A 72,089-nucleotide genomic window follows, 5' to 3' on the forward strand; every position below is an offset into this window, starting at 1 on the left:
CTTCAAGCCATCGCCGTCGTCATCTTAGTTCTGGACGGGAGAAATGGACGAGTATACCCTGCAAAAAAGGAGGAGGCGGCGAAAGAAGTAGAATGTGAAGGAGAAGCAGAATATGAAGAACAAGAAAACGAATGAGATGAGGTGGGGGAGGAGGAGAAGGAGAATGCGAATTTCGAAAATGTGAATAAGGAGAATATGAAAGATAAAGAAGAGAAGAAAGACGAGGAGGAGGAAAAGAAAAGAAAAACCCTATTAAGAATAAATTACGAAAAGTTAGTGTCAGGAGAAAAAAAAAAAAACAATATACCGGTAATAAGCCTTACTCAAAATTTTGCAAACTTTAAAGGGTACCGGTACTTGAAGGGAAAAAAGAATCTTAATATATAGGCTACACCATTTTCTTTTCTCTATCTCAGTACGTATCCATAATAATATTTTAACATCAGCACTAATTTGGTGGAAAAATATGAAGGAGTATAGTATCAATAGGCAGCCCCCCCAAAAAAAAATCCGCAATATCCTGAGTTACCATAAAATATCCAGCTCAATACATGTTAATAATAATATTTTACCCAAAGTGCTGATCTAGAAAAATAAATTGGGAAAAGTTAGTGTTAGGAGAGAGAGAGAGAGAGAGAGAGAGAGAGAGAGAGAGAGAGAGAGAGAGAGAGAGAGAGAGAGTCTATTCAAAATCCGACCAACTCGACAAGTACCCCCAAAGAATCTTCCTCATGTATAGCCTAAGTATCAATAAACGTAAATTAACCCGGGCATTGATTTGGGATAATATACTGGAAACTTTATAGCATTAAGGGGCTGGGGAAAAACAGATGGATAGATAGATAAAATAAAATGAGCTTGTCAGAATCCCGAAGATACAGGAGGCCAGCGACACGTACCAATAATCGTAATTTAACCTGAGCGCTGATTAGAGAGAGAGAGAGAGAATTATCGTGTCATGAGGCAGGTAAACCGATCATATTCAAAATAATGCCGACGTGAGAGGGTAGCCCCGTAAGAAAATAAATAAAATAAGCATAAATACAAAGGCATCTTGCTCAAATATGTCAATACTAAAATTTAACCAAACTGCTAATTTGGGGAGATAAATATTGGAGAAGGTATCATGTCAAGAGGCAAGACAAGAAGGTGAATCGACTGACATGAAAAGGCCTTCCTGAATATTTTCTTACGTAAGGTACCAGCACTAATTATAATCTAACCTGTGTTAATCTTATATCTATCCATCTCTCTATCTATCTAGGCCTATGTCATCATCTATCGATCATCACTGCAACAGACAGGAAGAGAGAACATTCAACCCTTCAGTCCGATGACGCTAGTATATTTTTTGCCCCTTCCGTCTTCATACGATTTTATTCACATTCTGATAGACTTTTTACAAACTTTTTCACCCAAGTCATCCATATACCTTAATGTCCGAAAAAACACGAAAAATAAAAAAAGTTATATACTTTATTTGGAATATTTCAAAAAGGAGAAAAATCCGAAATACGATCTTTTCTATATAACAACAAAAATAGATCGTAATAATGGATTTTATGCCCGTAATAGACCTCCATCTCTCTCACTCTCTCATTTAAAACAGCGTCAAGCATCCCTCACACACACGGTTCCAATAATTTCCTCCCGGTAAACGCGCTGCAACTGCACAGCAAATCATGGTTAATTACCGGTCAATCATCATACACTCTTGCAACCAGTTTCTTGCAAGCCCCAACCCAGCAAGCCACCAGCCCAGCCGTCCACCAAAGCCAGTTATTTATACCCCTTCAGCTCGAGGATATGTTTTTATTTACTTTTTCGAGTGTAAAAGACTAAGGAACATTTTGACTATAACTGTGCCTCATCACCATCGTGTCACCACTCCCTCACCATCATACCATCACTACACACACACAATCACCACCATACGGCAATACCTCTCACCACATACACTCTAGGTATCATCATCATAATCATCATCATTATCATTACCATCAATATCATCATCATAATCATCAGTATCATCATTAGCCAATATCAACCATCATTACCACCACCAACACCAACATCTTGCAAACATAAGTTCCCGCTAATATGCTGAACTTACCGCAACTACTGATGTACAGTTGGCCACACATAAAACTGGGACTGTGTGTGTGTGTGTGTGTGTGTGTGTGTGTGTGTGTGTGTGTGTGTATGAAGTGGAGGTCTGGCTACACTTCCTGACGTTCATGCATCACAGGTACCTGGTCATTTCAATTTAAATTTCACACCTTCGTTCATTCATGTCAGTGCCACCGACAGACACCTGATTATGTCAAAGTTGTCAGGTGTACCAGATCTACACCTCTGCTACACACTGACACTGTGCCAGGTGCATGTGCTGCCAACTGTACAATGGCTTTAGTCAGGGTATCTAAATGACTACCAGTTACAAATTTAGTCAAGGAGCAGCCTGAGCCAAAATTATATTCCCCGCTGCTTAAAAATAGGACACACTACTGTTTCAGAGGCAAAATTAAACCGTAATATGCTAAATCCAACAACGGCCGACATCAACAGCAGGTGTGGGTAAATCATGAACTCTACCTGGCCGATCACATACAGGTAAGACAGGTGCAAGGCCATTTACTCGCCAGTCAGGTATCCGGATTTCTTTACCCCTGGCCATTACCGCTGCAACTTAATTCTCTCTCTCCACTTGCTTTTACCGCAGCCACTTAATCCTTCTCTCTCTCTGTCTCTCCAATTCAATCATTACGCATGCGCACCTTTAATTACTCGTTCATTTCCACAGGTAAGGACGAATAATTTTGCATTCCTGTATAAATCATAACTATCACACCTTAAAAAAATCTGTTAAAAAAGTCAAATACCGTATATATTAAATTTCAATCAACCTTACTAACAGGTACCGTACTGTTATAAATCAATGGTTCACCTTTCCATATATATTTTCACAGTTCTATTTATGGCGTAACTATCAAACTCGATAGAAATTTTTAAAAGGGAAAAGATATCAAATAGTCTATATAAAAGATTAAATACTGATACCTTATATATTTTTTAATTATTCGTTCATATTTCCACATATTTTCCCCTCCCCATATAAAACATAATTACCATATTAATCTAAATATTTATAAAAGTGTATATAAATCTATGGAAAGGGAAAAAATACTGATATACGCTAAAATCAATTAGTATTTAATCCCAGAAATAAATCGTTCTGACTTCATTACCATAACCGCAATAGATCAGCCGATAATTTCTGCTAAGGTTTAATTATAAGTGATACGAATTAACCAGCCGTGTAATTCCTGAACGAAGCTAGATGGGACAAATTAACTAAAAATACACTGAACGATAAAAAATCTAAAAATACCTGAAAAATTACCCGCCTACTAATCTGGGAATGGAACTATATATACAGGTACATTCGATCCAAAATTATCGTTACACAGGTACACTCGATCCAAAAATTATCGTTACACAGGTACACTCGATCCAAAAATATCGCTACACAGGTACACTCTATCCAAAAATTATTGCTGCACAGGTACACTCGATCCCAAAAATTAACGCTACACAGGTACACTCGATCTAAAAATTATTGCTACACAGGTACACTCGATCCAAAAATTAACACTACACAGGTACACTCGATCCAAAAATTAACGCTACACAGGTACACTCGATCCAAAAATTATCGCTACACAGGTAGGCCTACACGATCCAAAAATTATTGCTATGGTTGATGGTTTCACTTTGTGCGCTCTTGCACATCACGTTCTCTCTCTCTCTCTCTCTCTCTCTCTCTCTCTCTCTCACACACATTTCTTGTTTTATGTATTGTCTCTCTCTCTCTCTCTCCCTCTCTCACACACACACATTTCTTGTTATATGTATTCTCTCTCTCTCTCTCTCTCTCTCTCTCTCTCTCTCTCTCTCTCTCTCATCATTACGATGACATTTCTTGTTTATTCTCTCGCATCATCAAGAAGATATTTTATATATATTTCTCTCTCTCTCTCTCCAATCATCTTCACTATAGTCTTTTCACTCTAAGTTGGCCTAGATTTTCGTCCTTTTGCAGCTTATTTCACGTACAGCGGTGGCACAAGAAGACAAAACTACGACTCAACAACCTTCCAACAGCACTTCTTTGTGACTAGCATAAAAAGACAATACTACGACTCTACAATTTTCCACAGCACTTCTTTGTGACTAGCATAAAAAGACAATACCGGTACTACGACTCTACAGCCTTTCCACAGCACTTCTTTGTGACTAGCATAAAAAGACAATACTACGACTCTACAACCTTTCCACAGCACTTCTTTGTGACTAGCATAAAGAGACAATACTACGACTCTACAACCTTTCCACAGCACTTCTTTGTGACTAGCATAAAAAGACTATACTACGACTCTACAACCATTCCACAGCATTTCTTCGTGACTAGTATCGTATTCTAGCGTTAATCTACTGCTACAACTCAGCATTCGAGGCGGAGAGATGGCAATTATAGACCAAGTAAATGCAGTATAATGAACTTGAGTTAAATCGACTATAATGAGTGAGATTAATAAACAAATGACGTCACTGAAGGAAAAATAGACCTAAATAAAAAAAAATAACAATCGTGTTTATCTCTGCCCCGCATCGCTTACGAACACCTTTTCCTTACCGATTTATTTTTGCATATCACATCTCAATGACGTCAGGATGTTATAAATGTGTTCAGTATTGATATAAATGAATACTGGGGTGTTATGTGCAGGATAAGTCGCTAAGGATGAGGTGCTGCGGTATATCCTGTGCTACTCTGAGTTTTCTACCCTTAGTGTTTAGTTAAATATTTTAGACCGAGTATCCTTTTATTATTATTATTATTATTAAGCATATATGCTCCTGTACCACCACTCATCTCTATTTTTATCACCACTCACCCTACTATATTCTTAGTCATCTCCACTATCCACTCATCTTCCATCTTATATCAATCACCATCTAATCATCTCTTTATCTTCTTATATTCCTACTCTCCCCCACTCTATCTTCCTGACTCATTCATCTTCATTCTTATCTTCCCGACTCATCTCCACTCATCTCCACTCACCTTTGCTCTACCTACTTACAACTCTTCTCTATCACCACTCATCACCCTATCGTATTATACCAACTCATTTCCACTATCACCACTCTATCATCACCACACACCACTTTATCTGCGTACATCATTCACCACTTTTCATCATTACTCATCACTATCCACTCATGTCTAGTGTTCATCACTACTCATCACCTCGCATGATGACTCAAACCTAACACTTGAGTTTCTTGATTTCCCTTACATCTTTATTATTATTATTATTATTATTATTATTATCATAGAATGAATATATGCAGTAGTCTTATAATCATCACTACCATCATAATCCTGTATTTGATATGGATAATTACGTTTCGATCTCTGTAACTTGGATTACGAATGCACTTACGATACCGTACTTACGAAAACAAAACACAAGCGATTTTTATAACAACTGACACGAACACGAAATTTTACATTACAATTAGAACACGAATCGAATTTTTATATACCAATTAATAGAACACGAAACGAATTATTGTGGTACATAACTAAAAGCAATGAACGAATTTTTATATTACACTTATTTCTTTTAAAAGAACATGGAACGATTTTTTCAACAACTAAAAACATTACGGATTTTTATAACATCGCGAAACGAATTCTTAATAATCAATTTAACGTATAATCCATAGCTAAAAAAAAAAAAAAAACGCACAGATACAATACCATGATCAACAAATGCAAATCACGTCACCCAACAGAAGGAATACAAAATATCTCACAAAATCCATCTTACACACCCACCATTACGTGGTTAAATTTTCGGCACCCAAACATGCAAACATCAACACAGCAACACGAAATTCTAAAAACAATGCCAATAAAAGATTCCCTTATATTTTTCTCGACGGGATATGACCAACAACATCCCCGCCGCCAAAGAGCTAAATTGAATTCGAGCATATATGGCCAAGAAGGTAAATTGTGGAGCGTGAAAGAGGCCATGCTCCATTGCTCCCCGCCCGACACCTGTAGCTCCACATATCATCCCCCTGAACCGAATCCTCCAAACGTGAAATGCACAAACAAAATTAACGGGATTTTTATGCCGTAACGGGTGATTTCTCTTCGTAGGCTGGACTACATAGGAAGAGCTGAATTTCACTACATCTCTAGGTCTTCCTGCGGATGGAAATAATGGTTACGACTGTTTTGGTTTCTCTCAGGATAGATTTTTCCCCCATAACATCCAACGCTGTCAAACTGACACCTAAGCTGCCACGAAAGCAGTTTATCTTTCGACTAATTTCAGTGCAGTTTGGGAATTCTACTGCTTTCATTGCACCTGCCAGGACAGTGATCCACATCCCTGCCGCTCACACACAGACACATCAAAGGGCGGCCTGAAATGGGTAGATATTCACTCACCGTGTAAATATTCCTCCTTATAAGCCTTGATATCCACGCTTATCCTGCCACAGTAATGTATGTCTTCACCAGAAACAAGGCGGTAATTTCAAACAAACACCAACTTCACACAAAAGGTCAAAATACACAGTTTAGATATGTACATCCTGGCCTGGCACATGAGAGAACACTGACGCACACCCACTCACCTCGGAGGACCACCTCACACTGAGAGGAGTAATTTGCTGGGGCCCGGAGCCGCGGCACTCCTGGGGATGTATTCATAAACTTTCCTAAGTATAATAAGTCATGTGTAAGATTCTTTGATTATACATTTCACCTAACTCATACGGCTACTAAACATTTTTCACCCAAGCGACAGTAATAATTTTAATGTGAAAACTACGAGAAAACAATATCTGGTAACGATTAACAGTTATAAAGACTTTTTGATCGTGAAATTTAGTTAGGATCATTTACAAATACAAGGCCTATGTGTTGCCGCCGCGCTGGGTTACAGGTTTTACTTCGCTCCGTTTGTTTACCAGCTTCATCAGCGTTACCTTTACGCGTCTTGATTTCATTTTCATAGCGCACGAGTTGAAATATACGTCTGTTATCGTAGCACATCCCCCTGTTATCATTGTCATCATCTTCATCCTGTAAGTTTTTTAGAGTCACTGCTCTGCCTAAACTACACTTACCAACTCTGATCTACTAAAATTATGTTGCGGCAAGAACATCCTTGATAATACACGGCTATCCACATCATCACAACTGTCCAGAAAGTGCGGATATAAAACAGGTTAATTGCTACATATTTTTATATACTTGAAGATACGATTCAATCGCAAGAGAATGTGATACTGATGGAAAGTGAGGTTCTTCAAGAAGGCCAAATACCATTTCAAAACCTTTAATATCAATAACGAATTCATATACTCTAATCCACCACACAGCGTACTAATACAGCCAGACAAGAAAATCCTAAGAGAGAAGAGGCTTAAACATTATATAAAATTTGCTCTCGTGCGCCGAGCTGCAAGAGGACGCCGAACGTTCTAGGATGGAGCAGCATATGTCCAGCCGCGAGCAGTTTGACGAGATTCCTGAAGGTTGAAATTGAGGGTTGCTACATAATGTTTGCCTTGTTATTAGCCTCGCCCCCTAGGAATTATGCTTTGTATCCCCCGCATCAGGTCCGGGGCTGCGTGGAAACTCGTGATTGACCGACGCACATCAGCTTGGACGTAAAACAGCTGAACATCAGCTATAAGAATACACTTGTCTTCATCCGCCACTCAAACTAGTACGATGAATGTCCTCTTGCAGCGACCACGAGCGTCAATTTACCCGTATCTTCATGTATCAGCCGCAGTATGAATTTATCCTGGCCATTATGCATAAAACGGCTGAACGTCGGCCATAAGAATACGCTGGTCTTCCTCCACCACTCAAACTAGTCCCATTGTAGCAACCATGATAAAAATTTCTTTTTTATCATCATCCATTAGCTACAGCATAAATTTATCCTGGTAACTGAGGAAGAATCTTAAAATTAATCTTCATCATGCGTAAAACAGCGGAGCATCGGCCATAAGAATACATTTGTTCACATCCGCCATTCAAGATCGCACGATGCATGTTTTCCTACAGCGACCACGGGCAAAAATATTCTCTTATCTCCATATATCACAGGAAATTTGAACTTATCCTGGTAACCGGGGAAGAGTTCTAAAATTAATCTCCATTATGCGTCAGCGGGGAGTATGCAAAACCTACTCCACTACATCAGACAGCATAATACGTCTCTCGGGGCACTTCTTTTGGGAAAATATGGCGCCAACGAAGATCGCTTTAATTTACGGCACACGCATCTTATGGCGCCAAGGTTATCTACATAATTATCTTTGTACCAGGCTATATCTATCTATCTATGTATCTATTGACGCTGCATGTTGGTAGGGGTGGCCTTGAGAAAAAATATCGTCATTCCTCTCCTATTAAGTAACGATCAGAGTCGTGTTATCAGTGGCTGTCGAACTTTCGCAGCACCTTTATCTTAGCTATTTATTCTGCACAGTACACGTCAATATTTGTAGTTGTTGTTGTTGTTCTCGATGCCGTAGGTCAAAACTATATAAAGTTCAAGAAAATGTCAAAGTGGAATATGCAAAAAGAAATCGCTAAGGAAGAGATGTTACGTAGCCCCCAACGCCCCGCAGAACAAGACTGTTTGTACATATAGTTCGTTCAGTTTAAATTGGCAAAGATTTTCGTCCTTTTCGAAGATTAGTTCACATAGTGGCAGAGTAAAACTGTACTACGGCTCCGTCCTTTCCATAGCACTTCTTCGTGACTATCGAATTCTAGTATATACCTCCTTTATGTTTTTATTTTTATCTTTCGTAACTTATTTCACGTAGCTCAGTGGCAGAAAAAGACATTAGCCTCCTGCATTTCTATATATTTGTCATGAGGCTTCTTGGAAAGTAATTGCATTATTAAAAACATAAACAATAACAATAATAATAATAATGCAACAATAACATTAATAACGTGACTGATAACTAAAAATAACAACTAAACAATGAACACTAACCAACAACAACATCAACGGTAATATGAATAATAATAACAATAACAGCAAAAACAATAACATCATCAAAACAATACCAACAACAACAATAGAACTAACATCAACAGCATCAATAACTAAAACAACAATAATAATAATAATAACAATGACAATAATAATAATAATAACAACAATGACAATAACAATAATAATAACAATAACAATAACAATAACAACAATAATAATAATAAGTCCAAGCCAAGTGATTATTAAAAGTTGCGACCAAAAGAAATTACATAGAGAAAAATTTTGGAAATAAAATTAGTTAAAAAATATAAGAGAGAGAGAGAGAGAGAGAGAGAGAGAGAGAGAGAGAGAGGGTAGGTAGAGACAGGTGTATTGCTAGTGGCTTACTGTAAAGAGAAAAGAGAGAAAAAGAAAAACGGGTAGAGAGAGGAGAAGGTAGGTAGGTAGGTAGGTAGGTAAGGACAGGTGCACTGCGGGTAGGGAGAGGAGAAGGTAGGTAGGTAGGTAGGTAGTTAAATAGGTATGGACAGGTGCATTGCGGGTAGAGAGAGGAGAAGGTAGGTAGGTAGGTAAGGACAGGTGCACTGCGGGTAGAGAGAGGAGAAGGTAGGTAGGTAGGTAGCTAAGGACAGGTGCACTGCGGGTAGGGAGAGGAGAAGGTAGGTAGGTAGGTAGGTAGGTAAATAGGTATGGACAGGTGCATTGCGGGTAGAGAGAGGAGAAGGTAGGTAGGTAGGTAGGTAGGTAAGGACAGGTGCACTGCGGGTAGAGAGAGGAGAAGGTAGGTAGGTAGGTAGGTAAAGACAGGTGCACTACGGGTAGAGAGAGGAGAAGGTAGGTAGGTAGGTAGGTAGGTAGGGACAGGTGCATTGCGGGTAGAGCAGTGTGTGGTGGGGATGTAACCTGCACGCACTAGCTCAAGGTGACTCAACCAACCACACTACCACACTACCACACTGAGCTACCACACTACCACACTGAGCTACCACACTCCTCTACCACACTTCTCTACCACACTACGCTACCGCACTTCTCAGCCACACTGCCCTCTCATATTAGGCTACTACACTACCACATTTCTCGGACACGATACCAGCACGTTTACACTGCAGTACCACACTACCACACTGCACTACCACACAACAACAGTATACTACCACACTTGTCTATTTCACTTCCATATCACACCACACATACACACCAACACCACACCACTACAGCACACTGACACACTCCCTACCATTCAGAGATACCACAGCACCACACACCACACCACACCACACCACACCACCACACACCATACCACACCACCACACCAGACCACTACACACCACACCACAGCACACTAACACACTTCTCACTACTCAAAGATTCCACACCACCACACACCACACCACAGCACACTAACACACTTCTCACCACTCAAAGATTCCACACCACCACACACCACACCACCACACACCACCACACCACCACACCCCATGACCCTCACCTGCCTCTCCATTCCAAATATTTACACTGGCTCTTAATTCACGTCCTTGACTAATAATTTTTATACATATTATTCTCGGAGGATTTATTTTCCATTGATGACGTATTTGATGACGTATTTAATGACGTATTCCCTTTATAACGTAATTGATGACGTATTACCTTGATGACGTAATTGATGACGTAGTTGATGTATTCTCTTGATGTATTTGATGACGTATTTCCTTGATGACGTATTCCATTGATGACGTAGTTGATGACGCATTTTTAAAATTCTTCCTATCAATTTTATTTAACCTGGAAATAATGTCTTAACGGGAAAAAGACTGAGATGATGAGAGAGAGAGAGAGAGAGAGAGGTGACGAAGCAATATGGAAGAGTATACAGGAGCGGCGGGTGGTGTGGGTGGGGTCGTGAGAGAGAGAGAGAGAGAGAGAGAGAGTGAGAGAGAGGATGACAAGAAGATGCTGATATCTATATATAATAAAAGGAAAGAAAAAAGTTAAAAGAAAGGCAAATTTTGGAGAATGCAGGAATACTGAAGGAAAATATTAGGAGAGAGAGAGAGAGAGAGAGAGAGATTTCCTGTGGGGATGGGCGTAACAAGAGAGTGACGGCAGGAAAAAAACAGAAAACGACATGACATATATTCAGAATGGGAGATGGACGGAGAGTACGAGGTCGGAGAGAGAGAGAGAGAGAGAGAGAGGGAGGAAGGGAGGGGGGGGGAACATCTCTCACTCTCTCCGACATCTCCCCTACTGAAGAAGTCTCCGCGGCAGCCAACCCCAGACAGCCCAGCCTCCGCCCTTCACCCCCCACCTCTCTCTCTCTCTCTCTCTCTCTCTCTCTCTCATCTTCCCCATCCTCCCGCACCTTCCCTCCCTCCCTTCTCTCCTCCACTCCATTTCTACTCCCTTCTCCCTCCTCTCCTAACCTCCATTCACTCCTCCCTCCCTCCACCTTCACTCTCTATCCTCCCTATCTCTTCCACTCCCCCCCTCCCTCCCTGCAGCTCTCACTCCCACTCCACTCCACTCACCCCTCCGCATCCCTCACCATCCCCACTCCACACCCCCACACCCCCACCATCCAAACTCCCCCCCAAACACCCACAATTCATAAGGAAAAACATAAACAAACATGGAATTAAAACTACAGGTATTTAGGTCACAGTTGGGCGCTGGAAATGGGTCGAGTTAAAATGGGACGAGGCGAAATAGGGCGAAATAGGACGAAGGGTAGTGGTTAGGCGGGGTGGGACGGGACAGGCTGGGCGGCGGGTCGGTTCATTATCATCTCGCTTGCTGGAGGCGGACCGCATCAGGGTTCGTATGTATAAAGATTCTCAGCCCGATGCTTACCCATGAATGAGTCTCAGAAGTGAATGTGGTGTCAAGAATCGGGGTGATGACGAATAGGTGTTCATCCGATTTTACCCTGACTTGGTGGAGGAGTTGAGGGGCAGGCCATGACAAAGCGGACTAGTTTTCAGTACAATTGGTGAAATATCTAGGTCACAAAGGAAGGTCAAATCTGGGCTTGTCCAGGGACCTTGATCGTTGGTCAGTTTGTGCCGAAGCCCTGCATGTTTGGTGTGTGTGGTGTGGTGTGATGTGGAGTGGTGTGGTAGGGATGAGAGTTGTGTGGTGTGGTGTGGTGTGGTGTGGTGTGGTGTGGTGTGGTGTGCTGTGGTGTGGTGTGATGTAGTGTGGTGTGCTGTGGTGTGGTGTGCTGTGGTGTGGTGTGCTGTGGTGTGGTGTGACGTGGTGTGGTGTGACGTGGTGTGGTGTGGTGTGGTGTGGTGTGGTGTGGAGTAGAATGGTGTGGCGTGATCTGTGACCCCCCTCCCTCACAGCAAGATAGCAGAGACCCTTCCTGGCACCAGCAGGCGTTGGCAAGCTGACAGGGTGGGGTGGCAGGGTGTGGGGGGACAGGGGTGTTGAGTGGCAGGGTGTGGTGTGGCAGGTGTGTGGGGTGGCAGAGTGTGGGGTGACAGGGGTGTAGGGTGGCAGGGGTGTGGGGGGCAGGGTGTAAGGTGACAGAGTGTGGGGGTAGGGATGTGGGGTGGCAGGGTGTGGGGTGGCAGGGGTGCGAGGTGGCAGGGGGTGGGGTGGCAGGGTGTAAGGTGACAGGGTGTGGGGGGTAGGGATGTGGGGTGGCAGGGTGTGGGGTGGCAGGGTGTGGGGCGGCAGGATGTGGGGTGGTAGGATGTGGGATAGCAGGGTGTGGGGTGGCAGGGTGTGGGGGGGGCAGGCAGGGAGAGTGAGAGGGGCCATGAGAGGTAGGAAGTACACACACACACACACACACACACACACACACACACACACACACACACACACACACACACACACACACACACACACACACACACACACACACACACACATCTGGCTCAGTTTGGCATCACCGCCCTTACCGAGTGGCGCACCGAACACACTCTCTCTCTCCTCTCCAAAATTCCCACCTGAATCACCTTTCCTAATTATGGAGGTTCATTATCAAGCTTCATTTGGTGCTCCGGTGCTTCATTTACCTATCTATTCATTTATTTTTACCCTGGGAAGTTTTTGGAGCGTGTGTACTGCTACTAGACATAGGGGTTCACTCTCACGCTCAAGTTCTGCATTTTTTTGAACGTGAGGGCATTGACTGAACATATAGAACCATTTGTGTCGCAAGAACTGTGTCCATTTTTCGAATCTGGATCTCTTTTGAAATTTTACGGAACGTCCACAGAAAATTTAATAGAGCAGAGTTTCTTTCTTACGCTAAAACTTGTGAATATTTTGACCCTCAGAACTTATGCATACAACTCCGCAGCTCCTTTTCCTTAGCGATTTATTTGAAGCAAACCATACAGGTATCTTTTGTTTCAATCTTCGTAACATCGACGTAGTTTCCATTATTAACATACAGGATGATACTGCGCTGGAATGTAGATGATAAGTCGCTAAGGAAGAAGTGTTACGGGTGAGCCTTTACAATACCTATGGGCTTGGGTGCTGGAGAGGGTGGCCTACGTGGGGTGGCACTGATATAACCAAGTGGATACACTGCCCAGGTAACAACAAGAGTATAATAAAGAATACGACACCTGTTGAAAAGGTTAATGAGATAGGGCAGGTAACTCTTGTGGGTGGAGAGGGAAGGGTGACCTCAACCTTGGCGTCTCTCTCTCACCAGGACGCTGCGGGAGGTGTGTGTGTGTGTGTGTGTGTGTGTGTGTGTGTGTGTGCTAAGAATGTGTGTGTGCGTTTGTATCCTAAGAATGTGTGTGTGTGTGTGTGTGTGTGTGTGTGTGTGTGTGTGTGTGTGTGTGTGTGTGTGTGTGTGTGTGTGTGTGTGCCAGAAAATTATATTCAGTCTAGAATTCATTTATTTCTTTAATTAGTGGCGCCTAATGACTAAATTGCCTCGAGATTATTATAGTCAGGTTAGGAGAGAGTCATTACAGTTATTACAGTCATTATTATTATTATCATTATTATTATTATTATTATTATTATTATTATTATCATCATCATCATCATCATCATCCAGACTTTTTTTGTACCTAAAGATTGGGTAAGTAGGGTTCAGAGAGCAAAGAATAATAATAACAATAAAGTAGTAGTAGTAGTAATAGCAGTAGTAGTAGTCAATCAATCAATCAATCAATCAATCGTCTTTATTTCGTATCTCGTGATACATAAAATATAATACATTTCATCATCATAAATACTATAGATACTCCTTTACAATTGAATTTAATAAAATATTTACAATAAATAAATCCTTAACAATCAGATCGAGGAGTTGATCCAATTTCATTAATTTAAAAAAAAAAAAAAATAAAATAAATTCAATATATACAATTTGCATACCAACACATTCAGTATCAACTGTTATACATCTTTTTCGAAATTTACATTAACTCCACACCACTTATTTCCTCATGGTTCTGCACCCACTGAATTCTGGCATTTATAATGTCCACAGAGTTATCCAATATATCTATCTCATATTTATCATAAAAATATTTCAATAAATGAGGAACATGGTGGCCAGAGGACTGATAAAATAACCTAAAAACCGCATTATTCTTTCTACTTAGGGCTTTACAATACCTAGCTTGCACTAGGGCAACATGGTGTCTAAGTAAAAGTAGTCCTGCTGCCTTAGATATACTATGATTACTTATTAATCTTGGGACATTATATATTTTCTTAATTGATTTTGCAAATGCACTTTCAAAGCTTCTGAATACATTGCTTTTAAGCATATCTTTCATATTCCAAATACTTAAACCATAGTCAGGGACACAGTATGCTTTAAACAAATACAGTAACGTCTGTGCATTAACGTTCTTAAATTTTCTAATTACTGAATTAAATTTAGCATAAAATGAGTTCAATCTGAAATAAATATCTTGATTATCAGAAAAGTTGTCTTGAATTACATGGCCTAAATATTTGTATTCATTTACCACTTCATAACAATTTAAATAACGGATACCTTGTGCCTGTTTCTTATTATGTTGAAATATAACAATTTTTGATTTATCATTGTTAATTCTTAAATTAAGACTATTAATATTCTGTTCAAATATGTCACACAAATATAGAATATGCTCTTCACTATCAGCTAGTAATGCTATATCATCAGCATATGCAATTGCATTCAATCTAACAACCCCAAGGCAGCACCCACATCTGTTTCCGTCAGGGTTTTTAAAACATTATCTATGTACAGTTTAAAAAGTAAAGGAGAAAGAACTCCTCCCTGCCTCACTCCTTTATTAATTATATGATACATTCCTTTACTCCCATTCCATGTAATTCTTGCTAACTGGTTTCTTAAATATCTCATTAAAGTTAATGTTAAGTCAGGGGGAACTCCTTTATCCAGTAAAATATGACCCAATTTAAAATGATCAACATTATCAAAGGCCTTTGATAGATCCATAAAAGCTATGTATGATTTTCTGCCTCCTTTTGTATATGACCTAATGGTTTCTTTTAATAAAAAACAAGCATCTCTTGTAGACATTCCATTACAGAAGCCAAATTGTTTGGAATCAAAAAATACACTCTCACTTAAAATATTTAAAAAATGAAGTTCTAAAATTTTTAAAAGACAAGATGAAACCATTACTGGTCTATAGTTATAAGAGTCCGAGGCATTACCCTTCAGATCTTTCACTATGGGAGTGATATCACCCTTTAACATTTCAACAGGTATGTAACAATGAGTAAAACAACTGTTGATAAAATGTGTTAAAATATTTAAAAACTCCACTGAAGCATGCTTTAGTAAAAAAGAATGTAATCCATCATGCCCTATTCCATCATTCAATGACTTAATTAACACAGAAAGTCTTTCAACTGATATGCATATATGAAACTTTCTTTTAATTTTCCACCTTTCTTTCAATACTGTGAGAAAGGAGTCCTCTTCATCACCACTACTAACATCTCCAACTCCTCTGAGCATTCTTCCATTAAAAATGTTTATTATTTCCTTATCATTACTGGTCCCATCAACTACTTTTGATGACCTTATTTTATTACTTTGTTTCTTGATTTCTTTCCAAAAAGGCTGTCATATTCTTATTTAAGAATTTTTCTTCCCACAGCCTTTGATCTTTCATTAATTTCTTCCTTCTTGCACTTAGAGAGTGCTAATTTAAATTCTTTCCTACTACCAACCATCTTCATGTACTCCTTTGAATTTCTTTCTTTTCCCTTTTTCAACCATTCCATATAGTCACAGCGTGATCTCTCATACAGTGTTTTAACATTTCTATTCCAACCAGGAATAATTCTGTGTTTATTTTTTCTTACCCTCATACCCTTATATTTCTTAGTACGAGATGATAATGAAGAAATCAGTTGCTCATAAAAAATATCAAGTTCTTGTATATGCTGCTTACGTTGGCATCCAGTAACCTGGCAACTTAATGTTTCAAGAGCAATTAACCTTGTCAAATCATTATTAACATCTTTTCTATTGTTTTAATATCATCAGCACTTAGGCTGTTCCAATTTAAAAAGTCCTCACTAACACTTGTTTCTCCCTGGCAAAATGTACCAAGGCATTCTTCAGGGCAATTTATGTACATACATACAACCATTGGTAAATGGTCTGATCCAATAAAAGAATATAACACCTGTATATTAGAAATTATAACATTTTTGGAATCTCTACCTATAATATGGTCTAACCATTTTGTGTAGGAGTTGTTGTAAGGAATAAATGTAAATGTGTTAATATCAAGCATATCATAATCAAAACATTTCAGGTCATTTCTCCCAATAAAATTGCTGAGATTATTCCATGCTCTACCTATAAATGGGTCTGCATTAAAATCTCCTAAAAAATACACATTATCATAGCTATAATTAATTAAAACCTGCTCCAACTTACTCAGTGACTCCAAAATAAAGTTCAAGGGTGACATCCTCCCAAACATCACTTTTTACATATACATTTACCAGTAATACTGTGAAACCTCTCTTATTGACAATTCCAAAATTATCATATTTGCTTCAAGAGATATAACTTTAACTTGAAAGGAAGCATTCTTTTCCACAGACAAACAAGCCCTCCTCACATCTTCCTCTAAATGATTTAACTGATTTCTCTGAATAGCCAGCAGCAGATCCCACACCCATATACCTTTCATCAATAAAAGCAATATCTCCTAGCCTATCTTCTTTAAGAAATGATTCTTGCAAAAAAATAACATCATAACTTCCATCTGCAAGTGAGCGCACCACATCTATGTTTTTCCTTAATGAACAACAGTTGTAAGTACAAATAGTAATATCCATAATGATGTAGGGTACAGTATTATGCTTCTCTATACTACAATATTAAAAATGCACAGAAAAAAAAAAAATACAGACAATGAAGCTTAAAAGTACCAGAAAAAAGTCCAGTAAAAAAATAAAAAAATAAATAAACTCCTATCTAAAATTATCTATGAAAGAAAAAATATAAAAAAGAAAGGTTCAATATAGGATGATAAAAACTGAAGCAAAAGGAGGCAGATAGTGAAAAAAAAAATACATATACATATATATATACACATACATAGACACATACATACATATACATATACACACATACATATATATACATACACATATACATACATATACATACACACACACACACACACACATATATATGTATATAAAACTCCAATAATAAAATACCAAAAGATTAAAAAATATGCAATAAAATAATAAAGTCTAAGATATTCTGTAACCATAAAATACCCACAGTATAACAGAATGCAAAAGTACACAGTAATGTTAAAAATACTATACACAGTAGTCAGTAAATCAACTGAAGACAAAAGTCAAGATAATAAAAAATATTAAAAGTTGTAGACAGTAAAAAAAATATCTATATATAAGTATCTAAATCGAATCTTTGTTTAAGGTCCCCCTAGACTTATTATAAAACTTATCTAAAACAATGTCCTCTGGCCATAAATCTCCGTTAAATAATTTATCTCTATCTGTAGCTCGTACAGTAATCTTATAAGCATGGAACTCCTCTGATCTAATTTGCAGTTTCTCAATGTTTATTACAGAAATATTAAAAACACTATAAATAAAATTCTTTATACTGTCAACAGAGACTTGTTTATCTACCCTCCCCAAGAATACATCCAAAGTTTTTTTCACTGCTTTAATATCATGCCCACCACTCTTCATTGAGCCTGTTACACCTCTAAACTGAGGTCTTTTCATTCTAGGTCTTCTTCTCTCAACAAGCTGCCACTCACCAAGTTTATCATCACTGGTATTATTCATGGTCTGCTTTTGAAATTGCTTTGCTTCCTGTCCAGTAACATTATTATCACTCTCTTTTCTCAGTTGTGATCTCTTTATTTTGGTTATTGCCCCAGTAGTGGAGTCTATGACAGGCATATTAGGAGTGCTTGTCCACCAACCTTCTGTCACACCTCTTCCCTTACTCCCTGCATCACACAGTCCACCACCTTCCCTGCCCATCATACCAGATAACTCTTTACTCTCCCTTTCTGCTCCACTTAACACTCCCTACTTTTCTCACAAACACTTATCTCTTGCCTCCTCTCTACTATCATAGGCCCATCATCCTCACCATGAATTCTGCCAGATTTGCCTCCATCCATCTCTGGTCCCACCACAGCCCCAGCATCCCTCACCTCCTCCACCAACTCAGGCCGCAACCCCACATCCTGCTCCACCACCACCTTCCTTGCCGTACCCACCCCTGCTACTGCTGCTGCATAATTAAGAACAGGATCTGTACTATTTTCCGGCACCTTCATATGTTTGGGTAAGTTCACACCTAAATCCGCCATTCTCAAGGAATCCAGATTATCTATTATGTGAGCATCTTCCATAGTTAAATCTTTGGCTGCTTCCTCCATACCATTAATAGCATAAGTAAACTTACTTCTTAAGTCCTTCATATCCATCTTAATTATCCTAACTGCATCATCCATCTCTGGTCCCACCACAGATAATAATAATAATAATGATAATAATAATAATAATAATAATCTAAACTACTCAAAATTCTCTTCAATCAAATGCGCTACGCTCCCATCCCCTTACCATAGAAGCTCAGAATATAAAATTGAATAAATAAATAAACACACAAAAAAAAAACACAACAGACGTTTTTAATTGTGAGAAATATTGTGTTTACGTCCACGTCATCGCCCAGCACGTTATCAGGCCCCACCTCCTCCACCCCCCTACCTGTCTGCTTACCTGGTGACTTAGCGAGATGGCATCAACCTTCACCCTAATCTGCATCGCCCTGTTTACATTGATGCCGTTTGACTTCGTGCTGTTTTTCTTGCTGTTTCTCCTATTGCTGTTTGTTTTCTTGATGTTACTGTTCTTCCTGTTTGTTCTCTTGTTCTTCTGTGTTCTCCTAATTGCAGTTTGTTCTCTCTTGCTGTTTCTTCTCGGGTTTTTTCATCTCTTGCTGTTTGTCTTGTGGATGTTTGTGTTCAGTTTATTCTTACAGTGTGATCTCTTGCAGTCTCCTCTCTCTCTCTCTCTCTCTCTCTCTCTCTCTCTCTCTCTCTCTGCTGTGTGTGTGTGTGTGTGTGTGTATGTGTGTGTGTGTGTGTGTGTGTGTGTGTGTGTGTGTGTGTGTGTGTGTTACCTTGGCCAACGTTCATGGGAGCCAAATGAGAGCATTGTTATTTATATGTATTATTTTCCACTCGTAAAGAAGAATGAAAGATGTCCCCTCCACACACACACACACACACACACACACACACACACACACACACACACACACACACAGAAAGTTAAAAAATAAGCCAAACATTGAAATTGTGTTAATGGTTTGTAAAATTCTTCTTCCCTTTGAGCAATCACCTCTCTCTCTCTCTCTCTCTCTCTCTCTCTCTCTCTCACACACACACACACACACACACACACACACAGAACAGAGAGGCAGCTGTGTGGAGCGAACACAAATAAACATCTCAAATTTACAATTATTTTCTGTGCATGTGACGTTGTGGGTCAGACACACACACACACACACACACACACACACACACACACACACACACACACACACACACACGTTTTTTTTTGTCAGGAAAAAATCACCTCGTAGTGAAGGAGTCACGAGAAACAGTAGTAGTAGTAGTAGTAGTAACAGTAGGTAGTAGTAGTAGTAGTAGTAGTAGTAGTAGTAGTAACAGTAGGTAGTAGTAGTAGTAATGGTGGTAATAGTAGTACAGGAGTACTAATAGCAATAGTAATAATAATGGTAATAATCATCATCATCATCATCATCATCATCATAATGATAATGATAATGATAACAATAATAACAATAATAATAAAAATAATAATAATAATGATAATAATAATAATAATAATAAAATTATAATAATATAATATCTTCTTTTGTGCAAATTAAAAGTAATCATAATTATATAACTTAGTGACTTAATATAATTTTGGAAGACAGCATAATAAAAATAATAGTGTTTATTGTTGGTGTAGGCAGAGGTGTGTCAAGGAGCGTGTATCAATCCTGTGTGGTGTGTATAAATTGAGTGTATCTGGGCCAGGTGTGTGTAGTGGTGTTGGTAAATATGCACACACTTTTGACAACACCACTACCACCACCACTACAGACATCACTACCAACACTACTACTACCACCACCACTATCACTACCACCGCCACCACCACTACAGCAACCATCATCACCATTGCAATAATTACTATCATCATCGCCATAACTACCATCACCACAACAGCAAATATCACCACCATCATCACTTCACTCATCACTACCACCACTGATAATACTCTACCACTGCCACCACTACAGACACTACTACCACCACCACTATCACCACTACCACCACCACAAGCACCATAACCAGCATCACAGTAGCAACCACCACCACCACCAACTTCACCACAAACAGTCGCATCATCATCATCATCATCATCATTACCATCACCACGAACTCCACCACCATCACCATCATCATCATCATCATCATCATCATCATCACCACACCACCACAAAGGCGAGTACCAGAATAGTAAGCTTTGTGTTTTTTCCTTCCCCCTCACTTCCTCACCCTCTATCTCTCCCCCTCACCCCCCTCTCTCCCCCTCACCCCCCTCTCTCCCCCTCACCCTCCTCTCTCCCCCTCACCCCCCTCTCTCCCCCTCCTTTCTTCCCCTCACCCCCTCTCTCCCCCTGCCTCTTCTCTCTTCCCCTCCCTCTTCTTTCTCCCTCTCCCCCTGACCCTCCTCTCTTTCTCTCCCCCTCCTCTCTTTCTCTCCCCCTCCTCTCTCCCCCTGCCTCCGACCTCCAGTGTAAATATACATACTCGCGCTCCCTCTCACGCACCGAGGCAAGACTGCTCCCTCCCTCCCCCCAAAAAAACAAAGAAAAACAAGTAGGAAAACAACTATGAATTTGGGTTTGTTTATTTCCTTGTTTTTTTAATGCAACTTATTTTTTTGGAGTGGCCCAGTTCCATCAGAGGAAAAAAAATCTCTTCCCTCCACAGTGTACCGGAAAAAAAAAATGCCACACTCAAAAAAACAAGAAAAACAAAGAAAAAGAAAAAAAAACATGTCATATCTGAGGGTAAACGTAAAGTGTATCTATCTATTGCCAGACGCCTTAATCTCGTAAGGGGTGGCCACAAACAAATCGCCTCCATGTCGCCCTGTCCCCTGCCATTTCACTGCCCTCCTCCCAGCTCACAGTCCCCTCTCTCTCACATACCTCTCCACTCCATCCCTTCATCTAAATCTAAACTATGGGACTGAATTATCATGTACTGTTGGCTCATCTCAGCGTGAACCCAGTGGACTGCAGGCTGAAGTTCCCCATCTCCTGCAGTCCACCATCCTCACTTCGGGGGTTAGGAAGGGAGTTGAGGGACGTTTGTATACCCAGGCAGCGTACAAACCGGCTTTATCAGTGCCACCACGTGAAGGCGTCCCATTCCAGCCATGTCTTAAAGTATGGGAAAGTTAATTCAAATATTATGTCTTTTTAAACGTGAGAGTAAGATGACTATGAATGATACAAGAGAGAGAGAGAGAGAGAGAGAGAGAGAGAGAGAGAGTAATAATAATAATAATGATAACAACAACAACAACAATAATAATAATAGTAATAATAATAATAATAATAATAATAATAATAATTATGATAATATTAATAGTAAAGGTCTAGATGATGATGTTGATGTTGATGATGATGATGATGTGCAATATTCCACCTCTCCACTATCACTGCTACTCATCACACATACTCTCCCGGAAGTAAATGAGATGAGGAAGATAGCAACATAATTCTTAAAGATGCTGTGAGGAAGGGCTATGTCACGTAAGGGCGAAGGTGCCAAGTGGATGAGCAGCAATTTGGTCTTTGTTAACGCCTTGACTCATCACACACACACACACACACACACACACACACACACACACACACACGAATAAACTTTCACATATACATACACATAAATTTTCTCTTTCTCTCTCTCTCTCTTTCTCAGACACACACACACACACACACACACACACACACACACACACACACACACACACACACACACACACACACACACACACACACACACACACACACACACACACACACACACACACACACACACACACACACTCCTCATCTTGGCCAATTTTTCCTCTGTTTAACATCTTCACTTCCACCCTCACGCATTCTCTCAAATATTTACCCGCCGAGGAAGACCTGGTTTATTACATGCATTATTTTTGCCTATTTCAAGGTGGTGGAGAGGGGGCCTTCGTGTGGTGGCACTGATATGGCCTGGCGGTGGAGCTGCCTGGGTATACAAACGTCCCTCAGTTCCCGCCCTATCCACCCAAAGGGGGATGGTGGACTGCGGACGATGGGACAGCTTAGGTCGGCAGTCCACAGGGTTCACGTCCAGATGAGTCTGGGGTTGGAGCTACTACCACCACTACTACTACTACTACTACTACTACTACTGCCACTACTACTACTACTACTACTACTACTGCCACTATTATTATTATTATTATTGGTGTTGTTGTTATTATTATTATTATTATTATTATTATCATTTTTGGAATACCATATAAGATGTCTATAAATATTCAGTTTAAAAGGGTGGATGATTATTTTTGTCCTCGACTGTACCTGATATCCCAGTGTTGACCTGCCTTCATGATTAATTGTCTTATTTTTTCATTGCAGGATTAAGTCGCCTGATGCCTGAGGCTAGAGAACGCAGCCCATCATCACCACTATCATCATCATCATAATCATCACCGCAGGGCAAGAGATTATCAAAGTAGCCTCATAATCTGCGTATCTTTTTCCGGAAAGGTGAAGTCTTGTTTGAATAATAATAAAAAATAAGATCAATAAAGACGTGACGACAAAAGTGAATAACCTTACTATAAACATTAATATAAACAGAATATAAACAGTGAATGTGAAGAACCGAGTGAAGGAGAAAAACTGATAAACATTCCGGCTCACTGTATATAAACATTACCTTTGAATAAATCGGTGAGGAAGGAATATTGGTGAACATTCAACATCACAAACATAAACAGTAAATGTAAATAAAATCGAAGGAGAAATACTGAAAAAAAAACACACACAGTAGAACATAAATAAAAATACAAGTTAGTGAATAAATCATGCTTGTTTAAAAATCTTCAGGTAAATCATGTGGCAAAATTTATAGACATGAATTATACTAGACAGAGAAAATTATAGATGAGGAAATACGTGGTTCTTGAGATGAGAGTTGTTCTTGTTCGTTTTCTTATTCTTGTTGTTGTTGTTGTGGCCTTTGAAATATAAATAAATATAATAACTGATATATATTTACAGGATTATCTGTGAAATTATTGGTGGTAAAAAAGAAATAATTCGTGACAGCCTAAGGAAAAAATAAATAAATAAATAAATAAATACATACATGAATACATACATAGATAAACTGTGACCGAAATAAAAAAATAATGGAACTCGAACATTAATCCATCAGTGCTAAAAATATAATCGCGAATTATGTTAGTAAAAAACATAAGGTATTTCTCTCCCGAAAGTCTTTAAAAGTCTCAAACTTTATCAATGACCGAAGAAAGAGTTGAACCGAAAAGACCTGAATCGACCAACGGGGGACACACTACCTCAATGCCCCGTCCCTCATCCAGACATCCATAGTAGTAGTAGTAGTAATAGTAGTAGTAGTAGTAGTAGTAATAGTAGTAGCAGTAGTAACAGTAGTAGTAGTGGTAGTAGTTGTAGTAGTAGTAGTAGTAGTTTAATCAGTGGACTACAAAACAAAATTATATCCCTCTTCCACATCCTATCATCTTTTATCGAGGGATAGGAAGGAGATTGAGGGATGTCTGTACACCCGGGCAGCTCCACCGCCCCCTCACATCAGTGCCACCACATGAAGACGTCCCTCTCCTATCCGTAAACCTTCCCCCAAGTGGTGTCGAACCCAGGACCCCGCCATTCTCATCCTGCAGTCCACCGTGCACCATAATGTACATGACGACCCGGGCCAATCTAGGCTATTGGTCTACGGACAACTGCTGTATGAAATGGTCCCTACAGACTGGAGCGGTCACTATCGGGGTACTGTCCTTGGTGAGTGTGTGTGTGTGTGTGTGTGTGTGTGTGTGTGTGTGTGTGTGTGTGTGTGTGTGTGTGTGTGTGTGACAAAGAGAGAAAAAGAGAAAACTTATGTGTATGTATGTGTGGAAGTTTATTCGTGTGTGTGTGTGTGTGTGTGTGTATGTGTGTATGTCTGTGTGTGTGTGTGTGTGTTTCTGTACTCCTTCAGGTCAGACAGTGAGGCGTGACAATAATAATAATAATAATAATAATAATAATAATAATAATTTTTCTTTTCAGTTCTGGCAGTCGTTGATGGTGGTGATAGGGGTGATGATGATAGTAAGGTGTCCAGTCGTGCCTACAATTGACACACTGGACTCAAATGACACCCTATCATCCAACCTCACACTAGATGACACCACCCTGGCCATATTTGACACCTACTACTCCCCTGACACCACTGTAATTGACACCACTGATACTCCTAAAACTGACAACTTATACCCCACTGACACCACTATAATTGACACCACTGATACTCCTAGAACTGACACCTCATACCCTCCTGACACCACTATAATTGACACCACTGATACTTCTAAAACTGACACTTTATCAACTCCTGACACCACTCCCGTCTACTCCGCCACCATTAGCACCAAATCTACCACTCCCACCACCATTACCAACACCATATCTACCTCTGACACCACCACAACCACACGTACCACCACAACTACCACCACCAACGCTGACTCACACACCCAGTCAGCTACCGACCACTTGAGTCAGCGAAGAGTCAGGTATGGTTTATATTTACAAAGTTTCTTAGATGTGTATAAGAAGTAGGTAAAAATCTTAATGTTGAATCGTGATAATAATAATAATAATAATAATGATAATAATAATAATAATAGTGCTAGTGGAAGTGGTAGTAATAGTAGTAGTAGTAGTAGTAATAGTAGTAGTAGCAGCAGCAGTAATATTAGTTGTAGAAATAATAACAACAACCTCCTTCACTTCAACAGGAGCATCGCAACGGAGACAGAGAAGAGTCGAGAGACTGCCGAATCCAATTGCACAGTGAACAGCAGCAGCAACAGCACCGTTAACAGCACCTACGTCAATAGCAGCTACATCAACATCATCAACTTCAACTGTTCTTGGTTACCTGGTCCAGAAATTGAAGTTCTTGGGATCTACGATAATGAGAAGTGTGAGTAAGTGTGAGTTTGGTGAGTGTAGTTTCTTCCTTCACCTTTATCACACTTTTTCTGTGTCTGTCCTCCTCTCTTCCCATTTCTCCCATCTTTCCTGTCACTTTTTTATTACTCTTCTTTTCTTTTCAGGTGGCTTTACAATGAGTGACAAACCTAAAAGTTTCCTGTAAGCCAGGAAACCATTGACGACGTTGGGTGGTAACCATATAACCAACATAAACGCGTTCCCTACGTGTCGACAAGTGGGTTGGCGAAGGGTTAGTGCCCCTCCCTGTAAAACAACTACCTCAAAGACAAACGACCACCCCTTATGGGATCATGACGTCTGGCAATAGATAGACTGATAGATGAAAGTTATATTATGGCTTTAAGTCGTTATTCCCAGCCCTTCATGTATGTAACAGGTCAACTCTGGAACTGTCATCCTCCGTCTGTATTTCCTATGATCTCCAGTGTTTTAAACGCAGTGTGTCCAGGCATCTCGAAATGAACGGATCTTGAATTCGGATCTGTTGTTTTGTGTTTAGTTTTTCTTGGAGGGAACAATGTTGCGGGTTTCTGGCCTTTGGTTCCTTCTTCCTTGCATTAAAAAAAAAAAAAAGAAAGGATGTTTATACTGACCGTCTGGCTTGGTGATATTCCTGGCCTGGTGATATTACTGGTGATATTCCTGGCCTGGTGATATTCCTGGCTTGGTGATATTCCTGGCTTGGTGATATTCCTGGCCTGGTGATATTCCTGGTGATATTCCTAACTTGTTGATATTCCTGGTGATACTTTTGGTGATATTTCTGGTGATATGCCTAACCTGGTGATATTATTCTCGTCTCCACAGTGTTCCTGGTAGCGGCCATCTTTATCTGCTATTCTGGCATCTACACCATCCTCTCCATGTGTGTCATCGTGGGGGCAGTAAAAGTAAGTGTAGTATCGTAAGTACAATATCGTAAGTGCAACATCGTAAGAGCAATATCGTAAGTGCAGTATAGTAGGCGCAATATCGTAAGTACAATAACGTAAGTGCAATATTGTAAGTACAATATCATAAGTACAATATCGTAAGTGCAACATCTTAAAATCGAGCAGTTGAGCCGACCAGTTACATCAGTACCACCACATGAAGGCGACCCTCTCCAGCCTACCCTAAGCTGAATAAAACTGACAGGAAAGAGCAAGAATAAGATGAAGACGACTCACTTTACCTTACAGAGCGTCTTGGATTATTCTGTATCTTTTATTCTTCTTCGTCTTCGTCTTCCTCTTCCTCCTTCTCCATTTCTTCCTCCTCCTCCTCCTCCTCTTCTTCCTCTTCTTCGTTTCGAGACTGCATGAAGAGAAAAGAAAAACAGGTGAACAGTTTAGGCAATTTTGAAGCGACGAGTCACAGGAATATAAATCTTGGGGGATGTGTGTGTGTGTGTGTGTGTGTGTGTGTGTGTGTGTTAACTGTAAGTAAAATAGAATGAGTTCCACGTTTCTCTTATTAAAAACACTGAGTCACATAGGAAGATGAGTCGTAAGAAGTGTGTGTGTGAGAGAGAGAGAGAGAGAGAGAGAGAGAGAGAGAGGTGGTGTTTACAAGTTGGACAAACGCTGGAGGCTGGCGGGCAAGGGGAAGGCAGGGGTGACTCCTTTTAGCGTTTTGTTTGGACCCGGACGCGCGTAAACCCAGGATGTCCGTCATAAAAGGGGCGTGGTCTATGTAAACACGGGCGGACACGAGCCTAAAGATAACTCGAGGGTTAAACACACGACACACCACCATTTTGAGAGGGAAATACTTGATGTTGTCTTTAGTAATATCATATTCTTAAGTGCCTGAACCTAACTTGCTTATTACCTCCGCCAGTGAAGTTTGAGGAGGTTATGTGTTCACTTGTGTGTTTGTTTGTCTATGAACAAGATATCCTAGAAAGTTGTTATCGGATTGCACTAAAATGTGGTGGTTAGGTGGCCGCCGGGTCGAGGAAGAGTCTGTTAGATTTTGAGGTGGATCCGGCTTTGAAAGCTGGAATAAATACTAAATTTTATTGGCGTGGGCAGAGGTATGTGTTCTCTGAGTGCTTTCTAGTATAGCGTTGTTTAGTACTAGTGGATTTAAACGCGCATCGCTGAACCTGTGGCTAATTCGATGCTCAAACACACGACTGGTCACCATTCTGTGCGGGATCTTAATGTGCCTCAGCGATAACATATTCTGAGGAGCCCTTAAAACCACCAACTTAAATGTTAGGATCATAGTCTAGATAACGTATAGGACTTCTTAATACATTTTCCTTCATAGCAGTAGTAGAAGCATTATTAGTAGTGTTCGTAGTAGTAGTAGTAGTAGTAGTAGTATTCGTAGTAGTAGTAGTAGTGGTAGTAGTAGTAGTAGTAGCAACACCAGGCTCGTGGACGTGTACTCAGTGGATTGCATAAAACCATTGCATTAATTTTTAACATTTGCTTTGGCGGGCCCTTATTTGGTCCGGTCCTCCCTAAGGGAGGTAAATCTAAACAACAACAACAACAACAACAACTGCCGACCACCATCCTCCTTACGACAGGTCGGGGTGGGAAGGGAATAGCGAAACATTTACAGTATGTCTCCTGGTAGGTCCTCCGTCCGGGTGCATCGGGGTCACCGCGAGAAGACGTTCCCCTTCGAATTAAAGAAAAAATTGTTCATAGATCGTAGCATAAGGTCTAAAAATTCTCAGTCCAGCGGGGTAGGAGAGGCAGGATGTTATTCGTGGTTGGTGTCGTCAGTAAAAGAGTAAACAGTTAACCATGAATAGGAGAGGAATGTGGATGGTAAGGTGGGGTGTCAACAGGAGGAGGAGGAAGACGAAGAGGAGGAGGAAAAGGATGAGGATGAGGATGAGAATGATGATGAGGAGAATAAGGACGAAGAGGTGGATGAGGATGAGGATAAGAATGTGGATAATGATGATGATGACGATGAGGCGGAGGAGGAGAAGCGGGATAGGGATGAGGAACTGGATGATGATGATGATGATGATGATGATGATGATGATGATGATGATGATGATGATGATGTTGAGGAGGTTTACATACTCACTCCCTACCTCACCAGGACGATTATATATTTATCCTTGTGGGGCTTTTCACACTAAGTTCGGAATTGGACGGAGTAATATATAGCCTAAATCAGAGGATGATGGATCTGAAATATAATAGGGTAACTGATGCAGTAAATATATACATAAAACTAAATAATAAGCTAACCTAAATATGAGGGTTAACTGATCCAGAAAGTAAATAAGTACATAGATAGATGCAGTACCACCAAGACCGTAACATGGGGCGTTTAGTGGAAAAACTTGCCTGAGAAAATCATTTGAGGGTGAATGACGAACAGGACCGCTTCAAGAGACTCATTTGCACATACTAATTTCCCTTAAATTTCACGGTTAACTTGTAATGATAATAACAATTGTAGTAGTAGTAGTAGTAGTAGTAGTAGTAGTAGTAGTAGTAGTAGTAGTAGTAGTAATACTGTAATCTTGCCCGAATTTGAAGCTTCTGTCTTTTCCCGCAAGGCCTCCGTTACGCTGCTGCATGGATGGGTGGCGCTCACGGGCTTCCACAACCTGGTGATCCTAGGCTTCCTGCTGGTTCCCCTGCCGTTCACCACGCTGCCCCACCTCCTCCTAACCATCGCCCACTTCATCATTAACCTCTACACGTGGGCGGTGGTCAAGAGTTACCGCCATAAACTCAAGGTGGAGGCTAAGAAACCGCTGATTCCTGAAGGCGCCATTACGAACTACTCGGTGGAAGGGGTGGATGTGGCTGAGCTACCCGTGCAAGTATGACCAAAACAACAAAGAAGAAGGAGGAGGAGAGGAAGAACGAGAACGAGGTCGAGGGCGAAGAAGAAAAGGAGAAAGGCATACACGGTCGGGTTTCACAAGATTATTGTCTACTACACATGTAATTAGTATTACCTGACGCTCCTTCGTGTGAGGGGTGACCACTAGAGGAAAAAATCTGGACCGGCTCAGGAGTAACACCTTCTGCTTAGCAATTTATTTTTATATTTCACCGTAATATTCTCTCGTACATATATCCATTCGTTATATCCTTTTGCATCAGTTACAGTGTAGGCTACAAGAGGTTACTGAGGGGTAATGTAATAAATAAATCGCTAATGAGGAGGTGTTAAGCAGTCTCCAGAGTCATTTACCCAGCATCCTGACCTTTGGTTCCTTCTTTCTTGCATAAAAAAAAAAAAATCTCATCTTCTTCCACCCCATTCCTCCACCTCATCCTCGGCCCCGCTCTCTAGCTCATCCTAGATCTCCCCCTCCACTTCATATACCCTCTCCTAGTCAGTCTCTCATTCTCATCTTCTCCATATGCTCAAACCTCTTTATTATTATTATTATTATTATTATTATTATTATTATTAACTTTGCAAAAATAGTGTTCCCGATAAAGACATTAGGATATCTCTTAAGGACTAATTTTTATGAATCTCTCTCTCTCTCTCTCTCTCTCTCTCTCTCTCTCTCTCTCTCTCTCTCTCTCTCTCTCTCTCTCTCTATCCTGCCCACAAAAAACACCGAAGAAGAAATATTTGCCCGACTGAATTTAACTAGACATTTTGTGCCGTACTCTCCTAACTAGAGACCCGTAACACCTGCTCTATAGCGATTTTTTCTGCACATTACGCTTCATTATCCTCCTGTATGCTCATGATGTAATTTGTATTGATATTAAAGACATATAAATAATCTGCAAGGGAATTTTAAACGGCAAGAATGAATCGCCAAGGAAATGGTGTTACGGAGCCTCCTGATTAAGTACGGCTTTATACACCGTCCGTTTTAGGGTGATTGATTCGTGTGTGTGTGTGTGTGTGTGTGTGTGTGAGAGAGAGAGAGAGAGAGAGAGAGAGAGAGAGAGAGAGAGAGAGAGAGAGAGAGAGAGAGAAACTAACTATGATAGCTGAAAATATCTCGAGAGGAAGTGGAGTGGAGTTACACAGAATTACATTGGTACACCTCTCTCTCTCTCTCTCTCTCTCACACACACACACACACACACACACACACACACACACACACTACCGCAGATATATACACGAACACATACCAATACATACACCATTGGCCTCACACACATCATTACCTTCACTCAAAAAATGGTTTACAAAAATGGAAGGCGTTGTACTATGTCTCTCAGGATCACATATACATTGAGACAGGTGTGAGAGTCGTGTATATAGTATAAGAGAAAGTAATATGTATGAATATGTATAATAAAGAAATGTGTATGATGTATATGTATACTCACTTATTTTTCCTTTTAAAACGTACGAAAGAAAATAATCTAAATCGAAATGGACGTTTTATTTAATTTAATATGCAGAAGTTTAGCATTTGGGACACTTGACAACCTTGACATGTTTGTTGGTGGCGCTGACATGACTGAACGATGGTGGCGAATGTGAGTTGTAACTGTGCTGCGTGAACGTAGGAGATTGTAGCAAGACCTCCACTTTACCCAGACACTACAGGTTCATGTGTGGCCAGCTGTACCTTCATAATATTCTTGCATGTGATCGTAGCCAGTTGATTCTACCAATTATAATACAGGTTAAGGCGTCTGACTATCGATAGATAGGTAGGTAGGTAGATAAATAATAGGCTACAGACTCTAAAACAAGCACAAGTAGTTAAACACTTCATCTTGAAATTACTTAGTCTCCCTAGTCATCCACTTCATATTCGTGCTTCTCCAGCATGGGAAAAATGTTGAGTTTGGCCATCACTCCTTTGTCGATGGAGAACGTCCATTCCTGTAACACACTGAAAATGGACTGATATAGGTCAGGAAACTCATGCATACTACTCCAGTTGATGCCAGACGATTTTATTCAGCTAAGAGTCACAGAAGCCCCAGAGCTGACATTGCAAAAAATTAGGGACATGAGATGTGGGAAGGGATGGCGGATGTCCCCGTCAGCCATGTTTGACACTCATGCTCCTATGACCCACTTCAGCTGAATAAAAGCGTCTGGAGTCCCCTGGAACGGAACACACGATACTGTTTTTACTCTAACTTGGCGCAGATTTTCGTCCTTTCGCAGCTTAGTGGCAGAGAAACACAATGCTACTGCCCAACATCCTTTCCACAGCACTTTTTCGTGACTAGCATCATATTCTGGTGTTTTTTCTCTTCTTGCAACTCAGTGTTCAAGATGGAGAAGCTGCAGTTTTAGGCCAAGTTATAGTACGGATATAGAATTATTCCGTCCACGGGCGACTTACTGGGGAAAATATTAAACGTTCCTGGGCTCCTATAACTCACTCTCAGCTGACCGAAAGCGTCTGGCGTTTGCAGGAAGATAAGTTCTGTTACCTCCCCCAACCATAAAGATGGAGGAGGTCATGTATTCACTGCCGTTTGTCTGTTTGTTCACAAGATATTTCAAAAAGTTATCGGAGGATGTTCACGAAATTTTGTAGACATGTGGGTCATGGGCCAAGGAAGAGTTGCTTAAATTTTGGTGGTCTGATTTCGGGTCCCGGATTATGACTTTTCTGTTTGTCCACAAGATATCTCGAAGAGTTTTTAACGGATTTTAATGAAATATTGTGGATATGTGGGTCATGGGCCAAGGAAGAGTTGATTAAATTTTGGTGGTAAGCCGAGTTGTGTTGTATTGGCGTTGGCGGAGGTATGCACTCTGTGAATGCTGTCTATTAATGGATGCCGTTGTTGCTCTTGCATTCGTTGCTTTATTTCTTATTTTGCTTTGTCACTCCAAATGAAGCTATTTTCTTTGGTAAGTTAACAAACCTGGAAGAAAACGTAATCCAGATCCTTCTTTTCTACCAAACTCTTATATATCTTATCCTTGAACTATACTATAGGTTATCAGTATATCATATAGATAGCAGAAAATAAGACGGAGCATACAAAACTTTGTGATTTTCACTGCAAATATAGAAACACTGTATGCAATAGATTAATGTGGCTAACAATGCTTCAACTGTACTGACCCACTTACGAGAAGCCAACGATTTGTTGAGCTCAATCTGTGATGTCTCTGCTTATTCCCAGAAGATTGTAAATACATGTAATTTTCATAAAGAACCAATAAATAGTATCAGATAACGTAAATGAATCGAAAAGAAAGTAACAAGAGAAGGTCCAATGGAATCGAGTACCTTCCGTCGAATCCGCCCCTCAAGTCATTAGGGTTGCCAAGGTTACAGTTTTCCCGCATAATTGGGCTAGTTTTAAGAGTTGCAGGAACATTAGGTTTGCGGGTTTCTCTGGCCTGTTTTTAAAGCTGTGTTGTGGCTTTTAGGTGTTTTCTTTCTGGTTGGGACAAATTACGAAAAACTATGAAATTAAGCAGGTTATGATCTTTGCAATAAAGTGCGGACATTGGGGGTAGGGAAGTCTAAATATACTTAGACTTTGGGGGTAGGGTTACGAGAGGTGGACCGAGAAAGACCTGGGAAGAGGTCATTGAGTGTGGCTTCAGGGATAAGGGATTGAATAGAGAGACTGCCAGAGATCGAGCAGCGTGGAGAGATTACCAGGGCAGACGCATTCAGCATGTTGGAGCCTTTATAAACGATGCGATACAGTCAGAATAATTAATGATATGTTTTGTGGTGTTGATGGGGGTTTAGGAGATGACAGTCCAAACTAATCCTTCAGCTGAGTCTTACAGGTCTTGGGGGACTTGCCTCATAAATCTCTCTCTCTCTCTCTCTCTCTCTCTCTCTCTCTCTCTCTCTCTCTCATCACACACCAATCAGCTGACAATGAATTAAGGATGGGTAGAGTGAGAGTCGACCACGTAAGATATTCCCCTCTTTGTTCAGTCCAAGACGTGTATCATACGTGACTGTGAATCATCCTACTCATCTCCACAGTCCACTCGTGACTCTAATTTCTCCAAACATCACATGGTTGTACCAGTTCCTCTCCAGCCGCTGTTTGAGTACGACTGCTGCTGCTGCTTGCTGCTTTTCTTTTAATTGTCTGTGGTTTCAACTTTCAGGTACTTTATCTTAATTTGTTAAAAAAGAAATTATTTGATTGTACAAAATATCCCCATAATGTATATTCCAAGGTGAGTTTTCCCTGTTCAGGAACGGGTTCCGGAACCGGCATACTGTTACAGGAACCGAACCCGAACCTGGAGCTAATTAGTTGCGGTTCCACATCACTGCTTATTCCTGTGCTTAGTTCATTGTTGCAAGTACTTTGTGTGTGTTGCAACCAGTATTGCCAATGGTGGACTTAAATGAAGAGGAAGGGATATGGATGAGGAGATGACAGACTGGGTTATCGCGGGCTAGTTTTTAAGTAATTATTGGGCTACTTTTTGGGCTATTTTACGAGTAGGATTGGGCGAGATAGAGTCTGCTGACTTGGCAACCCTGTCAGTCGATCCCACACGGTGACAGCGTAAGGGGTGGAGGTTGCCGTGGACTCGGCTCTGTCGTTTTATTGTGTCCCTGCTGGATTATTGAGGTATTTTATTGATCTATCCCAGCGAGATTTCAAGTAATAAGCTAACGTTTGCATTAATGTAAGATTTCGATGGATTGCCTCATACTAGAGTTGTAAGCTCCTTGACTGGTTTATGGAGTACTTTCGACCGCACCTCTGCATATTGTCTTGGGCTTTATTATTGAAATATTTCTCTGGTTTCGCTTACTATTAGTTTTGATTAAGAAGTACAAATGTGTACTGATGTAATGTAATGAATTAAGTTTATTACAACGCATTAAAAGCTGGTTTATGGATCACCGCCAGCGGCTCGTATTATGCAATCATGAGAAATATGATGGTGTCTCATGAGGGTGTGATTAGTAGGAGTAATTTGTATCGTTCAATAATTTAAGATTAAAAAAAGTAAAATAAAAATGCGATAAATGTTTGACTATAATAGGATAGCGTGTGTGTACGTGACCCTGGGCGGCGGGGTGATGGCGGCCGTCAGCTGTGTTTGTCAATACCAGGTTCGCTTGTTTACTCGCAGGATTTTTTTTATCTTGATTCTGGCCTGGGATTCATTTAAGACCAGTTTTCACATTCAGTAGTTAGCCTTGTGTTGTAAATATATGATGCTTTGTTTTTGTTATGTAAACGGAGAACGCGGGGCAATTTTTTTTTTTTTCTTTTTTTACGGGGAGGAGGGGGAGGTGTTTAAGCCTAGCCTAGTTGGAATGTGGATGTGTTATCTTGACGACAATGTCAGTGCTCATGTGTATTTAGAGCATTATTTGTACGGGTCATGGTAAAAACCTAGGAGAGAATTTGGATGTCACAATGAGATTGCACACATACCCGTATGGAACGTCATCCCAGTCATAAATTTTTCACATTTTGCTGTCCTGGACTTTGAGAATTTACAGCACTGAGTTTGAAGAGATTTCCTTTTTATCCATAGTGCTACTGCAGTAGAGCATTGTTAACTCTGTGAGTGTGAGAGTATCTTAAAAGCTGAAGAAAGTAACTTGCCTGGTTGTGATATCAAGAAAAAAATTGCCTGACAGAAGGTAGATGATTGACAAATTGAAGACAGGGTGGATTGGAAAAATGTGGGTGGGGCCTTTCTCCTGCAGTGGTCTGTTTCTGGGTGTTGATAATGGTTGCCTTAGATATTTAGGAAAAAAAAAAATCCATCGTTTAGATCTAAGCAAGTACTATTTTTCTAGTGCAAGGTATAGTGATTGTAAATGGCAAAAGAACCATCATATTAGGGATCATAGTAGCCATACCAAATACAGTACAGACTACAGCCTAACATGGTGTTCCTGTAGTTCAGAAAAACAGCTAACTAAAAGACAATGTGTTTGCTACTTTGTATATGCAAGTCTGAGCATTTATTATTGTGTGTTGCCTTGAAAATACAGTACTGTACCTTATATAAAAAGGAATGGGGAAGGGATTGCCCAGCTCCTATGTCTGTCAGCTGTTAGATCCATGTTAGAATTTGGTTGGGTTAGCATAGTATAGCATAAATGTGGAAAATTATGTACTGCACTTCATGACATCTGAACATACTGTAATATTAAGAATTGAATACCATACAAAATCTAAGCTTATTTGTGAGGCTGGGTAGGGCATGGACATTCAAATAATGGTATGATAGTTTTGAAAAATGAGTTTATGGCACAGATGTAACCTTGATAAGTTGGAGATAGGTACAGAGTATGTGGTACAGGAGACAGCATGTGGTACAGGAGACAGAGTGATATGGTAATATCTGACTGATAGCTACACAAACAGCTTATCAGAGATGCATTTTTGTTTAGTAGGTAGGCAGACAGGTGTAAAGGTCACTATTGATTACAGTGAACCATGTTAGTTAATACAGTGGTTCATTTACTCTTCTAAGCAGTCATCCTTGATTCATTCAGCGTTTATTGTAAGGCCATATTTTTCTTGAGCATATGGCAGCCGTGGTTGTTTGAAGAATTTGATTTTTTATGGAAGGATGGAGGTTCTAAGTGATATACAGTACACCACTTTTCTTTGTCTATCTATCTGTCTATTGCCAGACGCCATACTCCCCAGTGAAAAAAAAAAAATAGTAAACTACATTACAAACTTAGTACTCTTAATTGCTCTTGTAATTTTATGACTTGGCAAATACAGAAACAACCTGAAATGTTTGGACAAATTGGTAGGGACCCTCTAAACCCATAAGTATAACTTTTTATATTACTAGGTCATCTCTCCTGGCCTTTGGCTTCTTCTTTCTTGCATAGAAAAAATTTCATTCTAACTGTAGGTGGAAAAAAGGGTCAGAGTGATGATTTTATTCACCCTGGGGAGATCGTTTGGAGAAACTATTAGAAGTGGCATCTGTTAACCTCGTCAGTATGATGTATTTTTTGCTTTGTTTATTTTCAGACAATTTTGTTTGGATAGGGATACAGCTGTTAAAGTGAGGGATTTAGTACATAAGGTTTGTATGATGAGGATATGTATGTATGGAGTGTATTGTTGTTGTGATGAGGTGGGGTAGAGTGAGATGGCTTGGGCATGTGGAGGGGATGGAGGATGGCAGTTGGGTGTGGAAAGTGAGAATTTTGAATGTTGGGGGTAGGCTTTTGAGACGCAGACCGAAAAAAGACCTGGGACAAGGTCATTGAATGTGACCTCGGGGATAAAATTCTGAGGTGGGAGGCTGCAGAGATCGAGCAGCATGAAGAGCTGCCATTAGGTGACCAGGGCCGATGCATGCAAGCATTGTGGAGCCTTTATGAATGATATGATGATATGATTTCAGTAGCATTTTATACATTATTGTTTAGGGTCATGTATACTCCATTGTGACATCAATAACTAGAATAGAATGATGTTGTATGGAGACGTGTTGATAGACTGATGCATATGAGTATGTTTCTCAGATGTCTCTTGAAGAGCTGAAGCAAGAGGTGGCAGGGAAATTGGCACATGTGGAGAATACCCTATCAAAGGTGGAGGGAGTCCATCGTGACCTTCAGGAGAACGCCTGCAAGGTGAGAGTCAGGTATTGTGGTCCATCAGAGTGAAAATAGATGCCATATATGGTTTATTTTTCACCTGATGGAAATACGTAGCTTTTCTTTTTTTTTCCCAAGCTTAGTTGATGGTCAGGTATAATCACACTGGAGGATAAATTTGACCAGTAACAAAGGAGGTTCATTCACACCTCATAACTAATGCTTGCCAAGTTTCACTCAACCATGACTTGATGTGTATGTGGTGAGAGTGCCTCATTTCTGTCAGGTAAAGCCAAACCAAATAAAGTATCAAAGGTTTCTTAGATCCATAACAGTTTTTATGTATTGTACCTGGGGATGGTGACAGTTTTTCATGCATAAATACATGTACTGTATTGGTAATCAGTTCTGTTGTTCACATTAACTTGGGACAGTGAAGAAAATCATGGTTAGCAGGAAGCAATCAAATAATCAGTGAGAGTAATGAATGGATCTGATTATGCAGTGACAGCCAAGATTAACATTAGCAGAGTGCCTTAATGAAAGGAGAGAGAAACAAATAACAAAAGAAAGAATTACTGTTCATATTCTGAAGAAAAAACAGTGGTATAGAATGCAGGATATGAGGAAACGAGCCCCAGTGCTTGTCTGGATGTGAACCCAGTGAACTGCAGGAAATGGCCACTTAAGCTGAACACTCCCAGATGTCTTTGGTTGTGCCTATGTTCAGTCCCCTCAACCCAAGCGTGTCATTTTTAGCCCATTCATGCTAACACTGGATGATTTTACACTGCTTAGGAGAGACTGAACTTAGGGGTTAGATATAACCTTCATTTACCTCCTCCACTGACAAATTTCTACCCCAAACTGTTTAATGAGAGAGAGAGAGAGTAGAAAGTGTGTCATACAGTTGAAGAGATTAAGGGTTGCATGTGTTGTGAGAATGATGTTAAGAGTGTGAGTGATGTTATAACATGGGCAGTTATGAGTGGATGGTGAATAAGTACAGGCAGTTCTCAAGTGTTAGTGATGGGTTCCAAAAGTTTACAAAATTTTGCTGTAAATTTGGGAATCTGTCAAATCAAGTTACAGATAGCAATAGAAGTTCAATGATGCCTGTAATTGCCTGTGGACTTTCATTCATTGCCAGACGCCATGTATCCCAAACGGGGTGGCCAAGGGCTTAGAGTTAATTGTTTTACAGGGAGGGGCACTAATCCTCCACCAACCCCACCTGACACGTAGGGAACATAAAAAGATGGTTTACAACTAGGATTTAATATAATCAGCATGTATTACAAGGTTGAGTGAAGGTTATAGGAATAGGAAGATGGGTTACACAGCTGTGAATGAATTCAGAGATTATGGGAATTTGGGGGAAGTTGGCGGAGATTAGATTAGCGTTATGAGTGTGACTAGAGAATGGAGATACAGTATGTTGTCAAGTAATGGAGGGTATTTTTAAGATTGATTGACAAGGGTATGGCACCTCTTTATTTGTACTTGGAAGCCAATGAATTGACAGTCTGGGAGGTGTACATAAAGAACATTTATTTTTAAAAAAGTGTGTGTTGGGCTGGTGGATGAGGGAATGGTTGGGTGTATGAGGTGGAGCTATATTTGGATGGGTGCTCAGTAGTTTATAATAATGTGTCAGACCCAAATTACTTCATGTGCTGTTGATAGTTCTCTCATGTCTATACAGTACTTTTCTTTGTTTTTTGCATCCTACCCCAGTTGAGCATGAATTATGTGAAGGAATCGATGCACTTAGGTTAGTCTGTAGTACAGGAACTGTTAAAATGACTGAAGCTGCAGTCAGCATTTGGTATAGTACATAGATCATGGTAAATTAGAGGGAATGGGTGTAATCACCTAAGAAATATTGATTGGAATGATAAAATAGTTCACATAATTCAAAAGATATGCAGACTAGTATTTAAACAGAGATTTGAGAAGGAAAAATTTGTAAACAGTAATTCATCATGAGCCCCAATACCCCGCTCCCTTTTGGGAATTGCTCGACCGGGGATGGCTGTGGCAGAACTGCCTCAGACCTTTGTTTATTACTTTTCTTTGTAATTTGTCACGCATGTGCTGTTACCATCATCTTCCACAACAAGTACAACCTTCCCCTCCAGCATTGCACGTTCTGTTACCTTCATACTTTTGTGGGGCATCCTGTTTCTACTTTTTTTTGCAAAATGACCATTTCGTCTTATTTCTTCTTACCCACTCATCTCCCCATATTTCACTCGTGTTGCCTCTTCTTTCTTCCTAAAATACTCATACATTACTCTGTAGCTTTGACCATCGTTTCTGCTTATGCTTTATTCCTTTTCACCTCCAGACTAACCACCCCACTTCTCAGAATACTGTACATGTACTGCCATGTTCTCTTAGTGACTGTTGCACTGTCAAAGTGGAAGTGTTATTGTGAGGAATTCAGCAGTTGAGTTCTTACATTAGTGTTAATAGTTGGTTATCTTGTGGCATAGCTGTGTGTGTGAACAATATACGTCAGCCAGGGATACAGTACCAGTCGTACTAATATTCTGATCAGCTAAGGAGACTCTGTAGCACCTCCTCTTTATCAGTATATGGCATGTTAATAGTTACCTGTATGTAGTTTGGATGGCTGGCAGTCTGGTAGGTTGTCACTCCAAATGGATGCATTTAAATCATAGTTGTGATTTGGGTGAAATTTAACGTGTCAGAATTTAAATAATCAGACTGTTCTTGCATCGGCCTGGGATTGAATCTGCATTCTTTTGAACAACAGACCACTTCTCTGTGCACGTGACCACCACCTCCCTCAGTTGTGTTTATTGTTGAGGTCATAGAACAGCATTTCACCTTGTTTATTCATTCTTTTTCCAGTAAAATCAAGTCATCATGACTGGTAAAAGGCGTTTAGATGCAAGTGATGACAGGAAAGCGAAAAGAGTTTGCAAGGTAATCATCTTTTTAAATTAACAGTATTGGCAACACACACACTTCTCGCTGGTATTGTTTGCTTGGATTTACTGTGGCTGTGTTATGGGACACGGCTGTATATACTGAGGGTCTTATACAATGTTTGCACTTATTACGTCCTCCTTTGAGCACAGTTCCCATTTGTATATGAGTCCACAGTGTGGTATTTTCCCCTTAACAGCAAGAGTCCCTTTCAGTACAAGAGGTCACCTCTAAGCTGAATAAAATCAACTGGCAGTAGCAAGAATAGAATAGAAGAACTTTATGTTGCAGGAGTTGATACCAGAGGTGTCTTCCTGAACAAAATGATGCAAACCAGGTAAAGGTCATCTTTGTCGCCCCATGCACAAAAAATAGTAGGTTCTTTAAAAGTTTCATAGTTGAGTTTTGGTCTTGCTGATTGGGAGAATGTACTAGCAGGTTAGACTAGGAACTGTATATATAGCCAGAAATTTAAAAGTACAGTGCTATAGGTGCATATAAAGTTATAGATGGTGGATACTGTGCCTGTGAGTAATAATAGCACTGAAAATATCATATGTACATGACTTTTTCTTTCTTGCTACTTGTGCATCTGTGTTGTTTCACTGCTGAAATAATGTATCCATCCATCCACCATCCAATCCTACATTGCCCCATGAGGAGTGTAGGAGCCCGGGGCTAGGCAGTTGGTCCCGACATTTAAGATGAGAGTGACCAGTCTCACTCATCCCTGAGTGGCATTACATGAGCAGTCAACCCCAAGCACCCCTTGGATATAAACGTTCACCGGCTCAATCCGATTGGAGCGCAATAATTACCCGCAAGACCACCAGGTGCCAAAATTTGGTTATATGGTTACCACCCAGCGTAGTAAATGGTTTCCTGGTGCACAGCAAACCATCGGCTTGTCATTCAGTGTAGAGTCACCCACAGGCTGAAGGAAGTGGAAAGAATGAAGGAAAGAAAGCCAGAAGAGGGAGTGTAAAGTCACCCGTAGGCAGAAGGACGTATTATAATGATGATAAATATCATCAGTTGTTATACTGCCTCAGAGATGAACTTTGGCTTCCTAAATGCACTGATTCTTTGAGGAAAGATATCGTCACCCTCTGAATGAATGAAATGATATTTTGGAAAGTGAAGGTTTTGGAAAATCAGGTGTTTGGATTTGGGAGGTTATACTGTAATTGGATGAAATGTTGCTTAGAAATGAATGAAGCCGAGTCTTTGCAAGGAGACCCAGGAACACTTGAGGTTCTTGGAAGGGAAACTGACCGGAATACTACAGGAGACCGTACAGCTTGGAGACGAACCATCTAGTGAACCCTTACTTCAATTCCATCATTGCTTTGATTTTTTTATTCTTTGTTGTATTCAGGTTACCCATATGCGCATCTATTCTTCATCTTTGGGAACTTATCTTAGCATGAAGAGGTAATCTATCTATCTATCTACTGCCAGACGCCATAATCCCGTAAGGGATGGCCATTTGACTTTGAGTTAGTTGTTTTACGAGGAGGGGCACTAACCCTCCACCAACCCACTTGTTGACACGTAGGGAGCACGTATGGTTTGGTTATATGGTTACCACCCAGCGTTGTAAATGGTTTCTTGGCTTACAGGAAACCATTAGGCTTGTCACTCAATTTAAAGCCACCTGTAAAGGAAAGAAAAGCAATAAGAAGTGACAGGAAAGATGGCAGAAATAGGAAGAGAGGAGGACAGGCACAGAAAAAGAATGATACAGGCTACGGAAGAAGTAGGTAATCAAAGGCTATAAAGTACTGGTATTTGATCTTTCTTTTTTGTGAAATCTCTCCTAAGCTTAATACAGTAGTGTGAAAGGAGACATAGCTAAATTAAAAACATGTCACTCAGGAAATGAAAACTGTTTGTGTGTGTGTAAAAATAAAATCTTTACAGCTAGTCCCACATATTGGTGGAGGAGATCAACCTACACCCCTCCGTTCAATTTTGGTAGATTTAAACCGTTGCACAAAAGGCCAGGCAGTCCCTCTGAAAGGTGTCTTCTGTCACTAGGCCATGATATGTATGAGTATCTAAGGTAACGTATTGGGATAATTTGTGGAAGCCAGGCATGGAATGCTAAGGTGAAGGAAGCTTATTGTCATGCATTGCCTTTGCTGGTGATATTTGAAATTCACCATGCTTATTAAGAAGGAAACGGGATTGCTCGCTCACACACACACCGCTCGCTGGCTCGGTGGTAACGTTCTCGCTTGCCATCTGGTAGACGGGAGTTCGCGCCTCGCTCAGGTTGCGAAAAGTTTCACTGAGGAAGTGGGTGGTTACTGTCCCCCTTGAGCAAGGGGACGGGTGTGCGCGTGTGTGAAGGTCACAGCCATGCCCTTAGATCAGACTATATGAGCTCTCAGCTCCTTTCCGGGAGGGTAAAAGCTGACGATCACGATCATCAAGTGATCCTGACCAACCCGGTGAATTACACACACGCACGCACACAGAAACTTTTGTTTTTAATTAGTACATAATACAATTCTAGAAGTGCTTGAATCTGGTCTTTTGTGTGTGTTTTATTGAAATTGTTTCTTAATTCTGACGTTGCAGTTCACATGCTCACTCTCTTTCTCTTAACAGGTAGAACAGAAAATCCATGAAGCAGCGGACCGCCAGGTTGAGGCGCTGCGTGTGAGGGAGCGGCAGCTGGTGAGGCAGGTGCAGGTCAGTTACTGGTTGTTTTTGTGGCCCTTTCCTCTTCGAGATGTGAACCCTGTGGACTGCAGACTGATGTGGCCTTTTTGTTGCCCACCATCCTTTTTTCGGGGCATAGGGTGGGGGTTTAGGGATTTTTTTGTGACTACTTAGTGAAGCCATAAAGTTTTTCAGTGCCACCAGGGGAAGGCGCCGCTCTCCAGCACTCAGTTACCAGTAATTTTTATGGCCAAATGTAGGACTGTGAGTGATTTAGGTTCCCTCTCCAACTCCCAGTTACCAGTGACTTGACTGTTTGGACATGATATAGGTCTTGTATTGTATTATTTATTAAGTCTCTAACCTGCATGCATGTGTTGACCTTAGTGAACTAATGATGACTTCATGCTCCACAATCTGTGGCAGACTCCCTTTTCAGTCCCATATCCCTGAGACCACACGCTTTATCTTGTCCAAGGTCAATTGAAATAAAACTGTGAACACTTATAATTCTGTTAGGTATGAATGGTAAGAGTTGGTTCAAATCTAATCCTAGGTTGGTATTGTCCTGCCTCATGATATATCAGTCTGTTGGTTACATTGTCAACCTTTTCCCGTTGGTTATATCGTCAGCCTTATCCCTCCAATTACTGTAGTTTGATATATCAAGCTTTACTGAAATATGAAAATGTATGTGGAAACGACAAGTTGTGATAAAATCGAGCCATGAAAGCACCCTCACTTGCTGGCTGTATGGGTTCAAGCGCCACACAAATGAGGATGTCTTAACGGCTCAGTTTTATCACAATGTAAAAATATCTGTGTTACTATAGAATGAACTCCCCTGTTGTGCAAGGTGTAATATACCGTACAGTACTTAGAAAGTGAGCCTTTGGGCATGTCAGGCACGTCTGATACTGTGTTGCATTTTGTTGTATTAGATAATAGAGAATGTCTTGAGTAGAATATAGCATTATCATATGTAAAATGAACCCCTTTGTTGTACAGGTTGACACACTTGCAAGGTGAAGTTCTGATGTCATGCCATATATCTTTTAAAATGGTGTTTGAAAGATGGTGTGAGGTCATGCCGGTGATTTAAAATGGTTTTTGCATAGAGATTGTTTTTAGGATCACATACAGTTTTAAGTGAGGAGTTATAACATTTCAGTTTTTCATATCATAGAATTAAAATGGTAAGTACTATAGAACGAACAGTACTATATGACGAACTGTGTTATACAGGTTGTGACCCACTTGGAGAGTGAAGGTCTGAGATCCAGGCAGGCAGGTCTGATGCATAAGAAGGGTGCGTTGACAGCCACACGTGACCTTCTCTACCGCTGCTCCCATGATGATGCCTCGACCCTATCCAAGATCACTGTTGAGGACATCGATATGTGAGTTTGGCAATAGGTTGTTTAGTTTTGGTCTTTAATTGACCTTGCCTATTGCTTAGAAAATGAACTAACATAAAAGGAGGTTGTTGTAGTAGCATTGTTAGGGATGTACAAGTATATATGAAGCTTCAGGATGTGGTGAAATTTTTTTGGCCTGTCTGATAGAGCCAGGGTTTCGTGGGCTTGAATGATAAGTGAATGGAAGGGTGAGCCATTGAACTGGGCAAACTTTGGCTGTCTGGACATGCTACTTCTCGCCCTGCCTTAGGGTGGGAAAGGAGGTCCTGATGATGATGATGATGATGATAAAAGTTTTTCTTGGTTTTATATTATGTTGGTTTTTCCACACAGTTCTTATACTGAACTTATTCTTATATCTGTATTTAAAAAAAAAGCTAGTAAGGCAGCAGATAAATGAATTTGCTGCAAATTGAGTGTTACATTACTTCTGGATGGCTATCAATTCTTGTACTCCATCAGTAGATCGTTTCCGTGTATTGCAAGATGCCCAGTTCCAAAATTTATCCAGGATAGCCATGACAAAAGCTGCTTAAAGCTTTTGGCATCACTCATTACTGCTGCTTCACATCCTCATCTACCCTGTGCCATCTTTCCATGTTATTCTTGTTCGTATTCCACTTATTCTTCCATCGGCATTTTGTACGCAGTCAGTACCAACCTTTCACTGTTTTGTACATCCAAATTATTTGATTGAATTATTCTGAAATAAATATTGTAGTCGTATAAATGTATTACCAATAATAGGGTACTTCGCCCCTAGTCTGCAGTGGCCCTAAACATTTCCTTTGTTTGTGGTGCAGGAAAATCGGTTAAAAAATTGTGTTTTCATCATGTGTTTTGACCCAATTATACGTAACCAAACATGATAATGTTTTAGTCAGACAAAGTTTACACTCCACAATGACGATTCACAACCCACTCATCAAACATAAGCATGTACAGTACTAGGCTCAAAAAATGACTGAAAAATTCACTGTCTTTCACGTGGCTTTTACAAAATGTATGACGCAGTCTACCAATCGGCATTTCTGGAATGCTATACACAGCCAAGGGGTTAAGAGGATCTGTATTCAGGAAAAGATCAGAACAGTAGTGCAAAGGATCTTTGGTTTAGTTTGATATGTACAGTATTTTGATCCAGTTTAAAAATCTCATGTCATGACAATGTGGGAGACAAGGTGACAGTTATAAGCAGATTTACAAACTGAATGAGTTATCCTTTTAATACCATCAGCAAGAGTTATTTAGGTAAAGATGTCTCGTGTAATAGTAACCTCAGTACTTATTGCACTGAACCCTGGGACATTGTTCTCATTTTATTGTAAGCTATTTCCTGTCAGTTTTATTCAGCACAGGACAGACTTTTTGTACTGGAAGGGTTATTACAGCCATAGTGAACCCCTTAAAATATGAGAGTTCTTTCCTGAGTTGAAAGAAACTGTAAAGGATGCCAGTTGGATTCAAAGGATGATAATTATTGAATGTTATTGATAGTTGGTTCTCTTGTATAATTCTGAATATATGTTGATGGTATGCTAGCGTAGGTGATAGAGCTTCTTTTTACTTCAAGGCAGTGGGGCAAAAAACATAAAATCACCAATTTCTGGCATCAGAACAACTTTACAGTATATTGAATCAAGATAAAATTTTACCCTCTGAGCGTGGGACTTCTTTTTCATTTTATTCTTGCTATCTCCTGATAATGGTATGCAGCTTAAGTTAGACTGTTCAGACTGGAAGTGTTAAAAAATAGCTTTGATAAAACCTTCAGGATGAGATGCTTTCTTAAGTTCAATACAGTTGTGTAATAGGGTCAAAAGTACTGTACTTATAAAATAGATGTCATCCAGATGCAAGAAGTTAAGAATAAAGTAATTCATCAAGAACCTAATTCTGTTTATGAAGCATTTGTAAGCACCAAACAAGTGTAGCTTATATATGTTTCTTTCAGGCAAGGAGACATTCAGTCTATGGGTGAAGTGATGGTACAGTTTGATGAAACGCCACTCAGCTCTGCGATCTCCAAGTTCGGCTCGGTTCAGTTGCCGGAAAGAATCACTCACCACACCTCACCAGTTATTCCAACAAGGTACTTCTGTGTTTAAATCTTTCTTTTTAGTGTTTAGAGCAGTTGTCATAAGGACAGCTGTGTATAAAATTTTTCTTGTTTGTGTTAATAGTTGCTACAAGGGCTTTCATGTATGCAAGTTACCTTTGTTAATAGTGGTTGTTATAAAGCTTTGTGTTGAGAAGGATGAAAATGATGATGATGACATGCTGCATAAAAATGTATGATGTATGTGTGTGTTCGTATTTGTACCACCTAGTGTGACCTACATCACTGGGTATGCTGTTAACCCAATCAAGTTTCTGGGCCAGGCAGATTATGTTTGTTCAAGAGTCAGGCATGCTCTCACTGACCCACATCTTCACGCCGTGATATTTTTCTTTGATCGCACTGTGTAAATACACTTTTCATGATAGAATGTTGGTTTTGGTGTTATTTTAAAGCTGAATACAGTAAGACCTCACTATAACGGACTAATTGGGGCCCAAACCATTCCGAAAAATGCGAAATTCCGATAAAAGCGACATCTGGACTTCCCCCTGCTAATCCGGACTTTTTCCGAAATATCAGACATTAGTCTGGATTGCATGAACAGTTTTTAAACTGTTTTGGCTACCACTGCGGTACTGTACTGTGTTATAACTTTGCTACGTTATGCAAATGGTATAATAATACTGTACTGTACACTGATAAACATGTCTTTTATTTACCTTATTATGGTGAACATAGCTGAAGTGGTCAGGCAGTCCGGACTGCTTCTGGCTTTATCGGACTTTTTCCAATATATAGGAATTCAGTCCGGTAGCTCCAAGAGTCCAATAAAAGCGAATTCTGGACTATTGAGGTCCGTTATATCGAGGTTTTACTGTAGTTGTACTTTATTGTAGTATGTTCAAAAAAGGAAAACAAAGAAAATAAAAAGTCAAATTGATGAGTTGAAGTTTGGCGAAAACCATAAAAAGTATTTAAAAAAAAAAATAAATAAATAATAAAAAGTCTGGTTTAAATCATGCAAAACTACAATAAATTACCTTTGTAGTGGTGTATAGATTATGGTAATTTCTTCATTTTTTTGCATGGTAAAGCAAAAGGAAAAAGTTGCACAGGTTTTTATGATTCATGGCCACATATTAACTTCACTATCTTTTTCTTTGACTGGTCATTGTAAATACACTATTAATGGTAAACTGCAGGTTGTGGTGTTATTTTATAGCTGAGTGGTTGTACTTTATCGTGGTATACTAAAGAAAAAAGGAAAACAAAGGAAATAAAAAAGTCAACATGACGAGTTGAAGTTAGGCAAAAACCAAAAATGTTATACCTTACCGTAGTTAAATATTCAGCATAAAAGCGATAAAGATATATAAATCTGGTTTAAACCATACAGATCTACAATAAGGTACCTTTACATTGATACTGTATATAGATTATGGTTATTTCTGCATTTTATTGCGTGGTGAAACGAAAGGAAAAAGAGGCTCAATTTTTTATCATACTCGGCTGCATATTCGCTTTGTGATCTTTTTATGTGATCGGTTTGTGTAAATACATTTTTTATGATAGAATGCAGGTTTTGGTGTCACTTTACAGCTGAATAGTTGTACTTTATCATAGTATGTTCAAAAATGGAAAACAAAGTAAATAAAAAGTTAAAAGGATGAGTTGAAGGGGAGAAACCAAAAATTTTATACCATAGAAATGTACTCCCCAAGAATAAAGTAATAAAGTAACAAAGCCGTGAGTCATACTAGCTGCGCAGTACCTGCTATGCACAGAGCAAGCATTTCTCGGCATCATGCCAGAGTCTCTTCATTATGACGTGTAAACATGAGTTATTGTAAATATTTTACAAAAGTTTCCTAAAATGACCAATAAATTCGCCATCGGCATCTCTGAGGTTGGATTTGAAATGACGCCAAAAATCGTCATTGGAATCTCAAAGGGTTAATAGCTTCCCCTTTGTTGGATCAGGACTGTGACATCTAGGAAAAGTTAAAGATTTCAGTTTATGGCTGTAGGACTGAGGTTTTTAATGTGAATGTCTGTGATCTTGTCCCGCCACTTTATTGCATTTTTAAAAATCATTTGTTGGGGCTTTTATGAGGTGAAAGAGACGGCTGTTTGTGCATTTGTGATTGTCTTGTTCTGTGGGGTGAGGTGCTGTGTGGAAACCTGCGGGGTAGGAGATTGGGCAGGGTAATGGCTCAAGATTGTGACCTATGTAAAACTGCCATAAGATAAATAGACCTTCACTGGCTGGTATGGTCAATGCTCTCTAAATTTAAAGAAGGTAAATTTAAAGCTAATTTTTATGGCTGAAGGGTTGAAGGAATTTGGTGCTCCAGACTAAAATGCTTACTGTATATCACAGTGTTGAGGAGTATGAGGATGAAGACCATGATGTGCTGCACAAGAGTGTTGCTGGTGCGGTGTGTGTGCCAGGGGCTCCGGTACATGTCACAGTCCAGTTCCCACGCCTCGCCAATCACTCGTGGCTTGCTAAGAACCAGCCCGCCAACACCACCGGCAAGCATACCCCTGCAAAGGTGGGTGTTTTTTTTTTTACCCTCTCTTGATGATGCCAACTTGAGTTTTCTCTACAGTTAATACCAGATGATTTAATGCAGCTTAGAGTGAGTCAGAGGTGCTTGAGAGGGTTAATGGTTGATGGTATTAAGAATGAACAAACTCCAAACTTCCAGCACCCTTCACATTCAGCCTCTGCCAGTTTCTATACTTTTTGCATTATACCACCTGCATCTTCACCATATTGTTATATCTTTGGTATACTTTTTGCGTCATACTAGCTGCCTCTTCACCGAACTGTTTAATTTTTTTATACATTTGTGTTATATGTGCACTAACTGCCTCTTCACCTTAGTTCAGTACTATATTTCTAAGTCCATCCAGTATGCTGTGGTCAGGTACAGTTAGGATTTATTTATATATATATTTGTTTCAAGTCCACAGTAAATTTTGGAAAAAGGTTGCATATTAAAAAAATAAACATTACCTGCAAGGTTGATACCCAGTTTCTCTCAATGTACAGTACAGTATGAATGGTATGAAAAAAGTTGTATTTTTTTTTTTTAACATTCCCATTTACGATGGTGACTACCTGTATTTGTTTTATAAAGGAGTGTATTGATATGTATGTATTTATGATGTATAGTGAAGTGCATGTGTGACTACATGTAGTGTTCATAACAGCTGGCATTTTACAGGGTGGTGTGTCTAGTGGCATGGTAAACAAGACGGATGACATTGCTTCGTGGTTGACGGGACTGCAGCTGGGAACTGGGCCCAGTGAAGAAGCGGATGGTTTTGACATGCTGAATGACAACACTCCTTGCTCTAGATCTGATTCATCTAGCATTGAAATTGTTCCCAGCCATTATGGATCAGAAAAGGTAAAATACAGCATGTCTTTCTTTCACGGTACCATAACATGATGTGTTCAGATGGAAGAGTTTACAACGACATATGTAAAAGTTGTCTGTTATTGCCCTAGGTTCATTTAACTTGAACCTGGTGGACTGTGGGCTGAAATTAACCTTTCTTTGCAGGTTACCATCCTCCCTTTGAGGTAGCTGTTGAGAGGGAGTTGAGAAACATTTGAATTGGGGATAGGGAGGGAGTTAAGGAACATTGTATAACGGAGCAACTTTGTTTTATATCGGTACCACCTTATTGATGCGTCTGTCTTCAGCACCAAAAGTTGCTTATTCAGAGATATATATAAAGGATTTCTGTATATGGATAAAGTACCATTAAAGTATAGTTATTTCAGTACAGTGCAGATGTGTCATCATCATGATGATCATCATCATCATAATTATAATTATCTTTGACGTCAAAGTCCTTCTTAGGAACTACTTAATAGGGAATGGCTTTGGAAGGCTACATCCAGGCTTTTGTTAAGGCATGTTTTTCTCTTACGTTTCCAAGTCACTTAATTAACCCCCGGCTACGTTAACTTAGATTGGTACCTCAAATGAGGATAAAGATATTCCTGTTGACTTAGATCAGCATTTTAAAGTTTATAAGAGTGTGCATAATGCATTAATAATGAATACCAAAATTTTTCCCTACACCCTGTTAATTCATGACATGGTTTGTTTCAGGAGGGCTGCAGTACTCCTGCCTCAGGTTATGAGATTGAAAACTTGCATATGTATGTTGGTGAAAAATCTCGCTGGCTGAGCACCAAGCCTACTACTCAAAGTGCACTTGAACAGCAGCTTCAGGTTAGCTCAGTTTGCCAGGCTAATGAAGTATGTCAGTCATTCCGTGACTGTGTATGTCAAAACAAATGCAGGGAAGCTGCCTTGGAGAAGCTTCAGCAGTCTGCAGACTACAGAGCCAAGATTGGTCGGAAGAGAACGTTTTCCGAGGCTGAAGATGTGGATTCAGTTGTAAGTCATATGGTTAAAATTCGTGCTTCAGAAAACAGTGGCTGGCTAGTGAAGCAGCATGACAAACGACCAAACCTGCCTGTGCCAGTCAAGAGGGTCATGTACCAGTCCCCAGTTGATAATTGGCTTAAGCTCACTGGCTGTTCTTCTTTCACTTCTTCACCTCGCATCCATCACCTTTCCACACACTCTAACATCTGGCTGCTTAAGAACATGAAATCCCAGAAAACAAAGGAAGCAAAAGAAAAAGAAAATGAGAAAGAGAATGACAAGGATGAGAAAGAGAATGTAATCACAACTGAGGACTTGACTGAGGCACTGAAAAAAGTGTCAGTAAGTTACAATAATGAGACCAATACCAGCTGGGTTCTTGATAACCCATCTAAGAACACCGTGGACACTGCCACAAAAAATGTAGCTGCGAGGGTCACCTTCTTTGAATCTGAACAACCTTGGCTTCTGTCTGAAAATTTGGGCAATGGGAGACATTCAAGGGACAACAGATTGGAAGAGAAGGATGCAACCAACAAGAAACAATGGTTGATTTATTCTTCAAAAAGCCATCAGTTACAGAAAGTAATTGGGACCAATGATGACTTGGCAAGGAAGAAAAAGCTGGAGGCAATGACATCATCAGGTTTACCTGAGACAGTCTTGTCAGTAGCTCAGGTTGGCATAAAAAACTGGCTTATGAAGAATTTCGTCTAAGTCTAGAGAAGTTTTCCAGTACCAATTCCTATGTGTGTATGTGTGCTTGTGTGTGAGTACCTACTGTAGGTACCACGTAACCGTGTTACCTAAATGGGTCTTTAACTGAGAAATTGCTAGCACAAACACTGATAATAATGGACAGGAAGTAATTTATTCTTTTAGAAAACTTTTATAGGTTGCTAAAGCAACCACTTATATATTGCTTTGCAATGTAAGACTTGAATTAGTAGAATTCTAGTTTTTTAATTTTGGTTTTTGAATAGGAGTAATTGTCAGAGTAATATATTTAACCCATTTTATGCATCATCTTTACAATGTGGTCCTCATAAGAGATTTTTGATGCTGTAATCAGTCAGATTTTAGAATGGAATAAGATAGATTATTTTGGGACATAAACATTATGCAGCTTTAGTTGGTCATCCAGTTCAGGGATGTGTGTGCCAATGAAAGTATCCCTCAGGAGTCCATATTGATCATGTTGTGGTCCTTCATGTAGCCTTCAGTCTGTTGTATTTTTGTGTTTTATTCATAGCACCCCCAGACAGTTTTGTATAGGTTTTGTGATACTTTTTGAACTGGAAGGATTACACAAAGGATTATATACTGCTTTCCTCAATCCATTTAATAGAACAATTTAAATGTCAGGACCAACTTGCCTAGCCCTGGGTTCCTACGCTCCTCATGGGGCGACATAGGATTGGATGATGGATGGATGGATTCTGTAATCATCATCATCATCATCATCATCATCTGGACCTCCTTTCCCATCCTAGGGCAGGGTGAGGAGTAGCAACTTCCAGACAGCCCAAGTTTGCCCAGTCCAATGGGGCCACGCTTCCGTTCGCTCATCGTTCAAGCCCCCAGAATCCTGGCTCTATCTGATACGCCAAAAACTTTCATCACATTCTGTAGCTTCACGTAAACATATCCGATAAAATATTCTGGTGGTAGCATTAAGAAAACTAATAGGATTTTTATCGTAGTGAAGGAGTTAAACTACCTGTAGTATGACACCAACACAAAATTTTACTTTACCCAGGTCTTCCTGCATTGCCACATGTCACAATTTATGATCATTGACATAGACAACTATAATATTGTGCATCACCATTATATTAATGAATATTCAACTGTATAGTTTTTTTTGTTTTTTAAGGGGGGGGGGGCAATTTTTGTTCTCCTCATGGTGTAGATTTGATATCCAGTTCCCTCAGGTTCACCAGTCCTCCTGCATGTTGTACACCTTCAGTTGTCGTCACTCTGGCTTTTATACACACTGTTCATATTGACTTCATGCTTGGGCTGTTTTATTTGTTTATCGTTTCAGCACCGATACTGACTGTCCATGTTGACTACATGCTTGGTCTGTTTCATTCTGGACTGGTGTGATTTAGTTAGTAGGGATGTGTAAAAGATGTGTTGGGGTTTTGTGGAAGATAAGTAAAATCTGCTGTAACAAAAATTTAAATCACCAAACTGTTCTCTACTCCAGCCCGGGATTGAACTAGCTTATATAAGACAGCAGACCACTTCTCTCACCACCCAACCACCACATCCCCAAGGTCATCAGTTGGAGCCTGTTGGAATTACAGCAGCGACATGAAAGAAACCTATATTTGTTCTTGTGTTTTGCTGTATTTCTTGGAGCTGATTACTGTTATATGATCTGGATGGTATTTGAGAGTATGTTATATAATTTTTATTGATAGTAACTATGCACTAAATATATATATTTGCTATGTAGTTGCAATAAGTATATATATTTTGCAGCTTTAAGTCACACTGAGAAAATCAAAGCCTTTCAGAATTTTAACCAAGGAATTGTAATGTCTGTACTCATAGCTTGGCCTAAAATTGCCATCTCCATCGTGAATGCTGAGTTATAGCAACAGATTAATGCTAGAGTATGACGGTAGTAGCCACAAAGAAATGGTATGGAAAGGATGTAGAGCTGTAGTATTGTCTTTTTCTGCCACAGAGTTATGTGAAGTAAGCTAAAAAAAAAAAAAAAAATGAAAAAAAATGACAATCTTGGCCAAGTTAAAAACAGTATAGTTAAGATTCTCACTGTCATTATCTATCTATTTATCTGTCTGTCTATCTGCTTCATTCTTTGTGCATCTAGGATCCATTTAAATTTTCTTTGGACTTTGTTTTCTTTTGAATTTGATGAAGGTCTTGTATTTTCAGTGATGGTACTATGTCCTGCCATATATTTGAGATTACACAGCTAGCCTTAGTCTCATTAAGGTCATTTAGAATTCTTGAAGCAGTTTTTGCGGGTGAAGCAAGAAAGGGGAATGTGTGGATAAGATTTACCTCAGTGGACTTACCTACCTATACTTTTATCATAGTTTTTTAATGGATGTTAATTTAGCTCATAGGTTACCAAAGGAACCAAGTGATAGTTCAGAATTTATTTGAGTAGAGTAGAAATTTATGAAGATTATATAATTGTAGAAATTTGGGATGTGCAAATTAATGATACATGAATAATAGAGAAATCACAGGGAACTACACCTGTCCATGGAAGGGAAGGAAGGATGTTTACTTTTGAAAAAGTGTTAATCATTTGGCACATGCAGAAACCAGCTAGTCCACAAAACATAATTGGTACAGTAGTTTGTATGTGTACTGAGAGTATTGTACTGTACTGTACTGGAAAATTGTTATTCTTGGATTATGGAAGTTTCATGTATTGCTTATGTTATTTTTAAAAGTGATGCTTACATTATTTACAGGTACTGTATGCCTATTTAGTGGTTTGCCAAGCATACAGTAATTGATTGGTATATCAGTTATACTTGAGCTGGTGGCTTCTTGTGTCCAGTGAGGTACAGATGCCTAAGTCAGGGTTTAGGGAAAGTAATTTTATTCAGAATTAATGTATCTGCATCAGTGCATGCAATATTCCAAGAACTATTGTAATGCTACATGCTGTTGTGGCAAAGTAATAAATATTTTGAGTGAAGGTTTGTTTCCAGTGCTGCAGTTTTCTAATCTGAAATACAGAAGCGTAAAAATGTAAGTCAAAATAGGAGTGACACAAGGCCGTGCTATGACACGATGGTTGTTGCATCTGGTGGACTGCTGACTGAACCCTCCTCCTGTAGCCCACCAGTTTTCCCTTTGAGTTGTAATGAGATGGTGTTATAGCTCAAAGTGAGGACAGTAAATGAAAAGGTGAGAATGAGCAAGGATGGACCTAAACAGAGAATTTTAAGTTTGCTGCTTTGTTTTGGCAGAAAATAAGGAGCAGTTTGTATGGTTAATGAATATGATAATGTGTGTAGGTAGAGGAAGCCAAACAAATCCTGGTAAATGTAGCATCCAAGAAGGGAATATGAAGTCTCTGAAATGTCTTTTGGTACTTTGGATGTCATTGTGCCCCAAGCTCATTTAGACATGAACCCAATGGACTACACGCAGAGGTTGCCATTTTCTGGCAATCCATCACTCTCCTTTGGGAGGAACGAAGTATGCAAACACCACGTGAAGGCTATGCAAACACCACGTGAAGGCATCCTTCCACAACACGATTGCGCTGCTGTGGAGACGGTGTAGTATTACGATAACTTGTAGAATATGCTGCTTGAAATTTGCAAGGTTGTCCATGAACAGGAAACAGTTTGTCATCATCGTTATCATCCAGAATTCCTTTCCCATCCCAAGGTGGGATGAGGTAGGGTCCAGAGCATTTAAAGAATGATAGAATGAGATACTATACATTCACTCAAATTTCATGCCTTCAGAATCTGGCTGCACCTGATATGACAAAAAATATCTACGTAGCTTCGTGCACCTATCAGTAAATCCGATGACTGTGGAGTTGATGGTAGCAGAGAAGTATGGCACCTTTTATAGTGTGAAGACACTCTGTATTTTCCATATTCAGCCGCAAACACCATGAATGAATGAGAATATGAGTAATGTGCCACTGCATGCTGGGAATGACCGTAAGAGGAATATGGAAGAGAAGGGTATTAGTTTTCAGTGTGGCTGGGGAAGGATTTGGCAGGGGTAACCAAGAGGGTGAGGGAAACAATGGAAATTGTAGGCAAAGGAGGGCGGATCTGGGAAAGGGGGTGGAATTTGGACAAGAATTTTTACTTAAACCTTGATAATTTTGTTTACCTGACATGATTGGGTGACACAGATTTAATATAAGTTGTGGTTGCGTAAACTTTGATGATCCTTTGAGCTGTCAGAATTAGGGATCTTTGTTAGGACAAAAAATGCACTACAGTATTAAAGAAATACAATAGGATTTATATGCAGCATTTATATAAGATGCCTAATGGTGCTGGTGAAGGACATCTTCCACTTCAGGTTGCTCTTTTGTAGTGTTTTTGCTATCGCCAGGTAATTCAGCTTAGGAGAGATTCATCACTGTTAAGTATGAAAAGCAAATTCCATTAATCTCTCCATTTTTATATTCTTCCTATTGCAGGACAATTTTATTCAGGTTAGGGGAGATCCCTCGTAGTGAAGGTTACTTCGAGATAGTGTACCTAAAAAGGATGTCAGGATGGAGGCAGAATTTCCAATAGAATAGGAAAGTGACAGAGAGCTCTAATAGTTGTGAACATGGTTATGAATACAAGTTTAGAAATAATGAGATGATGATGTAAGTACTGACGAGGACAAATAATATGGACATAAATCATAACCGAGGACAATGTTAATTCGTCGTGGTTATTATATTTTCGGCAATGTACTGATTAAAAGATGAAATTGCTGTACTTTGCTAGAAACGCTTCGAAGATTGCGTACCATTTCTTGGAATCGTACTCCGGACATAAATCGCCACCAGAAGTTTCAAAGCACAAAATGCTGTAGGTTGACTTTATTTAACGACTTTGTTGATCACTCATTTATTCTGATAAATTTTGTCGATGCTACTTTCATACAGTATCCTGATCAGGTTATATGCGACGTTTTGGTCCTGCACGAGAGATGAGACTTCCTCTCCTCTTTGCTGTGTGTTATTGTCAAGACGTGTGACGGATATGTGCAGAATTATTTCGTCAAGTTCACCTCTGCGGCTCTAATCTTCATGGCGGGGAGGTGACGAACGCAGAGTTGGGGAGGTAAGTGACTATTTGGATAAATATGTAGCCATTTGGTGCTGGGATGGATGTGTTAAGATTGGATTGGAAGGATGGTGGTTTGGAGACGAATCATTATACTGGATGAAAGGTTGATAAAAAATGCAGCTTTGATGGGAAACAGTTCTTGTTACTTTCCTACGACGACAACAGGTATTCTAGTTTGTGACGGCGACATGTGTTGATTAAAAATCCCAAATGGAGATCACGCACGGTCATGTGACTTTCAGAATATTTGCATTCCTTCCTGCCTATTCGTGTAGCCTAACCCCCATTCCTGCAAATTGTCTCCTTTCCCTAAGCACTCCCTTGCTTCGGCTTTCAGCCTCGTTCTTGGTTTATTTATCCTTTAATCTCCACCAGTTTCACCACTGAATCTTGAGGATATGAAGAGGTGGAAAGGCGTAGACAAATGGCAAAGGAGTACCTGAGAGAGAGAAAGAGAGACGGATTGGCGGGGATAGATTAAAAGTAAATCGACTGAAATGCATCATCTTCACCTCACATGTATTGCCAGCTCATGTCGTCATTATCGAAGACAATATGGAATGTTGTAGGAATATGATCACTAAATCCAGTCCAAAGTGGTTTTCCCTAATTCAGCCTAAATAGCCAGATTATAGCCACAGTAGTATACATTGCACGGTTACCATCTCTCGGATATTAAGAAATTAAGAGGGCTGATTCAGAGACATTTATAGATTTGTAAGGAAGTGCGTTTTGGAGTAGAGACACTACGTAACTTTTCATTTCTACATTGGTGACCCGCCCCATTTATACACGTTACTCTGTCACTTCTCTCCCTAATCTTAGACATTTACGTTATGCCCGACGTAAGAGGACGGGGCTTGAAAATGGTGGGAATTTGTTGGATGAAAACGTCAAAATGATATATATTCAGATGATAAAACGTAAGGTTTGAATACGGAACATACACGGGTGACATAAGGCAGTGCTTCCCGCGCTCACAAATTTATAGATGCCTGAATCGCATACTCCCGTGCGATTCAGTACTCAACAATTAGGGTTTGAGATTGCACTCACGATAGTCTTTTGTTCGTAATCGCATTCTTGCACCTTTTTATTTCATGTACTTATCTTTTCTATTGCCCGCGACACTACTTTTTGAATTTTCGTGACAGCGATACCTTATAGCTGTTGCTCTTTCAAAATTCATGAGTTAATAGTGTTTTTTGTTCAGCTAGAACGTCGTCAACAACACCCATAGAAACATGGCCTGATTGTCGCTACTTCTACGTCCTCAGAGTGCGGCGTTATGCACTTTATCGAGTTTATCTGCAACATTTCATTCGAGGTTAGTACTCCCTCTCCCCCCCCCCCAAGGAAAAAAAAATCCTGACTACTCCTGGTTAATATTGTTGGAAGGAAGAGTAGTGGCTTTGGAGATTTCGTAACATTTCATCCTTAGCGATTTAGTCTTCGTTATACCTTAGTGTCGTCTTGTATGTCAGATGCAAACTACAGTAAATCGTAACTGAAAATATGTAAGTGAAATAAATGAGTAAAGTTGGAATAGACAGTAAATAACAATAAATCGCAAGGAAAAATGTTGCGAAGCCAACAATACTCCATTAATATTGCGTGTATCCTTGACCCGTTAAATATGACGTCTTAGAAACATTATTTATACTTAATTCTTGCTGTTTTTATACTTTATTTGACTTAGGAAAGACTTGTACCGAAGGGGTTAATACGCACTGCATCTACCCCTTTAGATCAAAAAGTATTTCCTGAGCTGAATATTAATGAAAGGAATAACAATTATGTGATCACTCAGCAGGGGTTGTGGAAAATCACACAGTATACAGGGTGGTCCGTATATTGCACTTCACTAGAAACGCCCGATGTTATGTGCGGCAGGGACGGCTCAGTCGGCTGGTGTGGGCGTGGATGTGGCAATGGGAGTATGAAGTGAATGAATGATGCAAGTTTGACGTCGATAAAGCTCACTAAGCCGTCCCCACAACACGGAAAATCGCCCGACAGAGAAGTGCAGCGTTATACATTCAGTTTCCTTACCGATTTGTTATAATTATTATTATTATTATTATTATTGTGATTATGATTATTATTTCTTCATCTTATTCTTCTTGTTGCATATAGCTCGCATTTAATCCCTTAGATGTGTGTTATTTTTTGCCTTCTGTGTTGGTGTAAGAAAGACGTTAATTCCTTATGTGTTCTTTTGTCTTCTTTGTTGGTCTTCTGTGCATTTTGTCTTCTCTGGGTAAATTAAAATTACATGGAATAGTGACTTAGGCAGCTGTATAGTAATTTATGTTACTGGCTTAAAAGTATATAGTATGGTAGTGAACTAGGAACCATTTATTTATTTACTTTTTTTTGGAGAGGGGGCGAGTAAAAAAAAAAAAAAATCTATAGTGTGGAAAAGTGACCTAGGAGCCATTTATTTATTTATTTTTTAAGGGGGTGAATCAGAATCCTATACTATGGAAAAATTACCTATGCAACTACATAATTTTCTGTACCTGAGTCAAAATTCTAGAGTAGGCAAAAGTCCAGCAGCTGAAGTCCAGTTTTTACCTGACGATTTTCCCAAACTCCAGTCCATAGCAGCTCAAGTTTAATTATTACAGATTTATGAATAGAAAACACCTGTAGTCTGGTGTATGGATTTTTTTTTTTTTTTTACCTGTATTTAGTTTGTTTCTTCTTGGTCATCTTCTCTCCCTCCTCATCCTTCTCTTCTGCTTCAACTTCTTTCTCCTCCTCGTCCTCTTCCTCTTTTTCTTCTTCCTCCTCCTCCTCCCCTTCCTTCTCCTTTATTTCTTCTTTAAAAAAAAATAACTTGGATTATATGGTCGTATTGAAAGAGGTTAGAAAGTATACATCATGCCCTTCTGTACTATGACGTCATTTTTAGGCTATTCTTGGTATACTCTGTTCACTTCAGCTTGACCTAAAGCTGCCGTCTCTCGATCTTGAATGCCGAGTTGTAACAAGAGCACTGAAATATGTTTTGGCTTAAATTTGTCATCTCCCCTTATTGAATTCTGAGTTATAACAGTAGATTAACACTAGAATATGGTGTTAGTCACGAAGAAGTGATATAGAAGAAGCAAAGCCGTAGTATTATATTTTTCTGCCACCGAGTTCAGGGAAATAAAAAGCTGCATAAGGGCCAAAATCTGGGTCGCTAAGGTGAAGCGACTTTAGAATTTCGCCTGATATTTTTACCTGCGGCGAAGCCGACAGGTCTATAAGTGGTACACGTGGGGTATTTTTTTTTTTTTTTCCTCGAAGGAAAATTCGAATATCTGCTCTTGGAGAGATCTGGGCTGTTTTCTTACGAAATACAAGATTGCCCAGTTTGAATCTTGAGTTGATTTGACATGTCAGCTGTTGCAGCAGCTGATGCATCAGATATAACATGTCAGGTGTTGCATCAGCTACTAGGCGATTTTCAATTTCGGCTATAAGGAGGCATTTTAGCGACTTATGAAATACTAAGTTGCTCAGCTTGATAATTTAAGTTGATATGACATGTCAGCTGTTGCTTCAGCTGATTATTTTGCAGTTTTCAGTTCTGGCCATAAGGAGGCATTTTAATAAACAATTTCTCATTCTGTGAGTTTCAAAGAGAAACTTTAAAACTGGCTGCAATAGTCTCGTCGCATGTCTGTGAAGATAGTCTCTTTGTGTTATGGTTGTGGCTCAGTCTGCAGGTGTGGGCGTTGGTGTGACAGTGGGAGTGAGAAATGAATAAATGATGCAGGGTGAATATTGATAACGCTGACTGAAGCGTACCACATACGACAGATCGCCCGCTTGGGTGTAAGATGAGCCTTATATATGGACAACCCTATCTTTCGTTCCTGCTACTGACAGACGATTTTATTCAGCTCTAGGTGACTCTTTATATTAGTCTCCAGTAATTCCTTCAGTACAGTGAGGCCACTTCATCGTGACTAGCATTACTTTATGCCCAGTTTTTCGTCCTGCTGTTGCTTATTTCACGTTGCACGGGCAGAAAGACAGTGCTACGGCTCTACGCCCTTTCCATAGCGCTTCTTCGTGACCAAGATCTAAAGACTAACAGATCTTGTTCGTTGATTGCCCAGTTTTTCGTCCCTTCCCAGCTTTTTCACATAGCCCTCTAGCAGACAGGAGACTGTTACGGTTGTACATCCTTTTCATATGGTAACACTTTGTGACTAGCATCGTATTCTAGTATTAGACTATTGTTACAGCTCAGCGTTCAGTACAGAAGGATGTCACTTTTAGGCCAAGCTTGAATAAAAGGAGTATAGATGTCAGCGCCACAGAATTTTATGTGGCATGGAAAATAACCAAAGTGTCATGCTTTTATCACTTTAATTTAGCCTAAAATTACCATTTGTCCATCTTGAATGCTTTCTCGTGCCAACAGATTAACACCAAAACACGATGCTAGTCACGAAGAAGTGCCATGGAAAGGATGTAGAGCCGTAGCAATATTTTATTCTGCCACTTTTGTTTTTTTTTTCTCGTTCGTTTATAGGCTACCGTAAAGGCTCCAACATGCTTCCATCGCCTGTTTTCTCGTCACTTAGGGACATTCCGTAATACCATTTCCTTTACCGTGTATTTTTTGACATGGCTGGTGAATAATATCCTTTTGTACATTATCTATGCATAGTATTGCGATATTGGAAGGATTTATGTAAAGCGGAAGAGGGCAGTAAGAATTAATGAAGAAAATAAATCGCTTAGGAAAAGGTGTTAGAGAGGTTCCTCAACCGACGAGATTACAGATCCATGCATCGGCCTCATCACCTAATGCTACCATATTCCCAATCCCCCACTGTAACTCGCCAGCCAGAAATGACCCAGTTCCTGTGTCCCCGGTTAAGAATGCTACCATATTCCCAATCCCCCACCGTAACTATCCGGCCAGAAATGACCCAGTTTTTGTGCCGCCGGGTTAAGAATGCTATCATATATTCCCAATCCCCCACTGTAACTCGCCGGCCAGAAATGACCCAGTTCTCGTGTCCCCGGGTTAAGAATGCTACCATATTCCCAATCCCCCACTGTAACTCGCCGGCCAGAAATGACCCAGTTCTTGTGTCCCCAGGATAAGGAATCGCCTCTGTACCTCTTGTCCACACCCGTACGAATGCACCGGGTGGTTTTATTTACTTCAGGTGCGCTATACATTTAAGTGAAGATTTTATATATTCCACGTAGGCCTGTCCCTTGGGCGTCAAAGTTTTTTTTGTTTTTTTAATAATCTTTTTTTCTTTTGTTCTTTCTTCTTCTTCATCTTGTTCTTGTTCTTTACTACAGGAAAGTTTTATTCAAGTTAGGATACCCATAGTATTTTTTCCAATTGTTCTCTCTCTCTCTCTCTCTCTCACACACACACACACACACACACACACACACACACACACACACACACACACACACACACACACACACACACACACACACACACACACACCTGTTTGTGTATCTATAGCCAGACACCTAATCACAGAAGGGGTGACCACTTACAAATCACCTCCATGTCTGTATGTGGGTCATCAGGCTGCCATTTCTCCAGCTCACATACCCCATCGCTCTATAGGGGGGAAACAGATCTAATCACAGGGTCATAGATATTTCATTCTGTTTACCTGTGGGCGATTTTGTGTCACTATCGTTCTTGCCGTGCACTGACATCCACCTGTATGGCTTCCTTACCAACACTGGCGTACCCATTTTTTGCTTTTTTTTTTTTTTTTTTTTTTTCCTCCGGATATCCCCCGTCACCTTCTTCCGTCTCCAAGGCCCGTAATCTCGTCGGTTGTGGAAGCTCCCAGTCACCTTTCCCTATGCGATTTATTTTGTCTGTTCCGCCGTACTGTCTTCTGTGTTACATAGCTTCTTCTGATATCGTCATGCTCTGCACAAATAATGTACGAAAGAATATTAACCGGCCATATCCAAAACAGATAGCCGAGAAAGAAGAAAGGGAGCTTCCTTAACAGTCGTGAATACAAGCCCAAGCCCTTTGCCACGAGAGCATGGTAGCTTTAGTTGAATAAAATCGTCTGACGGCAACAAAATACAGGTCGTCGTTCTGAAGAGGTTACCCCATGCAGTGCGCAGATTTTCAGCCTTATGCTACCGCCCCGTGAGAGACCCACCTTAGTGAAGAGATGAGTAACTGCCTCCATTAACCCTCTGGAAATTGTCTTCTGTATTTCATTCTTGCTGCCGTCATGCTTTAAATTCCGCTGTAAGGCGTTCCTCGTAGTGAATGGCTCGTAGACTACACGATCGAAAAACTGCTAATCACCTAGCTATGGGAGACTCGAACCCTCGTTAGCAAGGCGAGGTCATTACTCCAACGGGTGTAATCTGCCACTAGACCAGGTGATCTTCCTAGCCTATGCTGATTTTTTTTTCTTTGGTCACTTATCCCTCTTGAGGGTATGCTACAAAATCCATACTCCTCTCCCCCCCTTTCTCCCCCTTCCCTTTCCATTTTAGCTTGAGTTGGTCCTTGCAAAGAAAGTTGACCAGCATAAAGCCAAATCCAAGAATCTTTTTGAGATACGAAGACACGTTGTTAAAAAAAAAAAAAACTTGGAAGAAAATCCTCCAAGATTATATTGAAGTATGTTTGTCATTTATTGTTTAAAATTATGACTGATGCTGAACACAATGCATTTTCATTCCTGCTGGAAAGTTGCTGTTGACTTTACCAGTTTTGGGTATTCTGCAGTTTGCTATATTGATTTCCTTGGCGGCACACCTAGTCTGTACACTCCAGCTTTAAACCCAGCCAGTGCCACCCAGCTGTGCCTCCAGCTACCGTAGTGCTAGAAATGTCTGCTGTGGGGGCTGAGTCGGGTGGTTGGACACCATTGCGTACTATCAAATTGATATCAAACTCCGCCCCGCCACGGCAACCTACCATTACGACAGAGCGGCGGCGCGAACCCTGCCACTGCTGGGGGACTGAGGGCCACTGCGGCGCTATCAAACTGCTATCATTGGTCGATTACGTGGCATCAAACTCCGCCCTCCATGATAGCCACGCCCACACCAATGGCCCCCTCCCCCCCACGACAACACAGACCGCGCACACAACGGTTGCCAACGTTATATCTCGCGGTGGTCGCCTGTCGCATTATCACATTATCCTACTTAATTCCCGATACCAAATAATCTCCGTGGCGTGGCACTCTGATGAAGTACTTTAACTCAAACATTAATATTAACTTAGTAGCTTATATCAAGTGATCAATGCGTTTTATGAGCGGATAACAAGCGATAATCACCGGCTGATATCAGTAATCTAGTTCTGGCGAGGACCGGCAACTGTGCTAGGGAGCGGGATGGCTCTTAAAGATTGCCTCTAGTTGTACTCCGTGGTCGGTGAGAGGTGCTGCGTGCGTTTGTCCATCTATCACTTTATCCCCCTAGTTTTTTTTCCCCCTTTATTGTTTCGTGCAGTGGCTCCTGGATATCCGTCAAAATTCGGGTCAAAAACCGTGATCCCTTGCCCGTGTACCAGATGGAGAACCCGGAGCTCGAGGAAGACGGTCGTATGGTGAGTGTTTGGGGCTGTCGGAGTGTTGTGGTTCCGTCTTCGCCGCTTTGACGTTCTTAGGCCAAATTCTCTTGGCTGTAGCAGACTCCGTAACACGTCCTCTTCAATGGTTCATTTTCCTTATTACTGCATATATTCTTCTGTGTGCTGTTGATGAATTATGAACGTCAGTGTGTTTGTGCTAGTGATATAAATGAGATTAAGGTGTCATAGAAGAATTATATCGCTAAACGCTCAAGGAAGACCAAGAGGAGGGTGGGTAGCATTTATTCATTGGCGATTTTTTTTTTTTTGTACGTGAGACCAAGATATATTCGTGTATGTTATTGATATTTGTTTTAATGGTGGCAGTCTAATTTACACCAATACAAGAGGATAATTAAGGTGAAATTGGGAAAAATCTCTCTGAAGACGCAAGGGAGAGGAAGGGTTACCTAATGGGGGTTTGTTTTGAGTGGTTTAAATTGCGAACATTCCTGGTTGGGGCTCCACGTGGGTTGTGTTGTGGTGGTGGGTGTGGTGGGTATCACATGGGGTGTGTGAGTACGGCGGAACATGTAGACTCCTGTATAGAACTTAATCTTGTATGGGTAGGCTATGACGGAACATATAGTGACTACTGTATATAGTTTAATCTTGTATACTGTGTTGACTTTATACCTGTGTTCATTATGGCTGTATTATTTAGTGCTTTCAGTATGATGGTTTATTTATTTTTTTTTGAGGGGGGCCACCTTTATTTTTGTTTATTTATTGATATAACTTATGGATGAAGGTAACTCATGTCAAGCACCTCATTAATTATATCAAAGTGTGATTAAGAAGGAGATAGGAACATCGGGCAAGAATATAGCAAAAAAATACATCTTTGTAGTGAATGGATTGATTGTCGTTATTATATTATTATTATTATTATTATTATTATTATTATTATTTTGCATTAACCAAGAAGTACTGTGGGACTGTTTTGCGTTCAGTACCGGGCTTGGAGCTGAGGGCATTAGTAGTAGTATTGTCTTGCTACCATCTTAGATTTAATTCGGCAAGAGAGATGTGCTTAGAGCTGGAGGGGTTAGAAACAACCTCTTACGAATATTTACCCACTACGGTGTCAGGGGTTGTCCTGTGTAAAAGTTGATGGTAGTAAGGAGAATGTACAAGGAAGACGTTATCGTACTGAAGTGGTTATTCCTGAAGACCTTTATTGTATTTTATTGTTACCGTCAGGCGATTTATTTATTCATTTACCTTTGGGGAGACACTCAGGGAATATTCTGAAGTCCACATCTAACCCCTCCTGCTCGAATGCTTGTTACTAATCAGGATAAGATCTCTTGATAGCAAATAATACAGGGAGCAGAATGACTCATGATCAAGCGAGTGTCTGAGTTTATTTTTTATTTTTTTTTTTATACCGAAATTCAGCATGTAGTAGTAGTAGTAGCAGTAGTAATAGCAGGAGGAGGAGGAGGAGGATAATGTTGTTTAATCTGCTGGGAGATACAGTATGTTAAAAATAAATATGAGTTGTGAAGACATGTACCTGGCATACAGACAGGAGCCTTCTGATTACATGCTACCTGTCATAGCTCACCTGAAATTACAGGTGAGTTGATAGCCTACACTTGACAGGCATCGGATTGTTCATGTTAGATTCCAAAATAATTTTCAGAAGGAAAAAAAAAATGAAAAAAGTTGCAATTGGTCTTGCCTGTGGTCAGTCTAGAATGGCAAGATCTGAGTTAGAGATTAGATATTGCCGCCATTTTTTTCCCTTTATATAAATATCATGTTGTGGCTTACGATATATAGGATAATTTATTTATATTGTGGTGTGGAATAGATTATAGTTACCGGTATTATTGCCATTGTTATTATTATTATTATTATTATTATTAATATTATTATTATTATTATTATTATTATTAATATTATTATTATTACGGCATTATTTTTTTTTCCCGCGGTTAGTTTGCCTAAGTGAAGTGCGTTTTGGATATTCACCTCCGGAATTTTGCTTGCACAGTATACACATCAGGACTTTAATACAAGCATACCTTGTACCGCAGTCCCATACATCACTCCAGTCTTCTTTGATAATAAACAAATCAGGTTGCCAGGATTATCTGATGACAATAAATTAATGTTAAATTTAACATATAATAAGGGCTGCGTGTTCATCACTTTACATATTACTAGTGAAAATGACTGACGATTTTACTATGCCCTGGAAAAAGCAGTTAAAAAAATGTGAGGATTATTACTTTTGGCCTGGAATGAAGAACTAAGAAAGGGATTATATTTTACTTCAACTTCCGATGGTTGGTGGCATACGACCTCATGACAGCTGCCCCATTGGTTATATTTCGATCCGTCAGTCAATTTACGACGGACGATTTTATTCACCTCACTGACACCCACCGCAGCCCAAAGAGTTAACCCCTTCATAGTGCACATGTTTATTTTGTTCTTGATAAGGCCAGGTGATTGTTATTTATTTATTCTTGTTATTTTTATTTTTTATTAATTTTTTCAGAGGGGGCTTTGAAATGACAGGGTTAAGGGCAATCTTTTTTTTTTTTACCCCAGAGTGCGAGATGTCCTTCACGAGGTATATACAAAGGAAAAAAGAATTGTAGTTGGCGGATAGAATAATTTTGTGGGTGTCAGGATTATGATTGCCGATATAGAAAATTGTGTACCTTGAATTTGACTCTCTGTTATCGTGTTTTTAATTTTTTCTTGGAGGGAACAGTCTTGCGGGATTCTGGCCTTTGGTTCCTCCTTCTTTACATAAAAATAAATATTCCTTTCTGTTTAGCGATAGTCTAGCACTTTGTACCTTAATTTTTGTCAGCCATTTGTAGAGTTTAAATTATTGTTCAGGTTACATAGTTATAATTTTCCAGTAATACATCAGTTCAAGATCCGACACTTAATTGATTTTTCTATAGGCCTATATTTTTCTGTAGGTCTATACAGTACCGGCATGTTACAGCATATTGTAGACGGAATCGAATCAAAGAACATACGGATGATCTGTGACATAATCTACATTACTTTAAATTATATTAATTTTTTTTCTAATAATGACAGAATAGACTTATTTAATATAACCGAAAATTGCACAAGCTACCCTTTGTAAAGTAAATGAATAAAATGAATAAATTAAATAACCGAAAGGCGTTGAGTATAAAGTATTAAAGTAGGGTTTTTAACAGATTTCACAATCGTTAAGTAGAGGGAAATGAGTTATGTTTGATATACTGTATTCAAGTACTTATCACAATGAATATATATATTTTTTTTATAAAGGGTGCGGGTCAGACGAAATTTAGTGAGATCCCTCCTTAGTTAATTACAGGTCTTAGGGTAGTTTGTTAAAATATAAAAGATGTCCCCTGGAATAAGATTAATGAAGATTATAACCTCTTTTGTGTCAGATGTGTCTCCTAATCTGAAGTCATGTGGCGATAATCATGATAGAATAATAGGTATGTTGGTCGTCTGGAAGGCTTGATAGGGATTGATAAGTATATTAGCAGCTGACATTCATTTGTGGTTGTCTATACTGCAGATGAGAGTGCACGTTAAATTGTGGTTGATAAAATGATGTAGCGGAGAGAGGGTGCGTTGTGACGGGAGGTGCGTGGAGCGGGGCGGCGGCGGCGAGGTGAGGCGTGGTGTTGTCCCTGTTCGATACACATGCAAGCCGGCGCCGACCTCACCTCACCTGTCCTGTCCTAGTTAAGTTACGGCGCTCTCCCGAATATGTTCGCCACGCGTGCAAAATTTCATACTAGGTTTTTTTGTTTTGTTTAATCTACCATAAGGTGATTTTATTCTGGTTTAGAAAGACATCCCTTACTGAAGATCTAATAAAGGCTAACGGAAATGAAGATACCGTTATTCATTTACTTATTAGTATTCATTTTTATTTATTCTTGTCATCTCTTGGCGATTTTGATTTCGCTAAAAAAGACCCATCGTACTGAAGGGGTAAATGAAGGTCGATGAAAATGGGAACGATTTTTTTTCTCGTTCTTTTTGTTACCGATATCTAGATTATTTTATCCGGTTTATTCGAAATCTTTCAAGTTGAATAGAATCGTCTGGAGGGAGGACGAATAAAAAAAAAAATCAAGGTAGTGCAGTGGTTAAGCAAGACGGCTGATAAAATTGATAACGTCAGTCCGTGCGAAGCGATAAGATGATGGAGGTAGGAAGAATAAACTAGGCAATAAATATAATCGTTTAGTGGTTAAGCAAGAGATCTGATAGAATTGATAACGTCCATCTGTGCGAGGCGATAAGTAGAGGGAGATACAGTCCCGGTGTATACTTATCTCTCGCTCAGCCTTTAGCCAGTTACATTTTATTCTTCTAAACGCAGACGATTTTGACTTCTTGAATCCCGAGACGTCTTTTTCTAGCTCATCTTATTTTTGCTGCTGTTTATCTTGTGGTTGGTGATCCTTTTATCTTTCTTATCTTCAGCTTTCCATTTTCCTTCTTGGTGAGAGCATTATTTACGATTTTCTTTTAAACTTTGCGTTTTCTTTCCTGTACCTTTGTTCTCCTGTTGCTTTTTTGTACTGGATTCTTCTTTATCTTTCTTCATTTTCCTTATAACCTTTTCTTTATCTGTTATCATTATTTTATTTTTATAGTCTCTTCTTAATTCCAGTTTCTTTTTTTTGTTACCGGTTGCTTTATTTGTCTGATTCCCTTTTATCAGTGCATGTTAAATTCGTCTATCGTCTTCATTTACCCTTATCTGTGGAACTCCTCTCATATCTTCCTTCTTTTTCCTCTTATTCCCTTTTCTTTTGCTGTCACCTTTATTTTCCGAATTCCTTTTTATCATTCCGTTTTATCCCTTTTCTGTTACCCGCATTTGTCGACGCTCTCTCTCTCTCGTCATCTGATACGCTTTATCGATATGTTTCTAAGGCCTGAAGGAAATCAATGGAGATGTCGCCCATTTGTCGCTCGGTACGGTAGACAAATATCTTCCCTAAATGGAACGAATACATAGCGGAATAAATGAACCATCAGAAACACACACTAGTAGATAATAGGGTTTTCAATGTATATCGCCAGGTGTCAATTTTCTTCAGACGGAACTGGCAAAATTGTTTCTTTGCATTGGTGATAGGTCTCGTTTCTGGGGTTTCTCTTCCTGTTTTGGCTCATTTTTTATTTTATTATTATTATTATTATTATTATTATTATTATTTTATTTATTTACTTATATTTTTGGTGGGCTGGGAAGCTTCGTAACACCTCTTCCTGAGCGATTATTTTGCCTGTTATGCCGGAACGTTGTCTTGTGTGTTATTTATACCGTAATTCCCTCCCAAGCCGATGTGATGTTGAATGGAAAATAAAACGCTATCGTCCTGAAAGGGTTTATAAATGTCATAAATGGAATAGGTTTAGAATGACGATGATGATGAATGGTTCTAATATATTAGGACTGGTATGGATGTGGAATGTTGGTTGTGCATTGGTATGTATGTATGTATATATGTGTGTGTGCACAGTATGTAAGTAGGCTTTGTGTGGAGCGTGTGCACAGGTCCTTAAATGTCTTGTTTATGAGTGCTTTGTAAGTGACTCTTGTACAGGTGTGTGTGTGTGTGTGTGTGTGTGTGTGTGTGTGTGTGTGTGTGTGTGTGTGTGTGTGTTGTAACGCTTACATATATATGGTATTTATGCTCAAGTGATCGGTTTATGTACGCCTGAGTCATTTACCTTGAATGAGAGAGAGAGGAGGGGGGGGGGACTAATGAGATACAAATACATCGTTATAAAGACCTCATCCCAGATGCGTCCACACACCTGATTGACGTCAACACCTGATCGCATTCGTGCTTAACCCCTTCATTACGAGGACGTAGGTCTTTATTCCTACCGTCAGACGATTTTCATCAACTTACAGGATATTTTTTAAATTTAGTGAAGGGGTTCTCTTTAGTGTATAATAACCCCTCGAGAATGGAAAGTAGGAAAGCCTTGTTCTTTGCTATCTTTATCTCATTCTAGTAGTTCAGTTACTCTTCTAGGAGCTGCCTAGCATGGGCCAACCCGCCTACTGCAGTTATCCTCTCTTCTTATGTTCTTATGTTCTATCTCTTAAAATTGAGTTAATCGTCTGTTGTCCTTCACACCTTTCACTTTAACTTGGCCCAGAATTTCGTCTTTTTTGCATGTTATTTGTGTTAAGGCAATACTGTGGCTCTACATTCTTGTCGTAGCACATCCTCATTACTAGCATAATTCCCTAACAGTGTAATTTTCATACAGCCAGCACTGAGGATGCCTTGATATTAATTTTTAGGCCAAGTTAGGGTAAAAGCTATATAATAAAAGAATAAATAGGTAATCTGAGAGGGGGTTAATCCTCTGGAGTGGTGGGAAGGGGGTGTTCTCTTCAGCTGCGTAAAATCGTGTGGTTGAAGTGAAAAAAGGGCATAAACGAATAATAAAAAATAAATCTTAGCATCGTACGTTAATATCTTGTTAAATATCTGCCTTTAATATGGAGAGGTGGGATTTTTAGGCCAAGGTAAAATGAACGGAGTATAAAGGAAGAGAGGATATTTGGCAGTGTGTGTGTATGGGAGAGGATTGCCTATTATACTAACAACACAAAAATATGCCTGGTTCAAAAAGTTAAATATTTACACACACACACACACACACACACACACACACACACACACACACACACACACACACACACACACACACACACAGAGTACTTGGGTGGAGTAAGAGAAGTAGAGAGGATGTGTAGGAGTGAACAGCCTAACCTTGCAGGGGGAGTAGACAGGTGAGCCAGGTGATGTATGAGGCAGGTAGGCTAGGCTAGGGGGGCGCTCGAAGTTCAGAGAGAGAGAGAGAGAGAGAGAGAGAGAGAGAGAGAGAGAGAGAGAGAGAGAGAGAGAGAGAGAGAGAGAGGTGCCCCCAAACAAGGCTATCTTCCCTTCTTCCACATATCTCAGCAGCTACTCATCAGGGCAGGTCAGGGGTCACACAGCACCACCACTACCCTTGCCTTACCCTTGTTAATAAATGTAAATGAATTAATGAATCTCGTGGGTATGGAGTTGGTGGTGGTGGTGATGGGAGGGGGATGTTCGCTTTACGATTTCACGCATATTACCTGATTGCGATCGAGGCTTTGACAGGTGTGGTAGGTTGGCAGGTCGTAGTAGTAGTAGTAGTAGTAGTAGCAGTAGTAGTAGTATTCGTTGTTCGGCCTGTCGCTTGTTTTACGTAGCTTTAGGAGGCCTATTTAAGTCTTGTCGCCCATACAGCTTGTTCTTTACTCTCTCTCTTTTGTGTACATTTTATTATTATTATTATTATTATTATTATTATTATTATTATTATTAAGGGAGATACGTGAGCTATAGGCTACGTGACATAATCTTCAAGCATAAGTTGCTGTCTCAAAATTATGCCATCATCATCGTCATCATCATCATCATCACCATCATCATCATCGTCATAATTTGTCCACCTGTCACTCCTCCCTGTCATCATCATCATTATCATCATCATCATCTATCCATCCACCAGTCACTCTTCCGTGTCATCATCATCATCATCATCGTCGTCATCATCATCATCATCATTTATCCATTTACCTACCTGTTCCTCCTCCTTCTCCTCCTCCTCCTCCTCCTCATCCTCATCCTCATCATCAT

General features: G+C 39.9%; 4 protein-coding genes across 5 annotated transcripts in view; 3 read left to right on the plus strand and 1 right to left on the minus strand.

Annotated features, from left to right (window-relative positions):
• Window positions 1–6,668, minus strand: part of LOC145414511 (uncharacterized) — an 83,414-nt gene extending 76,746 nt beyond the window's left edge. Inside the window, exon 1 of the mRNA XM_080284031.1 lies at window positions 6,533–6,668. The gene's annotated coding sequence lies outside the window, so the exon portion shown is untranslated. The remainder of the gene's footprint in view (window positions 1–6,532) is intronic.
• Window positions 6,669–25,092: 18,424 nt separating this feature from the next.
• LOC145414684 (uncharacterized) lies at window positions 25,093–31,255 on the plus strand. Its single transcript, XM_080284202.1, has 4 exons — window positions 25,093–25,562; window positions 25,788–25,975; window positions 26,815–26,897; window positions 29,525–31,255. Exons 1-4 carry the CDS (start codon window positions 25,093–25,095, stop codon window positions 29,798–29,800), a joined length of 1,017 nt encoding a protein of 338 aa, XP_080140328.1. The 3' UTR covers window positions 29,801–31,255.
• Window positions 31,256–34,417: 3,162 nt separating this feature from the next.
• Window positions 34,418–54,660, plus strand: SoYb (Sister of Yb). Of its 2 annotated transcripts, XM_080284226.1 has the most exons (9): window positions 34,470–34,487; window positions 37,379–37,489; window positions 40,334–40,408; window positions 43,028–43,111; window positions 44,327–44,481; window positions 46,454–46,591; window positions 48,942–49,116; window positions 49,795–49,980; window positions 50,695–54,660. In XM_080284226.1, the coding sequence occupies exons 3-9, from the start codon at window positions 40,349–40,351 to the stop codon at window positions 51,691–51,693; spliced, it is 1,797 nt and encodes a 598-aa protein (XP_080140352.1). In that variant the 5' UTR covers window positions 34,470–34,487; window positions 37,379–37,489; window positions 40,334–40,348; the 3' UTR covers window positions 51,694–54,660. The 2 variants fall into 2 exon arrangements, with proteins under 2 accessions (XP_080140351.1, XP_080140352.1); XM_080284225.1 differs by lacking the exon at window positions 40,334–40,408 and having other exon boundaries at window positions 34,418–34,487.
• A 9,601-nt stretch (window positions 54,661–64,261) lies between these two features.
• The window catches only part of LOC145414710 (uncharacterized), a 373,182-nt gene continuing 365,354 nt past the window's right edge, over window positions 64,262–72,089 (plus strand). Inside the window, exon 1 of the mRNA XM_080284237.1 lies at window positions 64,262–64,371. Coding sequence (XP_080140363.1) covers window positions 64,336–64,371 — 36 coding nt within the window. The 5' untranslated portion in view covers window positions 64,262–64,335. The remainder of the gene's footprint in view (window positions 64,372–72,089) is intronic.

Source organism: Coenobita brevimanus, chromosome 100 (genome assembly GCF_032717465.1).
Source record: "Coenobita brevimanus isolate Jiangsu-jjx chromosome 100, ASM3271746v2, whole genome shotgun sequence".
NCBI lineage: Eukaryota > Metazoa > Arthropoda > Malacostraca > Decapoda > Coenobitidae > Coenobita > Coenobita brevimanus.

Excerpts from the sequence above, each read along its gene's own strand:
- LOC145414684 (XM_080284202.1), top strand. The coding sequence starts at position 25,093 with ATGATAGTAAGGTGTCCAGTCGTGCCTACAATTGACACACTGGACTCA. Across the intron at positions 25,563-25,787 it reads TTGAGTCAGCGAAGAGTCAG|GAGCATCGCAACGGAGACAG; the intron begins GTATGGTTTATA and ends TCACTTCAACAG. Across the intron at positions 25,976-26,814 it reads GATCTACGATAATGAGAAGT|TGTTCCTGGTAGCGGCCATC; the intron begins GTGAGTAAGTGT and ends TCGTCTCCACAG.
- SoYb (XM_080284225.1), top strand. The coding sequence starts at position 37,379 with ATGTCTCTTGAAGAGCTGAAGCAAGAGGTGGCAGGGAAATTGGCACAT. Across the intron at positions 49,117-49,794 it reads GCAAGCATACCCCTGCAAAG|GGTGGTGTGTCTAGTGGCAT; the intron begins GTGGGTGTTTTT and ends GGCATTTTACAG. Across the intron at positions 49,981-50,694 it reads GCCATTATGGATCAGAAAAG|GAGGGCTGCAGTACTCCTGC; the intron begins GTAAAATACAGC and ends GGTTTGTTTCAG.